This window comes from Cervus elaphus, chromosome 20 (genome assembly GCF_910594005.1).
Source record: "Cervus elaphus chromosome 20, mCerEla1.1, whole genome shotgun sequence".
NCBI classification, from domain to species: domain Eukaryota; kingdom Metazoa; phylum Chordata; class Mammalia; order Artiodactyla; family Cervidae; genus Cervus; species Cervus elaphus.
Window position 1 is genome coordinate 93,597,756 of NC_057834.1, and position 72,089 is coordinate 93,669,844.

Below are 72,089 nucleotides of genomic sequence, written 5' to 3' on the forward strand. Positions count from 1 at the left end.
CCTTTGCTTGTGCATGGTGCTGGAAGGCACTGACAAAGTCCGTAGGCCCCATCGGTTTGCAAGCACAGAATTCCCCTGGAAGCAGTGCATCTCTTCAGTGGTTGGATGTTCTCATATGTGATTTAATATTTACTGTGTATCAGCTTGATAACTCACGTGCAGGGTACATACAGAATATTTCATGTCATATACACACATATATGTGAGCATGCATACACAAACACACCAAAAATATGTAAAGTGAGATTTTCTGTCTCAATGTTAGTTTATCTCTATCTCGCCATGAAATCCATACTTTAACATGAAGTTCAAGACCACATTAACTTGCTAAGGAGATGGGCAAGAACTTATCTGTTTTACTGCTATAATCTGACTATCTGGCTCCAGCTTGTCAGAGAAGTTGGAAAACCCAGGGGTAAGTTGGGAATTAAAGCAAGTCTTTCTTTGACAAGAGCTATGCTGAGTCCCAACTCTCAAAGGGGACTAGGGTAGGATGGTAGTCTTCTGACCTTAATCTTAGTGACAGAATCTTCAAAAAGATAACTCAGCAAGTTTGATTGTCTTCTCAGCAGTGTGGTGACACACAGGATGAGGGTCAGACTCACAAGTGAGAATTTTAAAGGGCAAAAGGCTGTAGCTGAAGCTGCCTGCTGGGCAGCTAAATGAAAAGCAGGGTATAATTGAAAATAACTGCACTCCCACTGATGGTAGATCAAAGGGGCATAGTTGCTGCACTGTTACATAAAAGAAATTTGGCCAGATTTGGTTTACATACTGCAAAGAGAGACAAATGGAGAGGCAAGTGGACTTCAGCAGAAAGCAGTTGGGGGCGGGCCATCACCAAATGCTTAGGGAATGAGGGAGGAATCTTGCATGTCTAGCAAGAGGAGATACATTGCATGTGTCAAGGGAAGTAGAGAAGAGAAAGCCTCATGACGACAAAATTTCTTAAGTAACCCATAGAAGCATCTCTAAGAGAGAGAGGGAGAGAGAGAGAGAGAAAATCAATTTTAAGTTTCAGCCATAGGAAACATGGTAAATGAGTTCAGGTAGGTAAAACAGAGAATCTACACATTTTTTTTCCCTACTATAGGCAGTCACTCCCAAAGGGAGGAAAGAAGCTTGAATTTTAAACAAAAGCTGAGAAGATTTATCATTGTTAATGCTACAATGCACTAGATAGAATGACTACTAACCTTACACACTTTTTTGATGAAATGGTTTATAGAACCTTTTATTTTCTAAAGTGAACAAAATCAGAGATCAAGTTCTAGTGGACAGATTGAAGACATATTCTCTTGCAACTATGACACACATGTACATTTGACATCAGTAGGTTCTTAAGAAAAACAGTCCATTGTGCATTAAGATAAATTTCCTAAATTTATTTGATCTTTACACAATGAAGTCAAACTAGCCTGAAAGATTATACTTCTTGACATTTAATGGCATGTAAAATAAATTGAGAAAACTTTTAAAGTTTCTCCTTTTTAAAAAATGTTTCTTATCAAGGGTGAAACAGATCACCAGCCCATGTTGGATGCATGAGACAAGTGCTTGGGACTGGTGCACTGGAAAGACCCAGAGGGATGGGGTGGGAGGGAGGCAGGAGGAGGGATCGGGATGGGGAACACATGTAAATCCATGGCTGATTCATGTCAATGTATGGCAAAAACCACTACATTATTGTAAAGTAATTAGCCTCCAACTAATAAAAATAAATGGAAAAATAAATAAATATCAATGGAGATTAAAAAATAAATAAAAAATGTTTCTAGAAGAAAAAATTCCATTGTATTAATGACACTAATCTACTTACCAAATAATACATATTATTTTGCCATTAACAGATAAACTACATGGGAAAAAAGTACATCTGAATAAGGAGTATAAATTGATTTCAAAATATTGAAGCAAATTCCTTTCTATTCATTTCATGTTTAACAAAATAATTCATAGCAGATGGATCAGAGATGTGATTACATGTTCCATTTAAACAAAGGCTGAAAATCTCTGACCTAAATGTAAAAACTTTAAAGATCAACACAAGAGCAAAACTGGTCAATAAATGAGTGAAGGCCCTAAGCAGGCTTGAGGAAAAGGGGGCCTAGAGATCACATTGCCTGAAGGAAAATAAAATAACTTATCATTTATACATTTTTAAAAAAGACTTCTCCAAATAGAACTACATAAAATTAAAGCAAAAATGAGAAAAGAGCAATCATCTTGTAAGATAGTAGGTAAAGGCACAGAAAACAAAATATTAAGAAATACTAAAATTGACAATTATGGTTTAAAGTGTCACTTAGATAGAGACTTGACTTTTTTGTGTTGTTGATTTATTTTTTAAATTTATTTATTTTTTATTGAAGGATAATTGCTTTACAGAATTTTTCTGTTTTCTGTCAAACCTCAACATTTTGAGGCATTTTAATATGTTTTTAAGCCAGAATTTTGTACATCATAGAAAAATTTAAATACATTACACTCCACACACATACTCAAGAAGTATTCTCACCACCAGCAGCAATACTTGAATACAACCACCACTCTCATTTTCTTGCCTTCAGAATCATATCAATGGATTACAGTTCCCTGGATAGGTTTTCCAATCAGGCTTAAATATCTTACTCTCCTTGAGTTTATCAGTGCCTGCTTACTATTTTATTTTTTCCCTTTTCTGGCTATGCAATCTGTAGATATTCCTCCCAAATATAATCATTTTAAATACGGTCATGGTGGAAGCAACAGTACAAGAGAGAACCGTGTAAGAGCTCATTATGAAACAAATTGAGGTACATGCAAATATACAGTGAAAGCAGATGAGATCTGAGAATTCATGTGGTCAATGTGATCATAACTTGTTTTGTCACTAACAAGATATTTGTCACATGACTTCAGTATCTGTTATGAACTGAGACATTAAGAGAAATATGCCATACGGTGAGAAGCAGTTGTCCTTATGGTAAACTATTCCTATCACTTTTTAATGGCAAGGGAAATGTTGTTAAGGGTGAATTGTCTGGGTCACTTTCTAAGAGATTTCAGTATAGAGAAGGGTAACTTAAACAAGAATGTTCCACCTACCTCTTGCTACAATTACTGTAATTTTTCTGCTAAGAAGAAAATGGGCACTTTTGAATGAATGGATGCTCCTGGGCCTAGGGCTGGACCTATCTGAAACATCTTGTCAAGCTTGAAAACAAAGAAACTATCAAAGATTACTAAAGATATGTCAGAAGGGTTCAAGAGTATGGAGAGGCATACACTGACAAATATATATAGCAAATTAAGCATAATAAAAGTAATTATCAAGTGAATTGAAAACATCTGAAATTTTCATGTGTGTAAGTTTGTGATGATCATGGGAGAAATTGACACTTTTGGAGATTCTAGGAAAGCAAGTCTATTTTTTTTTAAACTGATGAATCAAGAGAAAAAAGTCAGCATTAACAACATAAACAATGTGTATGTAACTGCAGTGTAGTAAAAATTAGAGACATTAAGAGAAATAGGTTAGTAGGTAGGCAGGAGCTAGATCTTGAAAGATACTGTAAGGCATAATAAGTACTTTGTATTTTATTCTAATTGCAACAGAAAGCCACAGAGTCTTTGAAGCTGATTAATGATATAAATAACAATAAAATAATGTTATTAACATTTTTAAAAAAAGAACATGAAAGAAAAGGAGATCTCATTATCTGAAAAGGGACATGGATGTTGGTATTCTGCCAAGAGTGAGAATACTGTCCCTCTCACTAGAGAATTAAATTTGATAAGGGAATGGAGCATAATCCTGTACAATATAAAATGTCCAGTTGTGACTTCATAAAATACATTTTAGTGACACAAATCAGCATGGTTGTGTTATTCATTGGGAATTTCAGATGGAAGTCTGTGTCAGGTTAAACTCAGAACTAATTCAGACTTGATGTTTCCAAGTGGATATGGTAGAAGAAGAAGATGTAACAAATTTAAGAGCTTTATAGGAGAGTGATTGTGGCACTGAACCACAAACTCTAAACTAGTTAGGGGGAGGTGAGGACATGAGTGAAAAGTCTTAAGTGGACTGTAGGTCTTGAGAAGATTGAAGAAATGTTGAAGTGAGAATACTTGAGTAAATGAGTGATAATAAAATAATTTGGTGAATTAAAGTAGAGCAGAATATAAAAAATTATAGATTTGACAGGTGTTATCATTTTTGATGGTGAAAAGTGGAATATGAACATGTAAGTACTTTCTTAGGGTGGAATAGAGGAAAAGGTAACTGATATTAACTATTTTAAGAAACTGAGGGACCAGAAATGGACCATCTACTATGTTAAGTTGAATGCTGAAATGCTGAGGTTGATAATAGTAATAATAGGTAAGGAAGAACAGTTAGATTTCTGGTAGCTGTGGTTCAGTAAGAGAAATTTATAGAGCCAAAGAGAATAAAATTCCAGGCAGGAGTTGAGGTGAATTGATTGGAAAATGATTTCTAAGGAAAATAGGGAAAAGTTATAATCAGAGAGTAAATGAGTTTAAACCACTTAACTTCATTTAATCTCAAGTTTCTCATAAACAGAGCAAGAGCAATAGGAAAAAGTATTGAGTATGACAATGGTCTTAATTTCTAGTAAATGTCAAGGAGGTATTTATGCTTTCATAGCTGTGTGCCCTAGACAGATATGTGTTTAGCCAACTACTTTGTCTCATTTTTAGTTTGAAATAACTTTCAAACTTTGAAGAATGATAAGGAAAGATATATAGTTACATACAACTTCTTAGTTGATGCAGAGTGTTTAGTCTTAACCAATTTCTTAAATATTGAAGCAGTTCATTATGTGCTTGTGATTGAGTCAGAGGCACACAAATGGAGTTATTATCATAAATGACATGAATTACATGCTATTTTTTTTTTCAAATGTTAAATAAGTCATATTTCTGGGATAAAGTTAACTTGGTCACGTGGGGATCAGGTTGATGGTGTTGTCTTGAGCACTGGCGTTGGTTTGGGGAGGTAACAGCACGGGGTAATGTAGCCAATGTTGTGGCCCACGGCAGCATCGGGATTTTTCAGCTCTAGGGGAGGTTCCCGCGTGGCTGAAGAGGACCTGTGGGGCTGTGTGGCTGGCTCTGCCCCGCATGAACTTTTCCAATGACCACATCATCGTCATCCTTAAACACGGTGCTGAAGACTACTGTGACTTTGCCCTTTTTTGACTCAAACATACATGGTCTCATCATCCCTGTAATGGATAACTGCCCTGTTATCTCCTTCCTTGCCTTCTTCTTGGAACTGGAAGTATTTCTCAAAGACAGAGACAAAACAGTTTCGTTTCAACATGCCAGCCTGATGCACGATGAAATCCTTGGATGCAGGCAGATTTTCAAGGTGATATAGCAAAGAGACATTGTATCCTGATTCTGGATTTACCAAGTAACTTCCATACACTGTCTTTAATAACTCATCAGCACCATGTGCCTGAAGTTCCTTGAAGAATTTCAAAGAAAAACTGGCCGTCACTTTTATTTTGTCTCCGTTAGGATTTGAAATATTGTCGAGACCGGCTTGACAAGCAGGGTTTCTGAAAGCGCAATACGGTGAGAGAATGGGAAACAAGACACAAGAATTCAGTGAAAAGCAAGGATCAGGGGACCAACACCGCTCCAAGGTGAAGGTGCCGAAACTGAATCCAACCAGCTTTTTTATACTTTCAGTCACAAAGGAAAGAATACGCGGGGAGCTAAGCTATAACTCATGTGGCCTTCAGGGCCAAAGAACAAAGTGATCATTAACCACTGAGTAATTAAGAAACAGTATCAATAACAAATCAATAACTCAGACTAATATTCTTATCTATAGATTTTCCACCAGATACATAAAACATGTGACTCTGAGACACCAGTTGAGAAACAGTCTGGGGTCAGTTTTCTGACCCCAGGATCATATTTAATTTTCAAGACTATGAACTGTTCCCTCTGGACTTGTTCCGAGAGTCTCGTGCCTTATGCCATCCAGTTTATCAATAACTATAAATTTCTTTTGTGGCCCTTGCAGGGGCCTGCTTTTCTTTTATTCTTCCTGTCTCCTACAAAATATGATAGAGGACTCCATCAAAATCTGCAAAAGATACTTCTACAGCTTCTGGTTTGTTCCCGGCAGCTGCATTCTCAAACTTGAGCGTGAGCGTCTCCTCAATGATGCAGTTGTTCACCTCCAGCAGGATCACGGTGGCCACTGGCCCCTGAAGCCTGAACCTGCCTGGCAAGAAGCCACCGTCGCTGCTGCCTTACGGACAAGCTTGGTCCCCACTCAGCCCCTTGCTCTAGCCAGCCACTTCCAAGAGTTAGGTTTAAATCTACTACTACTTCTCCCTTCTTTTATTTGCTCTTTGTCTGTTCTTGCATTTTAAAATTGAGTATATTTTTTCTGTTTTTACTTTTTGCTTACTGACTACAGTTATTATTTTTTTTTAATTAGTGGTTCCTTCAGGATTTACAGCATACATCTTTAACTTATCACAATCTATCTTTAAGTGTTATTATACCTCTTTACACATAAAGAATAAGAATACCTGCAATAGTATGCTCCCTTACCCAACCCCCCAGTCTTTGTGTTATCTACCTTAAACTTCTGTGTGTTTTAAATTTTATGTTGCATTCTTATTATCTTTCTAAACTGCCATTGTCTCATAAGAAGGATTTATAAGAAAAAAATCTTGTATATTTACACATGCAATTGCCACTACTCTTAAACTCTTCACTCTTTTGTGAAGATTTAATTTCTATCTGATGTAATTTTCCTTTTTTTTGAAAGATTTCCTTTAACATTTCTGATAGGTTTGTCTCCTGGTGATAAATTATTTTAGCTTCTACATAAAAAAAAAATATTTCACCTTCCATTTTATAAGATATTTTCTGGAGTTTAAATTCTATGTTGATAATTTTTATCTTTCAGTGAAGTTGTTGCTCTACCTCTTACTCCCTTGTCTTGTTTGCAATGAAAAATGTGCTACTATCCTGACCCTGACCTTTTATCTTCTTTTTATAACGCATCTTTCTTTCTTTCTCTAAATGCTTCTAGGAACTTTTCCATTATCCTCAGTTTTAAGTAATTTAATTATAATGTGTCCTGGTGCAGTTTGTTTGGTGCATGTGCTTGGGATTTATTATATCTGTAAGTTTGTAGTTTCCACTGAATTTGAAAAAGAAAATTGTCTTTTTTTTAAGATTAAAATTTTCATTTCTGTAGTTAATTTTTGTGGTTTCTTTCACTATGTGTTCAAGTTTACCAACGTTTTCTTTCTGCAATGTCTAGTTCAGTCACTCAGCAGTGTCCGACACTTTGCAACCCCATGGACTGCAGCCTGCCAGACTTCTCTGCCTGTTACCAACTCACAGAGCTCACTCAAACTCATGTCCATTGAGTCAGTGATGCCATCCAACCATTTCATCCTCTGTCGTCCCCTTCTTCTCCTGCCTGCAATCTTTCCCAGCATCAGTCTTTTCCAATGAGTCAGTTCTTCACATCAGGTGGCCACAGTATTGGAGTTTCAGCTTCAGCATCAGTCCTTCCAATGAATATTCAGGACTGATTTCCCTCAGGATGGACTGGTTGAATCTCCTTGCAGGCCAGGGGACTCTCAAGAGTCTTCTCCAACACCATAGTTCAAAAGCATCAATTCTTCAGCACTAAGCTTTCTTTATAGTCCAACTCTCACAAACATACATGACTACCAGAAAAACCATAGCTTTGGCTAGATGGACCTTTGTTGACAAAGTAATGTGTCTGCTTTTTAATATGCTGTCTAAGTTGGTCATAGCTTTTCTTCCAAGGAGCAGGCGTCTTAATTTCTTGGCTACAGGCACCATCTGCAGTGATTTTGGAGCCCCCAAAAATGAAATCTCTCACTGTTTCCAGGGCTTTCCTGGTGGCTCAGATGGTAAAGAATCTGCCTGCAATGCAGGAGACTTGAGTTTAATCCCTGGATTGGGAAGATTCCCTGAAGAAGGACATGGCAACTCATGCTAGTATTCTTGCCTGGAGAATCGCCATGGACAGAGGAGTCTGGTTGACTACCATTCATAGGGTCACAAACAGTAGGACATGACTGAGTGACTAAGCACACACTGTTTCCATTGTTTCCCCATACTATTTTCCATGAAGTGATGGGACCGGATGCCATTATCTTCATTTTCTGAATGTTGAGTTTTAAGGTAACTTTTCAGTCTCCTCTTTTACATTCATCAAGAGGCTCTTTAGTTCTTCCTCGCTTTCTGCCATAGGATAGTTTCATCTGCATATCTGAGGTTATTGATATTTCTCCCAGCAATCTTGATTCCAGCTTGTGCTTCATCCAGCCCAGCGTTTCTCATGATGTACTCTGCATATAAGTTAAATAAGCAGGGTGGCAGTATACAGCCTTGACATACTCCTTTCCCAATTTGGAACCAGTCTGTTGTTCCATGTACAGTTTTAACTGTTGCTCCTTGACCTGCATACAGATTTCTCAGGAGGCAGGTCAGGTGATCTGTGATTCCCATCTTTTTAAGAATTTTTCTGCAATGTCTAATGTTAATTTCATCCATTGTAATTTTCATCTCATATTTTGCAGTTTTCTTCTCTAGAATTACAGTGTGTCTTTTTACATACATTCTATTTCTGTACTTAAATTCTGAATAGATATAATAGAGCTGTATTAACTGTTTTAACAGCTTTGCTAATTCTAACATCCACATTAGTTCTGGGTCAGTTTAAAATGATTGATTTTTCCCTTCATTCTGCATTCTGTTTTCTACTTTGCAGGCCTGGTGATTTTGATTGGATATAAGACACTGTAAATTTTACCTTTTTCTGTGCTGGATTTTTTTTTTCTGTAATATTCTTGAGATTTGCTCTTGGATATAGTTAAGTTACTTAGAAACAGTGTGTCTTTTCAAATATTACCTTTAAGTTTTGTTTTGCATTTGCAGAGAAGTGTTAATACTGGAGTAATTATTCCCATCTACTTAGAAATGGCTCTTCTGAGTTATTTATTCAATGCTTCATGAATTAAAAGGTGTTCATTCACTGATAGAAACAGTCACTATTCCAGACCCTATGTGAACACTGACCACTATTCCTTCTAATCCTTTGGGTGATTCTTTCCCTGAGTAGCTTTTGGGTATGTACACAGTCACCACTACTCTGCTGAATACAACAGGAGAACCCTCTGCAGACCTCTGTTTTTCTTTTTTTTCTCCATACTCTGTCCTGCAAACTCTACCCACCTTGGTCTCCCTAGACTCTTAGCAATGGCTTCTCATCTCTGGCAGTCCGCTGAGCTCTGTCTGCATTTCCTGCCCTGTCTTGTGGCCTGAAAACTGCAATTTCAGAGCTATCCTCTATTGTTTTTCATTAATCAAGGGATGCAATCATTCATTGCCTGATATCAAATGTCTTAAAAACAGGCTATTATTATGACACAGGTTATTTAATATATGAAGCTATGGCTTTTCACGTGTGCGTGCTAAGTTGTTTTAGTCATGTCCAACTCTTTGTGACCCTATGAACTGTAGCCTGGCAGGCTTCTCTGCCCATGTGATTTTCCAGGCAAGAATACTAAAATGGATTGTCATGCTCTCCTCCACAGGATCTTCATGACCCAGGGAATGAACCCACATCTCTTATATCTCCTACATTGTCAAGCTGGTGGCTTTTCACATAGGATTGTAAATTAATTTTAGCCCAGTTACTTGGTATTGTTTAGAAGTAGAAGTTTCATGGATTTGTGTTTGCTTTGAATGACTATCCTTCAGTTCAGTTCAGTTCAGTCACTCAGTCGTGTCTGACTCTTTGCGACCCCATGAATTGCAGCACGTCAGGCCTTCCTGTTCATCACCAGCTCCCAGAGTTCACTCAAACTCATGTCCATCGAGTCGGTGTTGCCATCCAGCCATCTCATCCTCTGTCATTCCTTTCTCCTCCTACGCCCAATCACTCCCAGCATCAGGGTCTTTTCCAAGAGTCAACTCTTCCCATGAGGTGGCCAAAGCATTGGAGTTTCAACTTCAGCATCAGTCCTTCCAATGAACATCCTGGACTGATCTCCTTTAGGATGGATTGGTTGGATCTCCTTGCAGCCCAAGGGAGTCTCAAGAGTCTTCTCCAACACCACAGTTCAAAAGCATCAATTCTTCGGTGCTCAGCTTTCTTCACAGTCCAACTCTCATATCCACACATCTACTGGAAAAACCATAGCTTTGACTAGACGGACCTTTGTTGGCAAATTAATGTATCTGCTTTTTAATATGCTATCCAGGTTGGTCATAACTTTCCTTCCAAGCAGTAAGCGTCTTTTAATTTCTTGGCTGCAATCACCATCTGCAGTGATTTTGGAGCCCCAGAAAATAAAGTCTAACACCGCTTCCAATGTTTCCCCATCTATTTTCCATGAAGTGATGGGACCAGATGCCATGATCTTAGTTTTCTGAATGTTGAGCTTTAAGCCAACTTTTTCACTCTCCTCTTTCACTTTCATCAAGAGGCTTTTTAGTTCCTCTTCACTTTCTGCCATAAGGGTGGTGTCATCTGCATATCTGAGGTTATTGATATTTCTCCCAGGAATCTTGATTCCAGCTTGTGCTTCTTCCAGCCCAGAGTTTCTCATGATGTACTCTGGATATAAGTTAAATAAGCAGGGTGACAATATACAGCCTTGACGTACTCCTTTTCCTATTTGGAACCAGTCTGTTGGTCCATGTACAGTTCTAACTGTTGCTTCCTGACCTGCATATAGGTTTCTCAAGAGGTGGGTCAGGTGGTCTGGTATTCCCATCTTCAGAATTTTCCACAGTTTATTGTGATCCACACAGTCAAAGGCTTTGGCATAGTCAATAAAGCAGAAATAGATGTTTTTCTGGAACTCTCTTGCTTTTTCGATGATCCAGCGGATGTTGGCAATTGGATCTCTGGTTCCTCTGCCTTTTCTAAAACCAGCTTGAACATCTGGAAGTTCACGGTTCATGTATTGCTGAAACCTGGCTTGGAGAATTTTGAGCATTACTTTACGAGCGTGTGAGATGAGGGCAATTGTGCGGTAGTTTGAGCATTCTTTGGCATTGCCTTTCTTTGGGATTGAAATGAAAACTGACCTTTTCTAGTCATGTGGCCACTGTTGAGTTTTCCAAATTTGCTGGCATATTTTTTTTTTTTTTTAATTTTTTTTTAATTTTTTTATTAGTTGGAGGCTAATTACTTCACAACATTTCAGTGGGTTTTGTCATACATTGATATGAATCAGCCATAGATTTACACTTATTCCCCATCCCGATCCCCCCTCCCACCTCCCTCTTCACCCGACTCCTCTGGGTCTTCCCAGTGCACCAGGCCCGAGCACTTGTCTCATGCATCCCACCTGGGCTGGTGATCTGTTTCACCATAGATAGTATACATGCTGTTCTTTTGAAACATCCCACCCTCACATTCTCCCACAGAGTTCAAAAGTCTCTTCTGTATTTTTGTGTCTCTTTTTCTGTTTTGCATATAGGGTTATCATTACCATCTTTCTAAATTCCATATATATGTGTTAGTATGCTGTAATGTTCTTTATCTTTCTGGCTTACTTCACTCTGTATAATGGGCTCCAGTTTCATCCATCTCATTAGGACTGATTCAAATGAATTCTTTTTGACAGCTGAGTAATATTCCATGGTGTATATGTACCACAGCTTCCTTATCCATTCATCTGCTGATGGGCATCTAGGTTGCTTCCATGTCCTGGCTATTATAAACAGTGCTGCAATGAACATTGGGGTGCACGTGTCTCTTTCAGATCTGGTTTCCTCAGTGTGTATGCCCAAAAGTGGGATTGCTGGGTCATATGGCAGTTCTATTTCCAGTTTTTTAAGGAATCTCCACACTGTTTTCCATAGTGGCTGTATATTGAGTGCAGCACTTTCACCACTTAATCTTTCAGGATTCGAAATAGCTCAACTGGAATTCCATCACCTCCACTAGCTTTGTTCATAGTGATGCTTTCTAAGGCCCACCTGACTTCACATTCCAGGATGTTTGGCTCTAGGTTAGTGATCACACCATCATGATTATCTGGGTAGTGAAGAACTTTTTTGTACAGTCCTTCTATGTATTCTTGCCACCTCCTCTTAATATCTTCTGCTTCTGTTAGATCCATACAATTTAGAGGTGACTATCCTTAAGTTGACCCATTTCCATTTTCTTTTTACATTTGAGAATTATGGGATAGAAATGAAGAAATAGAACTCTATTTATACATTCTGAAAAATCTTTGTGTTATCAAATAAAAAATTATAAAAAAAGATGTATTATTTACTCAAAATGGGTATATAGGAAAAATATTGCTTTGCCAATCACCATAGCTAAAAAGAGACAGGATTTTATTTTTGTTTCTTTGCCTGTTTTAAGGGATGCGTCATCCTTCAGGATTGGTGGGGTGATCTAACATAGGATATGCCAGATCAACAGAATATGTACATTTTAAGCTTTAGAAAATCACTCTCTTCTTTAATTTTTTTAACTTAGAGTTTTATATAAAATAATTTCTTCTCATACACTTCCCTGTTGCCTGCTCTTCATACTCTGAAAGCATAAGCATTTTTCCATCTTGATTCATGTCATTACATGTACATCCATTTGATAATTCATGGAACAATCTATTCAATTAGTTTCTAAACTTCTTTAACTTTAATGGTCTCCAAATCATCCTATATCAGGATCTTGGTTATACTCTTGACATTACTATGTCTTGATAATATTATTATTATGCAATACCCCCAAAATCTTAAATCAATTCCATTTCTCTCCAAATGTTATTTTTCCCTTATTGCATTCCACTTGCCTTCCATTTTATTTTTTTTCCAGTTAATATTCTACAATTTATTAAAGTAATCAATTCTTTATAACATTCTAATTTCTTCTGACTGATTCTATTCCAGGAATAATTTGGAGAAACATCATTCCTACATGAACTCACCATTTAGTTTCTCCACACCTGCCCTTATGAAGCTAACCATTGATGTGAAAATAATATACAATTAATATAGAGGTCAGGAAAAATTTATGACTGCCACACTAAAAAAGAATCTACATATTGCCCAATAATCCTCCACATTCCACTAGTAATCACCATCTTAAGTGATCCATATAGACTATTTCAATTGCCTTGTGCCTCAGAGCACCCACATTTCTTCCTTAGTCTCTCTACATTTCAATATCTTACCATTTATTTCTTGCTATTTATAGATATTTGTAAGCAAATATTTTGTTTTTATTTGATGAATGGAAAATGTTGTCTCCATATAGTGTCTTTAAATTCTCATACTCCATTTAACCCTTTCAGACACATTCCAGTGTGGCTTCAATCCTCTACTTACTGAAAAGCTTCTTTACTATCACAAATGACCCATGTCTCCAAATAATGCATTTCTAATTCTTCAATTTCCTCAAAATCTCCTTGGTAGTCAAATGTGTTGTTAACTTTCTTCTTGTAGCTGCACTCACTCACACACTCCTGGAGTTATATTCCTACCTCACTGGCTTCTCCTGAAATCATTTTCTTTATCCTTTATCATATGTAAAAAACTGTTGACTTTTCTTATGGTTCTTCTTTTTGTCTCTAGGATCTTTCCATAGACAATCTTATTTAAGTCCAGGACTTTAGCTGGCTACCATACTATTCATAAGCTCTTCTTATCTATTTTTTTTAATGATACATAGAGAAACTTAAAACATCAGAAATATCTTTGATTCTTTGATTTCTCACTTTATCTTATCTCCCAAATGTAACTCATTTTTAAGTTTGATATATTCTACATTAAAACACATCTTTAATCAGATCTCTGTTTTACAGTGAAGTCGTGCAGCATCATAATTAAGAGTGTGGACTGTGATATAAAGCTTCCTGATGCCCATTCTCTTCTATCACTAGTAGCATGATCTGTGGGAAGTAATAACTCCTCCAAGCTGTATCTTCTCATCATAAGAACTCATACATAAAATGTTTAGCATGTGCTGACATATACTCTTAACAAATATTAATTCAAAATGAATTTAAATATAAAACACAAAACTGTAAAACTCCTAGAGGATAGATAGGAGACAATCAAGATGACCTTGAATATGGCAATCACTTTTTAGATATAACAGCAAAGACACAATTCATGAAATAAATAACTGATAAGCTGGACTTCATTTAATTTTAAAAATTGTGCTATGTGAAATACCTATCAAGAGAATGAAATGGCAAGCCACAGAATGAGAGAAAACATTTCCCAAAGACACATCTGATCAAAAACAAATATTTAAAATATACAAAGAACACTTAGAAGTCAATAACAAAGAAGGAAAAATACTATATGATTAAACAATGAGCCAAAAATCCCAAGAGACACCTCACCAACAAGATATAAAGATAGAAAATAAGCATATATAAAGCTATTCCACATCATATACCACCAGAGAAATGCAATTTAAAAAAATTAGATGCCATTGAACACCTATTATGATTGCTAAAATCTGGAACACTGATAACTCCAAACACTAGCAAGGATTTGGAGCAAGAGGAACACTCATTATTGCTGGTAAGAATGCAAGATGGGTCAGCCACTTTGGAAGGCAGTTTGGCAGTTTTTTACTAAGCTAAGCATAAGATTCAACATTTATTCTCTGTGATATTTACCAAAAAGTAGTTCAGAACTTAACAACAACAACAAAAAAAAAAAAACTGCACTAAGATGTTTATAGCAACTTTGTTTACAATTGCCAAAACTTAAAAGCAACCAAGATATCCTCCAGTAATTGAGTGGATGAATAAATTGCAGTATATCCAGAAAGAAGAATATTAGTAAGACATGAGCGATCAAGCCATGAAAATACAGGGAGGAAACTTAAATACACTTTACTAAGTGAAAGAAGCCAATCTGAAAAAGCTACATACTATCTAACTATATGACATTCTGGAAAAGAAAAAAAAAATTGAAGACAGTAAAAAGATCAGTGGATTCCTAGGGTAAGAGGCTAGAAAGAGGAATAGGCAGAACAGAGGACTTTTAAGGCAGAAAAATTTTTTTTATACCATACCATAATGATGGACACATATCATCATACATTTGTTCAAATTCATAGGATGTATAACCTAAGGTAAACTAGGGTTTACCAAGAGTAAAACCAAAGGTAAGCTATGGTCTTTGAATGACTGTAATGTATTAATGTACCTCATCCTTGGTTAAAAAATATATATATATTTTGGTGAGTGATGTTGATAATAGGGGAGGCTATGCATATGAGGGGGCAAGAGACATAAGAATGAACTTGGTACTTTTGTCTCAACTTTGTTGTAAACCTGGAGCTGTTTGAAAAAAAAAAAAAATCAAAAAATAAACTTCACAAACCTCAGAGGATAATGAATATCCAGGATGGTATGTGGCACATCATAGAGTTTCTATAAAGGTTAGTTATTATAATTATTGTTGTCACTGTTAATTTTATCAACCATGCTCAATACTGCAATCCTAGTTTATGTCAATAAAAGTTATGTTCTGCAGTATCATTTAACTGACTTCTCTCCTTTCAATTTTGCACCTTTTCTATATATACTTATCTAGTAGGCAGTAGGAATGAGCTTTTAAAATGTAAATTGGAATCACATTATTCTTCTAATTTAAAATCCTCTGTGCTATCCTTTTTCACTTAGATTGATTTTGAAAATACTTATGTTCTGTGATGCCAAATATGATCTGGTCCCTGACAATTTTCCAACTTGAAAACTTGCTACTCTTCATCATGTTTCATTCATACCACTTAGCTGAAAGAGGTTTCTCTTCCTAAATGATATCCCAACCTTTCTCCTATCTGCCCTTCTTTCCCCTGGCCCTCCCCATCCCCCTGACCCATGACATTTTATCTTTCTGGAATACCCCTTCAAATCACTCTTCACTTCATCTATTTCTTTCAAACTTCAGATTGCAACTTAAATAACACTTCCTCAGACAGACCTTCTCTGACCACAGTCAATCTTAAAAATCTCATTAAAATTTTTTAAACTTAATTTTGTTTAATTAATTAATTAGACTGTGCAGGCTCTTCAGTGCTGTGCAGACTCTTCTCTAGTTGTGATGAGCGGGGGCCACTCGCCAGTTGCAGTGCCCAGGAAGCTTCTCCTGTTGCAGAGCACGGGTTATAGAGCGGGTGGGTTTCAGTAGTTGAAGCATGCGGGCTCAGCATTTTCATTTCCCGGGCTCTAGAGCACATGCTCAACAGTTGTGATGCAATGACTTAGTTGCTCCACAGCAGGTAGGATTTTCCCAGAACAGGGATCAAACCTGTGTTTCCTGCATTGGCAGGCAAATTCTTTACCACTGAGCCACCAGGGAAACCGCTCATTCTTTACCCTTACAAAAATTTCTGTTTTTTTCTGGACCATATCATAGTTTCTAATTAAATCTTAACATATGTATTACTTGCATATTGCCTGTTCCCCACATGACTCCATGATGGTTATGTCTATGACCATGTTGTTAATCACAGTGTACTAAGAGACTTGTGTAAAACATAGGAAATGGTCCAAATCTAATAAAATATTGGTTAAATAAATAAACACTCAAAGAATTAACTGAAAGGATATGCATTTTGATTAACTATTAAGGATGAAAATTAGGAACTGCATATTTTCAAAGTGCTTATAAAATATTAATTTAGCTAATACTTACTGACTACCAAGTATCTACCAGGCTATTAAGTTAATGTATATTTCTCAAAAAAAATCTATAAAATCAACACAATTATATCCATTTTTCTGATTTTAAAAAAATTGTTCAATTGGATTATGTAACATGTCAAATTACCCAATTTGTAACGAACAAAGTCTCAGATCTATGATGTTCCAGGATCTTACTACAATACAGCATGGCTATCAATACAGATTAGACATTGTGCATTCAAAATTGCTAATTTATCAGAAAATTACCTCAGAAACCGAGGTACACAGAGACAAAATGCCTTTCCAAATGCTATAGAATTAACGAACAAGAGAGAAGGCCTCTGGACTTCCATCCTAAGTGTCTTTATCTCCCGTGTTGAAATACAAAGAGCAGCTAAAACAATAGTCAATCATTTCAGAAAATCTTAATAACTTATCTTGTTCCAGCAGGAGGTCTACAAATAATTTGCACCATTGTTAAAGAGTTTTCTTCTTTCCTTAGAGGGATTATGCCTCTTCAGTGCTTCAGGTTTTTAAAAGGTGTTATATTAGCCTTTGCAATTTGACACTTTTGAAGCACAAGGAAAAAAAATCCAGCATATTGCAAGAAATATGTGTTCTAATCAATGATTACTTTTTGGGTCTTTTAAATTTTCATCATAACATATTTTCATTATATTCTAGAAAAATATATTATTAAACAGAAGTTTTTAAGATATTCAGACTTTCGCATCATTGGTAAACTTGAAAGCTATTCTAAAAGCAGAATGAAGTTGGAGATGGAGATGGGAGGGCGGTTCAGATGGGAGGGCGGTTCAATAGGGAGGGGTTATATGTATACCTGTGCAGATTCATGTTGAAGTTTGACAGAAAACAACAAAATTCTGCAAAGCATTTATCCTTCAATTAAAAAATAAATAAATTAAGAAAAAATAGAAGCAGGATGACAGCAAGAAGCAAGACAGAATAATCATTGAAAGATAATCAACCAGTTTTTACAAGATATCATGTCTGTCTACCTAGCATATTTATATTGTTCTGAAAAGATGATTATTATCATATTTATTATAATATGATATATATTATACCTAACATATCAGGAATGTTTTATGTTTTAACAAAAGGATTTAGACCCAACAGCAACAAAAGAATGTCAATAATAACACTTCTCATAAATAGATAATTTTATTTTAAAAAAAAAAGGTTGCGAGCACTGTGCTCTGATCATCTTTTTCATGCTCCATCTCATTTAATCTTCGCAATAACTTATTATTAAAAAGAAAATACCTTTGTCATTCCATTTCACTCATAAGAAAATTGCACTTCGGGGACTTTAATTAACACCTATGACTTCCTTGCTGGTAATGAAAGAAGTGTCATTCTGACCTAGATCTCCTTGGATCCCAAGTCCATCAACTTATCCAACACAATAAAGTTGAACACTAAAATGATACTTTTGGAAAGGGTAATATTTCTCAACACTGTTAGAATATGCTTCAGAAGTTCCCCAGTGTGTCGTGAAGGGTTAAGAATCATTAACCTACACCAATAGCTTCTTAAGAACTTGCAAATAGGAACAAAGCAAATTATACACATTTCCTCCAAATTGAGTAAACACAGTTCTGTATATACTGGATCAAAAAATGATTGAGATATACATGCATGGCCGCTGAAGTGGGTTGGAAGGAAGCAGTGTTTCAAGCAGAAAGTGAGTCACGGAGAGAAGAAAAGAAAGGGGGACTTTGTTATAATGAGTGTAACTCAATGTGATTAAAGCTTATAGTGTGAAGGTGTACCTAGTTAACCTCCCTCACCTGATAACCTTAGCAAAATCATTGTCGTTTCTTCTCAGGGATCCATATCATTCAATTTCCCTTTCTGTGAAGTAATTCTTACCTTGAAATAATAAATCTTACACCATGGGATCAATGTGAGAATTGGGTATATCAAATGTAGTGTTATTTAAGCAGGAACTTAATATATAACAGTTCAATTGCTGGATGAAAGGGTAGATGAGAGGATGTGGTAAAATGAACTTCACAGGTAGGCATGAGGAAAAGTGAGGGGGGCAAAGAATATTTTGTTATATTTGAAGTTTCAAATATATTCTGAATATGATTTTTATTTCAAAAAAAAAAAAAAACAAGATTCTAACCACACAAAAGAATTTATAGTGAAAAACCAATGTATGGCCACATTTGAGTTATAAATAAATCACCGTTCTGTTCCTATGTTGCCAGATTCAGAAAATCTACTGAAGTAGATTGCATGCTCTGTTTCCGTGATTCAGGGAGACTACAGAATCAGGGAAACAGAGCATGCAATTTATTTCAGTAACCCACACATGAAGTTATTAGTCAGCACTGTGCCCCACTATCCCATGCCTCAAGAAAAGCCAAAGATTTAGGGATGGAAAGGAGAGGACTGTAGTTGATATTTAGGAGGTTAGAGGGATAAGTTATGGTGAACAACTGGATATGGGTATACAATCAGCATCTGACAAATCTAGGTTTCTACTTTAGACATTATTTAACCAGATAATGGTTGGGAGCTTGGGAGAAGGGAATTGAGTTAAGTTTTGCCCATTTGGGGATTATAAAACAGGAAAAAACTAGTTGGCATGAACAGGAAGCTGCTACATATTTATAGTAAGAATACCACTTTTATTTTGAAAAGAAGCATTTATGATCAAAGAGCAAAAGGTCTCATTTCCTACTAATGCTCCTCAGTATATAATAAATGCAAAGACAAGTTCCACCAGTAATATAATTCCAAATAAATGGGATAAAAAATGAAATCATGCTGATTGTGTTCATATTAAACATGTTTACCTAAATCCTCTATTACTTTCCTAGAAACTAAGAAAGCTTCAAGGAGATCCAACCAGTCCATCCTAAAGGAAATCAGTCCTGGGTGTTAATTGGAAAGACTGATGCTGAAGCTGAAACTCCAATACTTTGGCCACCTCATGCAAAGAGTTGACTCATTGGAAAAGACCCTGATGCTGGGAGGGATTGGGGGGCAGGAGGAAATGGGTATGACAGAGGATGAGATGGCTGGATAGCATCACTGACTTGATGGACGTGAGTTTGAGTAAACTCCGGGAGTTGGTGATGGACAGGGAGGCCTGGCGTGCTGCGATTCATGGGGGTGCAAAGAGTCGGACACGACTGAGTGACTGAACTGAACTGAACTGGACTGGAGAAAGTTGCAAAGTTAAAAACAGGATTTTATTAATGTAGATAAAGGCTATGTTTTGCTTTGCTTTGATGATGTAGCAAACACCTGTAATCCTTGAACTACACCATGACACAGGCAACTAACTCTGCTAAATATACAAAGAGCTGATTCATTCATGTGTTTCATAAAATATTCATGAATTTTAATCTTTGTTCATAATGAAGCTTTTCCAAGAACAATAGGAATACACTTAATTCCAAAATTAAAATGACACAATCTGGGATACAATTTTATACTATGTTTACACTGAATAAAAGTAACCTCAATATCTAGAATCCTAGAGACTCTGACATGTAAGATTTGAGAAGTTACATGTTCTCAAGCTAAACGAATAACTGATATAAAAAGGTAAGGGAAAGGTTTTAAGTTCTTCTCTACAATGAAAACTCTATGTTGTAAATAGCAGAAAATCAAATGAAAACCAGTTTAAGGAATAATGTGAAGTGAAAAGTGAAAGTGTTAGTCACTCAGTTGTGTCTAACTCTTTGTGACCCCATGAACTGTAGCCTCTGTCCATGGAATTCTCCAGGCAAGAATATCGGAGTGGGTTGCCATTCCCTTCTTCAGGGGATCTTCCTGACCCAGGGATTGAACCTGGATCTCTGCATTGCAGGCAGTTTCTTTACCGTCTGAGCAACCAGGAAAGAAACTCATGCAATTCAACTCTAGAAAGTTGGATGTGACTTTGAGAGTGGCTAAGTTCAGAATTGCCTCAGTTAGCTTTTGGTTGAGTATCTGCCATTCCTTAATGTTGCTCATTTGCCCCAGATTTCTTCAACTTTACAATAACGTCAACATACCAAGTGGACAGGAGAGTGGACAGGACAGGAGATTTCCTTTAGAAAATTGGTTCTCATTAGCTTTGATTGGCTTCACTTGGATTCATGACCCTCCCTAAAGAAATGTTTATAGCAAGAAAAATGAAACGTGTTGACTGGTTTTCTCAAATTACATCTTCCGACTCTGGTGACCAGAAATGAGGCTGACTTCATCCAAAACATATGAGCTGAGGTTGAAGTAGTTATGATGTTTCACAAAATAAACTGATGACTGTTGATAGGTGCAGAGAGTGTTGATGCTGCACTTCAAAATTAGTAAATTTCTAATCGGTATAAAAAACTTACAAATTTTCTGGCCCATATCAAGAAAACAAAAATCTTAATCAATATATATTAGATAGTTCTCTGGAATTCTAGACGCACTGAATTTTTCAAGTTACTATAATGTACAAGCAATGACAATAAAAACCTAAAGGATTTATTTATATGACTAGGTAATTATTCATGATATATGTATCAAATAAGAGCCAAAAAAGTTCACCTGTAAGATATTCTATTTTCAGTGATCAGATTGACAATTTTTAGAAGATACTGTTAATTAGTCAGGGTGGAATGACATAAATCTCAAGTACAGCTTGGAAAATGAAAATTTCTATGAAATTTCTGAGCAACTATCAATGTAAATCAAGATCCTCAATATGGCATAATGCTTAAAAATTGGAAGCAATATAAATTTCAAATAATGTTTAGATATTTTATGATACTTTCAAGTGATTTTTAATATTCATACTATGGGATCACATCAAATGTTTTGAAAACTATGTCACTATGTGGGAAAATGCTTATCACACAATGTGAAATTAAATACCAGAGAATTTTTCACATGTAAGATATATATATGTGAAATATAATATAAATGTGTATGTATGTATGTATATATATAAAACATATATTACACACATTTGTATTCACATACACATCAAGAATTGTACAAAACAATAATTGTGGTTTTCTTTGAACTTCCCTAGTGGCTTAGCAGTGAAGAATCTGTCTGCCAATGCAGGAGATGTGGTTTTAACCCCTGGGTCAGGAAGATTCCCTGGAGAAAGAAATGGTAATTCATTCCAGTATTCTTGCCTGAAAAATCCCATTGACAGAAGTACCTAGAAGGCTACAGTACATGGGTTCACAAAGAGTCAGACATGACTGAGCACTTATGCACACACATATCATATATTCTTTATATTTCAAATATCCTTCAAGAAATACAATTTGTTTTTTTAATTCAGAAAGTTACTTTTATTTTATACTAGAGTATAGCTGATTAACAATGCTGTGTCAGTTTCAGATATATAGCAAAGTGATACATGTGTCTATTCTTTTTCAAATTATTTTCCCATTTAGGTTCTTCTATAATATTGAGCAGAATTACCTGTGCTATACAGTGGGAACTTATTGGTTATCCATTTTACATACAGCAGTGTGAACATGTCAATTATAACTTAAATCATAATCGTATCTCCTTCCTATACTATTGATTCAATTCAGGTGATCATCATCTCTTCTCTGTCATTACAATATTCAAATTAGTTTTCTCCCTGCCTCTTTGCCTCATATGCATTATCTTGAGCTTTGACGTTTATTGTTCTAAAACATATATTTGACTGTAATCGTTCCATATTTTAAGATATTCAAGGTTTTCTGGTACTGACTATATCAATAATCTTTAACATTTTATGAATAGTCTTTCACAAGCTGCCCTCAGGACTTATCCAGTTTCATATTCTGCTCCTGTCTATTCATGACTTATAATACTTCTTTGGCTCCAGTGCTCCAACATGCTTGGAAAGTTACATACTCTTTCATGATTCTGGGTAATGGCTTATGCCATTCTAGACCCTAAAATGTCTTTTATTTTCTTTCCCCTTCCCAGTTGCCAAAGCCTCACTAAAATGTTTTCTACTCTATTAAAATCTCCCCTGATTCTCCAGAGAGGTAGACTTAGTCTATCTTCCTGTATCTCCCTTGCACAGAAAACCATTTGGTAAATGAATAAGTAAATAAACACATGAGTACTTTAATTAGTCTGAAAGAAGTCACAAAAGGTTTTGAAATCCTAAAGGAATTGTATTCATAATTCTTCTGAGAACTTAAATAAGCTGCCATTAGAATACAATTCCTCTTAGTATGTCACACTTCTTTCTTCTACTTTAGCTTCAATGACATCTGCTCTCTCAGATCTTTCATTTCCTCTTTGTTGATTGATATTCAGTAGTTTCTGTTATATCCCACACCTCCACCCACAGATGCACCTCAAAATATATACTCCTCTACCTATGCTTTCCTCTAAGGGAGTTATATAATTCCAGCTTATTTATAAAGCCATATTGTGTGGATTTACAACTTCAATTTTAGCTTTAAACTCATATTTAAGTTTTTATTTAATAAATATATATTAGTTCAACATGTGAAACTATTCCTACAACTGAACTCACCATTATTCATTTTGTTTTAGACATCATCTTTAGCAATAAAGGCTAGAGGTCTCAAAAATCTTTCTTTCTTAGTTCTTTATCTCATACCAGTAATCCTCATTTTAATTGATGTCATCCATATATTATCATTTTCTACATATCATTTCAAATCTCTCTTCCTAGTACCTAATTCAAGTTTCTATTTCTCTAGTTTATACAGTTAAAATGTATCTTGCTTGTTCTTGTTTCCCAAACTTTTCTAAACTATATTTATCTATATGTATTATTTTACATATAGAGAGGAATTTTATGCTAATAGTTAAAGAACATAGATTTTGAGTTAGATAATCCTAACTTTGATCTTTTTTTCAATCACTCAAGGTAATCTTTGGAACAACACTTAGCTACTTTAAACTTCAATATTGTCTCTCAAATGTAGATAATAAAACTTGCCTCTCAATTTGTAAAAGGAAAATTTTAATTGCATGATGTTTTAGATGTAAGGGCTCAATCCTTTTCATCAAATATATGAAGATGGCTATGTATTTTTTACTGTAAAACTAATGAATAGTGGAGCATTGAAAAGGAAAATTAGCCCTATTTCCATATCATGTTCAAGATCAATTTTGAAATTACAAAATCTTTAATAGATTTGGGATTGAAATGTGGCTTTTATTATTATTATGATCATATTGTAAAGTGTGACTTGTATTTGTGGCCATGGAGGTATCCTAAATTTGGATCCCAGAACTGAACAGACTTAAACACCTGGTCCCAAGTAATACTAAGTGGGAGAGGTCTCCACATAGAAGCAAAACACACTTCCTGTAAAATTTATGGCACAGAGGAAAGAAGAATGCATACTCCCATGAATATCTCACTTCTAGGATCACAGAGACAGATGTAATTGGGCTACATATGCTGTTTTTTCTTTGTAAATTCACCAGGCAGATCTGATATCTCCTCTGCCCCTTGAAAGAAGTGAGTGAGCAGGTGAAGAAAGAGGATAGGAAAAAGTACATAAAGGGAAACCTTTGGAGTGGGGAAAAACAGTCCCTTCATAAGGATGACAAAGCCCTTACTATATGCTGAGTCTAACAGATGCCCAACAAATGGTAACTTCTTTTATAGATTTATCTTCAAAAATAAATTTTACTTTTAAAATTTATTTGTTTATTTTTGACTGTGCTGGGTCTTTGTTGCTGCCAGGTTTTTCTCTAATTGTGGCGAGCAGCGGCTACTCTCTAGTTGCGGGGCATGAACTTATTGCAGTGGCATTTTTGTTGCAAAGCATGGGCTCCAGGTGCTCAGGCTTCAGCAGGTGGGCTCAGTATTTGTGGCTCTCTGGCTCTAGAGCACAGGCTCAATAACTGTGGGACACGGGCTTAGTTGCTCTGAGGCATGTGGGATCTCCCCAGACTAGTGATGGAACCCGTGTATCCTGCACAGGCAGGCGGATTTTTTTCCCACTGAACCACCAGGGAAGCCCCTATTTTACCATTTTAATAAAAAGTTTCAGTTATCCCAGAGAACTTTAAAGGGAAAAAACCAAACAGATAAACTTCCTATTTATGTTACTCAATGCCTTCTGTATTTGGAGAACCTCAAACTTTTTCTGGCTTCATCTCTTCTCACATTCTTTCACACACATTATCATTCCAAGGCAGCTTGCTCAAGTCCATATTCGAGGCTTTTTTTTTTTTTTTTTTTTGCATTATTTCTTTAGCCTAACATGCTTTTTAAGGGCTTCCCAGGTGGCTCAGTGGTAAAGAATCCACCTGCCAATGCAGGGGATGCAGGTTCAATTCCCAGGTTAGAAGGATCCTGGGAGAAGGAAATGGCAACCCACTGCAGTATTCTTGCCTGGAGAATCCCATGGACAGAGGATCCTGGTGGGCTACAGTCCATGGGGTCACAAAGAGTCAGACACAACTGAGCACAAAAATGAAAGCATGTTATTTATTCTTCAGACCTTCAATTAAATGTTAATTCTCCTTTTCTTTTGTCCAGAGTATGATCCTATACCTTTATTTAGTATCTACTCTGTCCTTAAGGATATTACTTATTCAGCAAATCTCCCTTCCTTCTAAATTTTAAATCACTTGAGAATTGAGTCTAAATTTCACATGTACTTTCATTTACCACTTCTACTACCCCCATCAACCAGGTATCACCATCATCACAACAAACAGCATAGAGGGAGTGCTTAATATATGTTCAGCTAAATGAATTCACATTCACAAGTGAGTTCACCTGTATTTCTACTCCCAGATCATCCATGTGTTGAAAATTATTAAATACAACTGGTGCAAGTGTTTGCTATGGGCTTCCGTGATCGCTCAGTCATAAAGAATCCACCTGCAATGCTGGAGACCCAGGAGACACAGGCTTGATCCCTGGGTTGGGAAGACCCCTTGGAGGAGGAAATCGCAACCTACTCCAGTATTCTTGCCTGAAAAATATCATGGACAGAGGAACCTGGCAGGCTACAGTCCAAAAGATAGCAAAGAGTCAGACACGACTGAGCAAGTGAGCAAATGAGCAAGTGCTTGCTATACCAAATAGTGGGTAGTAAAATTAGTTTTTATAAAAACTCTTGCTTGTCAACAAGTGGTACCAGATTTTTAAAATTACTTCTTTTTGCACTGATATGGCAGTTCCCATAACTTTGGCCTTTGAAAGGAGGAGTCATATGCTATTTGGAAAGTCAAAGGGTAGATTTTTATGAATTTGTATTTTCTTCCCAGAGAGATGCTGTAGAAATTTTATTAGCTCTATTCCCTCAAGTCTCAAAGTTAGTAAAATCTAAATTCCTATTCCCCCTATGGAGTAATATCACCATATAGCTGTAGTCACTATAAATGAAAGTCTGTGTAATTTACTTTATTTAGAAAGTATTCTTAAAAGTAATAGAAACTATCTGGCTATCCATTACCTTATTCACTTACAACAGCCAGATTTATGAAATTGTAGGCTCAAGATTGCCTATATGTTATGAGTAATCAGGATTGAGGTGGGAGGCGACATGGGAAAACACACTCTGCTAGCATACTGTTTTGAACAACACTGTTTCTTTAGTTTTCACAGCAATATTTAAGATGGGTAGTATGGAATTGGAAACTCCCATAGGAAAAAAAAAAAATCCCTGTGATAATTCAAATATACTCAATTAGCTCCCACCCTTGGCTTAACCCATGTTTTCTCCCACACCCCCCACCCCCGGTTGTTTATTATTATTATTATTATTATTATTATTAGTTGGAGGCTAATTACTTTATAATATTGTAGTGGTTTTTGCCATATATTGACATGAATCACCCATTGGTTTACGTGTGTTCCCCATCCTAAACCCCCCTCCCACCTCCCTCCCCATCCCGTCCCTCTGGGTCATCCCAGTGCACCAGCCCCAAACACTTGTCTCATGCATCCAACCTGGACTGGTGATCTGTTTCACACTTGATAATATACATGTTTCAATGCTGTTCTCTCAGATCATCCCACCCTCGCCTTCTCCCATAGAATCCAGAAGTCTGTTCTATATATCTGTGTCTCTTTTTCTGTCTTGCATATAGGGTTATCGTTACCATCTTTCTAAATTCCATATATATGCATTAGTATATTGTATTGGTGTTTATCTTTCTGGCTTACTTCACTCTGTATAATGGGCTTCAGTTTCATCCATCTCATTAGAATGGTTCAAATGTATTTTTTTAATGGCTGAGTAATATTCCATTGTGTATATTTACTGCAGCTCCCTTATCCATTCATCTGCTGATGGGCATCTAGGTTGCTTCCATGTTCTGGCTATTATAAACAGTGCTGCGATGAACATTGGGATACACGTGTCTCTTTCAGTTCTGGTTTCCTCGGTGTGTATACCCAGGAGTGGGATTGCTGGGTCATATGGCAGTTCTATTTCCAGTTTTTTTAAGGAATCTCCACACTGTTTTCCATAGCGGCTGTACTAGTTTGCATTCCCACCAACAGTGTAAGAGGGTTCCCTTTTCTCCACACCCTCTCCAGCATTTATTGCTTGTAGACTTTTTGATAGCAGCCATCCTGACTGGCGTGTAATGGTACCTCATTGTGGTTTTGATTTGCATTTCTCTAATAATGAGTGATGTTGAGCATCTTTTCATGTGTTTGTTAGCCATCTGTATGTCTTCTTTGGAGAAATGTCTGTTTAGTTCTTTGGCCCATTTTCTGATTGGGTCATTTATTTTTCTGAAATTGAGCTGCAGGAGTTGCTTGTATATTTTAGAGATTAATCCTCTGTCTGTTTCTTCATTTGCTATTATTTTCTCCCATTCTGAAGACTGTATTTCCACCTTGCTTATAGTTTCCTTTGTTGTGCAAAAGCTTTTTAAGTTTAATTAGGTCCCATTTGTTTAGTTTTGCTTTTATTTCCAATTTTCTGGGAGGTGGGTCATAGAGGATCTTGCTGTGATTTATGTCAGAGAGTGTTTTGCCTATGTTCTCCTCTAGGAGTTTTATAGTTTCTGGTCTTACATTTAGATCTTTAATCCATTTTGAGTTTATTTTTGTGTATGGTATTAGAAAGTGTTCTAGTTTCATTCTTTTACAAGTGGTTGACCAGTTTTCCCAGCACCACTTGTTAAAGAGGTTGTCCTTTTTCCATTATACATCCTTGCCTCCTTTGTCGAAGATAAGGTGTCCATAGGTACGTGGATTTATCTCTGGACTTTCTATTTTGTTCCATTGATCTATATTTCTGTCTTTGTGCCAATGCCATACTGTCTTGATGACTGTGGCTTTATAGTAGAGCCTGAAGTCAGGCAGGTTGATTCTTCCAGTTCCATTCTTCTTTCTCAAGATTGCTTTGGCTATTTGAGGTCTTTGTGTATTTCCATACAAATTGTGAAATTATTTGTTCTAGTTCTGTGAAAAATACTGTTGGCAGCTTGATAGGGGTTGCATTAAATCTATAGGTTGCTTTGGATAGTATACTCATTTTCACAATATTGATTCTTTCAATCCATGAACACGGTATATTTCTCCATCTATTTGTGTCCTCTTTGATTTCTTTCACCAGTGTTTTATAGTTTTCTATGTATAGGTTTTTTGTTTCTTTAGATAGATATACTCCTAAGTATTTTATTCTTTTTGTTGCAATGGTGAATGATATTGTTTCCTTAATATCTCTTTCTGTTTTCTCATTTTTAGTGTATAGGAATGCAAGGGATTTCTGTGTGTTAATATTATATCCTGCAACTTTACTGTATTCATTGATCAGCTCTAGTAATTTTCTGGTAGAGTCTTTAGGGTTTTCTATGTAGAGGATCATGTCATCTGCAAACAGTGAGAGTTTCACTTCTTTTCCTATCTGGATTCCTTTTACTTCTTTTTCTGCTCTGATTGCTGTGGCCCAAACTTCCGACACTATGTTGAATAGTAGTGGTGAGAGTGGGCACCCTTGTCTTGTTCCTGATTTCAGGGGAAATGCTTTCAATTTTTCACCATTGAGGATAATGTTTGCTGTGGGTTGGTCATATATAGCTTTTATTATGTTGAGGTATGTTCCTTCTATTCCTGCTTTCTGGAGAGTTTTTATCATAAATTTAACCCATGTTTTCAAAAAGGAGAGGGCTTATGGTCTCCTCTTCTGTTGGAAAGGGAACAATGGGTTTAGAATTGATGGTTGCATAATTGTTTGGCATTTTCTCAGTGCATCATCAATTACATGCAAGTTGATTTTTATTGTTTTTTGTGCCTTATACAATAGTACATATTGAATGAGAAAACATTGTTTATCTTTAATCAGGTTACTAAAACCATATATATTTACTTGGTAGAATTTTTGAGCATCATTTATTGCATGTGGCAGGGTTTATTGAGTTACCATGTCAGGGTCACACCTACAGAAGTGGAATTATCCCCTTTTCCAAACTTCAGTTCAGATATAAAACTGAATATGGTACACTCTCATGCATGCACACCAAGGGGATGTAAAAAAGTCTATTACTCATACAATGAGCCTTTTGGGGAAGCAGGTGGATCACAAGCAGCTCTGAAAATGTCTTGACAAACAGGAAAAGCAGACCAGCTTGGGGTTTTTATGGTGGTTTGAGTTTGGGACTAGAGTTATGCATCCTACATGGCATATAGTTGAAATTTCTGCCCAAACCAAATGCAGAAGAAAGCAAGCAAGCTTTCTTTTCAGTTTTCTCAGATGTGAGGCAAAAGGTGAAGAGGGAGAGGTGGAACTTTAAAGCTGTCAGCAGTTAAATTCCAAAAACTCAGACAGATTGTTACATGGTATCATTTTACACACTAGGAGATTTTATATAAAGCTCTGAGAGGTAACTGGGCTTTCCTGGTGACTCAGATGGTAAAGAATCCACCTGCAATGTGGGAGACCTGTGTTTGATTCCTGTGTCAGGAAGATCCCCTGGAGAAAGGACTGGCAACCCATTCCAGTATTCTTGTCTGGAGAATTCCATGGACAGAGGAGCCTGGTGGGTGGGCTTCAGTTCTTGGGTCACAAACTGTCAGACACGACTGAGCAACTAATACTTTCACTTTTCTAAGTGATAGCTAGTTCAGGTGTACAAAACTCATTAATTGTCAGAATCAGAACTCATATCATAGGGCAATTTCAAACGACTTGTTTGTTTTTTTTTTTCCTATCATGTCTACACTGCTCTTCTCAGAAAAAAAAGTAAAATGATTAAAAATAAATCTGTGTTGCTTGTATATTTCAATTTGAAAATGTTTCCTAAAGCTTTCTGTAATTTAACTAGATCTAAGGAATAAATACAGCTGAAATATCTTCACTCCTTCTTATAGACACTTTTTGTCAGATCAGGACCTGCTTTTGGAAATCACTGTCATCTAAATAGTAGAATATTTTGATTTGTGATTGTAAAACCCTAGGAATATAGTTCCTTCTTCACCTGCCCAAATAAAACAGTTTCTACCAGTTGTGCTCACTACTATTAGAGGGAGATTAAACCTATTTGTGAGATTAGTTTCACTTGTTCAGAAATAAGAGGGGTTCAGGTCAGAGTCCACTGGGGTTACATTGCCTGCTTTTAGTTTATTTGTTTAGCTTTTGACTCCTAATGCTTAGATGTTTATTCTGGTTCTTGCCTGTATAAAACCCTTATCTCCTACCTCCTAAGCCTAATATGACTGCCTTTCCTTTATCTATCATGTGCTTTAAAGTTAATGATTGGAGCACTAATGCTTCCAGGTCTCTGTTCTATATCACACCCTACACATCCTATCACAGTATATATCATGGTATAATCTAGCCTTCATTTCATACCCTACCAGAAGCACCATAGGCATAATTACAAAGATTCCTTTGCCTGAAATGTGTCCACTGGAACCACAAGATAGAAAACTCATTTTGGGATGCTAGATACTCTCTTCCCCAACACTGGCCTGGTGACTTCTCATAAGATTCTATCTGAACAAAAAATCCATAACTCATTTAGCTTTTATTAAAAAAAAAATAACTACATTAATTTTTTACCATTTTTCATGTCCGTGGAACTTTTCCTCTTTGTCATGAAGACTTTGAGATATAGTTTATTGGAGGTCTGAAAAGTTGAGCCATTTAGAACAGTTTTTAACAATCTGATAAATAACCAAGAAGACATTTTCTTATGATTTACTAATATCTCATCAACTGGGTTGGTTCTCTCTGACTCATCGTTGACTTACCCAGTAGTATCTAATAAAAGATAAACTCTATTCTTATTGTCTCCATTGAATTATGAACAGTAAATTTGGTATCAATTCCAGAAAATGGCTCACTTAACAGAAGCATTAAGTCCATCTTCAATCTGTATAGTGATGGGCAGATGGAATTCTCCAATTCATTTTCCTCCCCAGACCTTCCCCAGTGGTAAGATGGAGTTCTTTGCTTTTGTGGGGATCTAGAAATCCAATGGCATCTGTACCCTAATATATATATATATTTAACAGGAGGCTAATTATTTTACAATACTGTAATAGTTTTTGCCATACATTGACATGAATCAGCCATGGGTGTACATGTGCCCCCCATCCTGAACCCCCCTCCCACCTCCCTCCCATCCCACCCCTCTGGGTCATCCCAGTGCATGGGCCCTGAGCACCCTGTCTCATGCATCGAACCTGGACTGGCGATCTGTTTCACATATGGTAATATACATGTTTCAATGCTATTCTCTCAAATCATCCCACCCTTGCCTTCTCCCACAGAGTCCAAAAGTCTGTTCTTTACATCTGTCTCTTTTGCTTTCTTGCATATAAGGTCATCATTACCATCTTTCTAAATTCCATATATATGTGTTAATATACTATATTGGTGTTTTTCTTTCTGACTCACTTCATTCTGTATAATAGGCTCCAATTTCATCCACCTCGTTAGAACTGACTCAAATGCATTCTTTTTAATAGCTGAGTAATATTCCATGTGTATATGTACAGAACTTGTACCTTTTAATTGAGACTAGCATAACACAAGAGAGACAATCAAATTAATGTTGTTTCTGCACTAAGTAATTGGAGTTCTTGCAATGTCAGTCTATTTGTCTTTCAGGAGTTAAGAGTCCACCCATGTCAGAGAGCAGGTTGTTATTTTATTGATCTTTCCAAAAGGCCACAGCTGGATTAATAATGCCTAAAGGAAGTCCATTTTAATCCCTCAAAATTTACCTAAATTAAAGTCTTTAGAAACCTCAGATCCACTAAGAAGTCAACGTTACTTCTTGAAGAGACAGTATGCTCTTCCTAAATTCCATGATTCAAAATGCAACATCAGTGTTTGTGTTTATATGAGCACATTAATCTGAAATAGACCTACAGCAGTCATAATGGTGAGCAGAGTTTGCTTGCTGAACTGATTAATTTCTATTGTAACCTACTGCCCGCATCCTTGAGTCAGCAATACTGGTTTTGGAAGCCACATCTCAGTAGATGAGGCAGGGTTCTATGGCTATAACATTTATAGTCAGATTCTCTAGATTCAAATTCTGGTTTTGATAGGTGATGGCTGTGTGGTGTTTGGCATGTCAAGTTGAATCTTTAAACATTAATTTTATCATCTATTAAAAATGGAGAATAATTTTACCTCATAGAGATCATATAAATATTTGAGTAAATGAAATCACTTCCTTTATAGTAGCACAAGTAACTATAATTAAAGACCAGTTGTTTTGCCTCATAGTCCATTATTAGGAAAACATATTTAATTTTTATTATCATTTTCTGGAGAAAGAAGTTGGTAGAAGACATCTATGTATATTAAAAGATGATATTGAGTTAGATATCAATTCTCAATTGACATCACTCAGTATTCTACCTATAAATATAATCAGTTTCTTCTCACTGTATATAGTCTCAATTTTCTTTATTACAGCTGGATATGACTGTGTCTTTCCTCTCCTTTCCTTCTCTTTACTGATATTTCTGAGGAGGACATCTTCACTCAAAAAAAATTTTCTTTGAGCTCATCTTTTTTTTAGGATCAGGCTCTAACAACTCCTCTTCCTACTGCATCATCTCTCTTGTCCTTCTCAGTGGATTATTCTTGCTCATACTTCAGTAATGAATTTGCACAACTCTAATTGAAAGCATCTTGTTGCTCCTCTGATCCCCTTTTGCCCTACTGTTCCATCACCTTTCTCTCTTATCTTCATTTTACTGTGTGCTTCCAGAAATTTTTTATGGAAAAAAGCTGGGATATAAAAATCTTCTATATGATAATAATTAAATATTATAATCTATTTGAGTCTCAGTTTCCTCTTTAAACAACAAAAGTAAGATTTTACTCGGTTGAAAGATCTGTAAACATAATAAGAAATATATAGTTCAAATATTAATTCAAAACAAAAACAAGAAAAATAAGAATGGTCAAAAATATAAGGGTACTTAAGTTTTGCTTCCTATGCATTACTTCTTTTTCTTCTTTAGTGGAATCAAAAAGGGGCAAAATTGCTGCCAAAAGTTGTTTGGAATGTGAACGTGGTTAACAGTTTGAGGAATTCAAATTGAATGAACTTCACTCTTTGGCACACAGTAGTTATTAAACCAATATTTGTAAAGAACTTTTCTAGGTGAAATATTTCATAGTATGCCTGATATTTTAAGATTAATAAAAAAGTGAGTGAGGATTGGCTTGAATAGCAGGCATTCCTTATTAAATAATTTTGCTCTTTCAGCTGACCTTTACCTACAATATGTTGATATTTAAGAGGTTGATTTTCCCCTAATTTGTGGATCCTGTCTTCCTTCTTTAATTTTAATCTGGACATCAAAGTAACTAAGCTTATTATTGCTCATGGGCAGCTTACAATGTGATCTTCAGCATTATCATTATTGTCATGATCATATTTATAACATAAAATGCAAGCTATTTTAATATTGTTTCACCTTTCTAGGAAGCAAAGTTATGTCTTCGAGTCATGAAATAAAATCAATAGATTATCCTGTATGATATGAGTATCATGTTGTGACTACTGCATAAATCCCCAAAGTTTTACTCTAATAATGTATGATTCTCTTCTATTTGATTTAGATATTATACAAATCCAGTTGAATGATAATTATAACCCAGGATCTATATAGGCAAACTGATATGTCATTTTTTATTAAAATAAGAAAAGTTACAATTAGTTAATGATATTTAAAACACATATATCATCTTAGTCATTAGGGTGATTCTGAAAACATCCATTAAATATCTCAAGGACGAGGAAATTATACCTTGGTACCAATTCAGAACACAATATACTAAACATCTGCTATCTTGGGCACAACAATAAGTGATTATTAAGTGCTGTGTTAATATGTAGAATATGGTAAAACAGCCTAAAGTAAATGCTAATCAAAGAATGTCAATTAGAGTAAAAGTTGGTAAAAAAAAAAATGCTAACAATATTTTTCTTTGAACTGACATTAATGACAAAATTAGAGTTTATATACACAAGTCAAAGCTGTTTTGAATAATTTTGTATGTACTTTTAGAAGATTATCAAGCTGGAAAATGATCATATTATCTTGAACTTCACATTAATAACACTCAGTCACACACGAATCCTATAGAGTTGACATACATACATGATTATCAGTAATATCTTTAATTGTGAATATTTGTATGGAAAATCTCTAAAACACTCTTGGTCAAATAAATCAGATGTAATTTTTATTAGGAGAACTTTTGCTACTAAAGAATTATTTGGTAAGGAATTCTAAAAGCATTTTTGTTTGTATAAAAGGAGTGGATTGCCTTTTTTAATCCTTTAATTTTTTGACACTCTGTACAAATATTAATGAAAGGTTATTCACATATATTTAAGTATCACAAGTAATCCATAATTAAGCTTTTAAATAACAAATAAAAATCACTATCACTTATTATGTTTTAATGTTTATAATGAAATTGTTTTGTCATTAAAAGATCAAAATGTGCCTATTGCTTCCTTGGATTTTTAAGGAGGCAATGAGCAGTAAACTCAGCAATTACTCATACATATTACTAAATGTCACTCATTGAAGAGCAGCAAACTATGAAAAAGGAAAGATATCATCTATTAAGGGTGAGATTTTGGTCTGATTTCATACTCCATGTGTTTTCATTCTTCAATGTAATGCTTGAATAATTTTATGCACAGCGTTACAAATAAAGGTAGAAAATTCTTGAAGTTTGTTTGACTTCAGCTTAATTAAAATGCCTTTTCCACAATTGTATGTGCTAATTCAACCAGCAAACTTGATATGGTTTTAAATGATACAAACCTAGATAGTATATCACAATTTATAAATGATACATCATGATGTTAAGAAGAATCTGTGTTACTCTAGCCAGTCTACTGCCTTGGATTTCTGTAAATCTCTTTTATCTGCACCAATAATTACCTTACTTCAGCAAGGCAGTTTTAATTAAATTTCATCCTTTAAAATCAAGAAACACTTACAAGGTCAAGTAGGTCTAGGATAAAACTAAAATTTGCTCTCAAATCATGGATTACTTGATATTCTGCTATAAAAAAATTGTAAATGGGGCATACATAATTCTCCTCATGCAATTTTAATGAGATTTTGACCAGTTTCAGAATTGTTTCCTCTGTATAATTTTACATCTGTTAGTTGAAGAACAATACTTTCTTACCTTTGACTATGAAAATAATTTCCACAGGAAAACATTTCAGGCAGGAAATCTAATATTTCTTATTTTTAAGAAAATCCTTTTTTTTTTTCTTCTTTTTCTTTGTTGAGACACAATCAGATTTTACCGAAAGAAGTGAAAGAACTACATGGATTACAATTCTTTAGCTGCTTTTAGAAGTTCAACAGATAATTTTGTTTACTGTTTTATTGTACAGTAAGTCCCCTACATATGAACAAGCCCTGTTCCAAGAGTGTGTTTGTAAGTACAATCTGTTCATAACTCCAATAAAGTTAGCCTATGTACCCAGCTAACACAATCAACTACACAGCCATGTGCTGTAATAGGTTTATACTACTTTTCCCACAAACAATACATTAAAAAGTCAGCAAACACAAAAAATAAAGAAATGTTTTAATCTTACAGTACAATACCTTAAAAGGACAGTAGTACAGTACAATAGCTGGCATCCAGGAGCTGGCACTGAGAGAGCGGGCAAGAAGAGGTACTGACGGGAGGCGGTGGAGGAGGGGGGAGTTGGGAGAGCTGCGGGATCGGCAGCACCAGGGCTCGGAGGCCAGCTGCAATTTCGCTCACAAGTGACACTGATGGCACAGATTCTAGTTCTGTGCTGGATTCAGTTCTATCCACGCTCTTGAAAAATTATCCAGTCATGTCCGGGTAGCAGCTCTTTCTTTCTCAACATAGATAACACAGTAGCCTGGGATTGTGCTCTGATCGGCTGCTGCAGCCTCTGTGTACTGCTCTACACTCAAGTCCTGTGCTTCAGAAACTATTAATGCCTCCTCAAATAAAGAAAATCCCCAGCCATTTCCTGTGTTGTGAGTCTCTTCAATCTCTTTGGCTACTTCTTTTTCTTGTCTCTTTGTCCTTTCTCTGGGCCTCCAAGTCCATCGGGTCTGCATTAGTAAGCTCCTCCTGTCACACAAGAAGTTCAGTGAAGTCATTCTCTTGCAGATCTAGCTCCAACATCTTGCTGAGGGTCGCTATGCTGCTGATGACCTCTTTGGACAACCCATCCCCCTTCTCAAATCCATTATAATTGTGAACAAACTGTACAGTAAAGTACACAAAATACAGCCACTTTTAGTGGACACGTGCATGTGACAAAGTATGTCAGAAATGTGAATTAATTTATATGGTTGGGGAATGTGAATACACATTTACATCTTTGAAAGTCCACAACTTGAAATTTCATAGGTAGGGAACTTATTGAATTTGCGGGTGTGTATACATGCCTAACTGGAGAAGGAAATGGCAACCCACTCCAGTAATCTTGCCTGGAAAATCCCATGAACAGAGGAGCCTGGCAGGCTACAGTCCATGGGTCGCGAAGGGTTGGACACGACTGAGTGACTAACACACACACACACACACATACATATGTATAAGGGCTTCCCAGGTGGCATAGTTGTAAAGAACTTGCCCACCAATAGAGGAGACACAAGAGGCACCTCAAGGTTCGATCCTATGGTCAGGAAGATTCTCTGGAGAAGAAAATGGCAACTCGCTCCTGTATTCTTGCAAGGAAAATCCCATGGACAGAGGAGCCTAGAGGGCTACAGTCCATGGGGTCACAAAATAGTCAGATATGACTGCATATGCAAAGTGCACACACATAAATGTATAAATGGTATGAGATATGCTGTACTATGTCTAAGCTATTAGAGGGATAGCCCAGATTACATACTTAACTTCAGCTGTTTGGGAAAAATAGGAAATCACAAGATATGCAATGCTTATATTATTGAAAAACCATACCTCCATTCTTTTATTCAAGTACTTTTATTCAGTACCTAACACACAGGTGTGTTTAAGTGGAGGCAGAAAGAAATGAGCATTTAATTTTACAGAGACAGAAAACTTCATGCAAGAGATGGAGTTTTAAGAAACATAATAATAACATTTATTAATTACTTTAATGCAAAATGACACCATACAATAGATGAACAAAATAAAAGAAAAAAACAAAACAAAACAAAAAACTGGCCCCAGGTTACACAAATAGTGGAAATATTAGGCTTTGAACCCAGTTAGTAGGGTTCTAGAATGTATAATCTTAAACCTTAGGTTCTCCAGCCTCTGATAGGTACAAATTTGCAGTTTGGATAAGATAGAATTTGACAGATTGTCAAATGAAAGAAAATCAGACCAAAGACAGAGGTACACCACAGCATTGTGTGTTGTGCAAATTCAGGGAAAGCTTTCTCCTCTATGCAGTCTTGTTTATCTGTCCAACTTCATCTCAAATTATGTCTTAAATATGAAGTGCTTATATGCACATATTCTCTTCTCTGTACCTCTGTATGTGCTGTTACTCTACTTGGAGATACCTCCCAACATCTGCTTCTCCTGTATCCTTTAAACTCAACTCAATATCCACATCTTTTGATAATTCTTTCTATAACCCATTTCTCCTCTGTTCTCTTATATACTTTAGTATATTATTCTATTGCATTTAGTGCATGCTTTCTAAGTATCTAAGTAATCACTACTACTGTTTCACACATTAGCCTATAGTAAATGCTGATAAGATCTTATTGATCTAAATTAAACTTATATATGCACCTTGTGCTTTTACTGTTTTCTTTTCATCTGATATATATAAGAAACTGGGACTTATAATGACTAAGTGAATGAATTATGATATGTGTGCTATACATTTGCACATGACTTAAAATATACTAGGTCTGAGTTTGAATAGCATTTCAGCCATTTAATTGGCATTTAGTTAGTCCAGATGCCCAGCTTCCTTGAGCCTCAGTTCTTTCTCCTACAGAAAAGGGAAAATCAAAACTTCCTTTCCATGTTATTACCAATGTGGAATGAGATAATGTATGTAAATTGGTCACTACAGAACTAGATGGATAGTCAATGTTTAATATGTAATATTTATTCAGTTCAATTCAGTTCAGTCACTCAGTTGTGTCCAACTCTTTGCAACCCCATGGTCTGCAGCATGCCAGGCTTCCCTGTCCATCACCAACTCTCGGAGCTTATTCAGACTCATGTGCATTGAGTTGGTGATGCCATCCAACCATCTCATCCTCTGTCATCCCCTTCTCTTCCCATCTTCAATCTTTTCTAGCCCCAGGGTCTTTTCAAATGAGTCAGTTCTTCGCATCAGGTGGCCAAAGTATTGACGTTTCAGCTTCAGCATCAGTCCTTCCAATGAATATTCAGGACTGATTTACTTTAGGATGGACTGGTTGGATTTCCTTGCTGTACCAGGGACTCTCAAGAATCTTTTCCAACACTACAGTTCAGAAGCATTAATTCTTCGGCACTCAGCTTTCTTTATAGTCCATCTTTCACATCCATACAGGACCACTGGAAAAACCAAAGCCTTGACTAGACGGACCATTGTTGGCAAAGTAATGTCTCTTATTAGGTATTAATTAATTAGGCATTAGCCTTATTAGGTATTAGTATTGTTATTATGATAAATATTCCTATTTGTATGTATTAAACATTACCCAAACTTGGTCTGTCATCAATGATTTAGATATGATAATGAACTAGAAGCATTTATAAACTAGTCAATAGAAAGATTAATACAGGCAATATAAACTTGAGGACTTTTACTATTTCAAAGGAAAAAAGGACATTCTAAGAAATATAAGAGCCTTTTATGGGGGGAACAGCAGGGAGTTATAATTTGACCACATTTTAACAGGTTTCATATGACTACCAAGCGTCTATTGATATTCATTTTCTAGAGACTACTAAATTGTTCCACACTTCTGGAAAAAAGTCATTGAAATTTCCATTTCATTATGTATACTGCCTTTGAGAGACCAGGGGCTGTCCTAAAGAGAGAGTCGGTATGGAACTAAAAGCATTTGAACCGCTTACAAAGTGAAAATGGGTTATATTAGTGCAAAGTGAGACATTCCTGTAAATGTTAAAGACTTTTAAAAGACTTTAAATAATATCTTAAAGTCATTCATGTCTATTCTAGGCATGCAAAAACTCCAAATTTTGTACTTGCATAAGTCAAGGTAGTCAGCAATATGCTTTAGTTAATCATAATTCAGTTAGTGGTCTGGAACAGAAAATCAAAGCAAATTAAACTTCTTGTGAAATTTCAACACAATTCATATAGATGTTTTGGGCTACTTATTTCTAGTTCCACTTAGTATCATTTGTCCAAAATAGAGTGAAGGGAAGATGTTCTTATATAAAGTTAAAGATTTATGCTTCATAAAGTATACAAAAAAATCATTGCTTTACTAATTTCAGTCATATCTCAATGTAGACAAAAGGAATATTTAGGAAATTCAAACAAAGCACTTTGTACATTAGCTTTAATGAAAACTATGTATTGTTCATTATAATGTAGATTATAAAAACATCATGAATGCTCAAGATATTCACATTTACAAAGCAAAACTTTATATTCATTTTCTTAACTCTTAAGATGAAACATTTGAACTAACTGATAACAATGTACAAGGACATTTGTGCATACACATTAAGAATCCACAAAATACTTGAATTTATGAAGTATGATCCAACATTCATTTTTACATATATATTTGGAATTTTACTATAGAAAGAGGAGTATTCTATTACTCAGTGTATGATAAAATGCTCTTTCCTTCTTTGGAGAACATAGGCACTGATTTTACTTAATCAAATATCTGAATTCTCTGCTGGACATTCTCCTAAGTTTTTCTCCAAAAATTGCTTTACCAATATATGTATTTTCAACTAAAAAACAATTATTTTTTAAAAAGTACTATTGAATCTTTGACTCTCTCATCCAATCTCTACTGAGTTTTTACACCATGCAAATCACACAATTTCTGCTCTAGAGAATTTTATTTTGCAAAGACAAATTTCTTTGTAATTATCAAGATAAAAAGGATTTATAACATGAGCACTACAGTATGAAATACAATGAAAGCTGTTTAGGAATCTTTAGAAAGAAGTGATAATTTTAAATCATGACAGTCAGAATTTCATAAAATTAGTGACATTTGAGCAGAGGCTAAAACATAACTGTGATTCCACAGACAGAGCCAAAGGAGACAAAGGGAATGGAATCAGACAAAGCAGAGATCTGGAAGAATGCAAAGTATACTTGAAGAATATCACATAGATACTGGGTGGAATCTTTTATTCATGGGAAGAGTGTTAAACTAACTTGCAAAGTTCTTGTATGCTAGGTTAAATTTTTAAATTTGGCTTATATTTAACTAGTTCATTATTTGTTTCCACTCCATCTCATGTTAAAATGTATCTGATTTATAAAAACATTTAAAAATTTACACTAGAAATAAATTTTAAAAATATAAATGGAAATGCGAGTACTTCATTTGACATGTTTATGAGCAGGCACATGAAAGAATAATATAGATATTTATATATAAATAAAGAAAATCTGAAAATGACATGGACAAGGGGCAGTGGACTAGTGGAGGAGGATTCTAAAAGCCTCGAACTTGTCTCCCTTACTTCTATCTGGAAAAGTACTGATTTAATTAATGGACCACTATGGACCTGACCAGGTTTTGGGGGCTGACAGCATTCAGTGTGAAACTGTTAAGGGCAATGACACAAGCACTGCAAAGAAAAAAATCAGAAGAGCTTTGGACACTGAAGGAAAGTAAGCAATTAGAATAACCAAGGCCAGAGACATTGATGCCAGCATTGCTTGAGTCACAGGGTAAATGAATATTTTGCCTTTCTAAAAATTATATTTCTATTCAAGCATCCATAGATGGGGATCTAATGCAGGCACAGAAAGTGTGAATAAGTATAAAGCAAGTATCTGTTTCTTCCCCTCATGTATAGTAGATTGGAAATATTTATAATTTCTTTATACTCTTCCCCCTGTGATGCAGTCTATATTTGCTTCTCTTGAATTTGGGCTGATTTGTGATTAATTTGACCAATCATGTACCACTGCAGTGAAACTATTCAAATATGAACCTAGATCTCAAGGAGACAGGCAGTCTTTACCTTGGTTTCTATGAACCCTGAGCCATCATGTAAAATGTCTCATTGGCCTATTGGAGGGGCCTTGAGACTTCATTGAGAAGGAGGGAGCCAGCTCAGCTTGTTCCAGTAACCAGGTAAATATTGCCAAATGGAGCACAGAATCAGGCATATGAGCCCTGTGTAAATTCCTGAGCCACAAAATTGTGGTAATTTTTAAGTCCTTAAGTGTTGTATCATTTATTGCATAAATAAATACATGACTGAAACAGCTTACTTCCTAAAATTTTATATGGAAAAATACACCCTATGTTCCAGAACTTTATTTAAAATAAATTATAGAATTTATTTATCAAGCAATAATTATGTACTGAATAATATGTGAAAAACCATAATAGATGCTGGGATCATGTACATGATAAAAAGATACAACCTCTGCTCTCTGGAGGTCATGATCCATTGGAGAAGGAAGAGGATTAATAAGATAAGTGGATCAGAAGTGGATCAACCAGATCAGAAGTGTGTAGATATTAATAGAGCAGAAAAGGGAAAGATCATAAATGTAGTGAGAAAAATAAAAACAAAGGAAGAAAAACATATTGACCCAAACATTTAAAAAGCTTGTTGCTCAAGTAAGCATGCAAATTATAGCTAAACTTCTGAAAATCAAACCTCTACATACATTTAAGGATATAAACAAATTAAGAAAAATTTGAATTCTTTGGCATAAAGAAAAAGTAACTTGGAATATAATATACCAGAATCTTTCCTTGAGTGTCAGGAGGCACCCAATACTTTTTTGAACAGTTCATTTATTGGTCTTATATCATTTTTTCCAGAAGAGTTGAAAGGATTCTTATTCTTTATTCATTGTTTCATGACCAAAGGAAAGAGTTCACTGTTGAGGTGGTAGGTATGTAACTTATTACTAAGAGTTTTCCTCCTCCACGTTATATTTTGGACAAACTTACTGGTGTTGAAATAAGCCACTAGTTTTTCTAAAATCATCTGTTCAATCTAAATCTTCTCATAAATATGCCTAGTTTGCTCATTCATTAGTCCTCTACAGTTCCTTGCTATGTGTTGACAGAAAGTGTTACTATCAGCTCCCATATCAATTTCTGTTTCCATCTTCCTCATTTTTTCAAAAGCTTGTCCCATTTATAGGTTCAGTCCTATCCTAAAAGAGAAATCAATTTTTACTAATTCTGAAGAACACAAGCACTGCCTGATAAGGTCTCATTTTTGAATAACCTTTCTAAGATAACTTGTCTTTGGGTTCAGTGGCCCAGAGCTGACTTTTAGCCCTGTTTTGTGTCCCCAATCTTTCTCACTGCTAGTATGACCAACACATAGCCAATACTGAGCAGCAGATATTGCAAGTTACTAAAGGCCTATTCCCTCTTCTCTAATACTTTTATTTAGACAATACTTCTCGACCCATTTCATAAGTCAAATCTCCCTTCTTATCTAACAAATTGTATAAGATTCTACTTTTGCCCCTCTTTTCTAGTTTCTTTTAGTTTTGTTTTTTCCTTAGCCATCTACCAACAAAGAGGGTAGGGTGGGAGGGAGGTGCAGAAGGGAGGGACATAAGTATACTTATAGCTGATTCACATTGTTGTACTGCTGAGACTAACACAACATTGTAAAGCAAGTGTCCTCTAATTAAAAAAAAAAAAAAAATCCTATGATTAAAAAAAGGATAGGGAAAGCAACAAAGGAGTGCCAATTCTGATTGGATGAAACATGTACTCAATCTTTTTACTAAGGAGTAGGTCTCTTATATAATGCTAATGTTTCCCTGGTCTTTTTTATAATCTAGTTTATGTGAAAAAAAAAAAATCAGAACTGAGAAAAACATGGTCATAAACAATACACTGTTACAAAACAAAGTTGGTTCAGTTCAGTTCAGTTGCTCAGTTGTGTCTGACTTTTTGCAACCCCATTGACTGTAGCACACCATGCTTCAGTGTCCATCACCAACCCCTGAAGCCTACTCAAACTCATGTCCATTGGGTCAGTGATGCCATCCAAACATCTCATTCTCTGTCATCCCCTTCTCCTTCTGCCTTTGATCTTTCCCAGCATCATGGTTTTTCCAGTGAGTCGGTTCTTCACATCAGGTGCCAAAGTATTGGAGTTTTAGCTTCAGCATCAGCCCTTCCAATGATTATTCAGAACTGATTTCCTTTAGATTTGACTAATTGGATCTCCTTGCAATCCAAGAGACTTTCAAGAGTCTTCTCCAAAACTACAGTTCAAAAGCATCAATTTTTCTGCACTCAGTTTTCCTTATAGTTCAACTCTCACATCGGTACATGACTACTGGAAAAACCATAGCTATGACTAGACAGAACTTTGCTGCAAAAGTAATGTCTCTGCTTTTTAATATGCTGTCTAGGTTGGTCATAGTTTTTCTTCCATGGAGCAAGCATCTTTTAATTTCATTTTAGAAATTTCATTTTTGAAATTAAAATTTGGAAATCTTAATTTCCAAAGCAAAATCAACACCCAGTTGTGGATGTGACTGGTGATGGAAGTAAAGTCTGATGCTGTAAAGAACAATATTGCATAGTAACCTGGAATGTTAGGTCCATGAATCAAGGCAAATTGGAAGTGGTCAAAAAGAGATGGCAAGAGTGAACATCAACATTTTAGGAATCAGCCAACTAAAATGGACTGGATGGGTGAATTTAACTCGGATGACCATTTTACCTACTACTGTGGGCAAGAATCCCTTAGAAGAAATGGAGTAGCCATCATAGTCAACAAAAGAGTCTGGAATGCAGTACTTGAAAGCAATCTCAAAAACGACAGAATGATCTCTGTTCATTTCCAAGGCAAACCATTCAATATCACAGTAATCTAAGTCTATGCCCCAGACAGTAATGCTGAAGAAGCTGAAGTTGAACAGTTCTATGAAGACCTACAAAACCTTATAGAACTAACATCCAAAAAAGATGTCCTTTTCATTATAGGGGACTGAAATGCAAAAGTAGGAAGTCAAGAGATACCTGGAATAATAGGAAAATTTGCCCTTGGAGTACAAAATGAAGCAGGGCAGAGGCTAATAGAGTTTTCCCAAGGAGACCACACTGGTCACAGCAAACATCCTCTTCCAACAACACAAGAGAAGACTCCACACATGGACATCACCAGATGGTCAATACCAAAATCAGATTGATTATATTATTTGCAGCCAAAGATGGAGTAGCTCTATACAGTTAGCAGAAACAAGACCAGGAGCTGACTGTGGCTCAGATCATAAACTCCTTATTGCCAAATTGAGACTTCAACTGAAGAAAGTAGGGGAAATCACTAGGCCATTCAGGTATGACCTAAATCAAATCCCTTAAGATTACACAGTGGAAGGGAAAAATAGATTCAAGGGATTGGATCTGATAGACAGAGTGCATGACGAACTATGGACTGAGGTTCATAACATTGTACAGGAGGCAGTGATCAAGACCATTACTAAGAAAATGAAATGCAAAAAGGCAAAATGGTTGTCCGAGGAGGCCTTACAAATAACGGAGAAAAAAAGGAAAAAAGATGCAAAAGGCAAAGGAGAAAAAGAAAGATATACCCATTTGAATGCAGAGTTCCAAAGAATAACAAGGAGAGATAAGAATGCCTTCCTCATTGATTGATGCAAAGTAATTGAGGAAAGCAATAGAATGGGAAAGACTAGAGATCTCTTCAAGAAAATTAGATATATCAAGGGAACATTTCATGCGAAGATGGGCACAATAAAGGACAGAAATGATATGGCCCTAAGAGAAGCAGAAGATATCAAGAAGAGGTGGTAAGAATACACAGAACTATACAAAAAGATCTTCATGATGACCCAGATAACCGTGATGGTGTGATCACTCACCTAGAGTCAGACATCCTGGAATGTGAAGTTAAGTGGGCCTTAGGAAGCGTCACTAGGAGCAAAGCTAGTGGAGGTGATGGAATTCCTTTTGAACTATTTCAAGTCCTAAAAGATGATGCTGTGAAAGTGTCGCACTCAATATACCAAACAAAGTAATTGTTACCAAACAAGGTTCATGTGCCAGATACCTGGTGAGGCCAAATAAACTGAAATATCAGTCTGGAGCAGAGAAATGTTTACTGAATGGCCAAGCAAGGAAAATCAGTGGCTCAATTTCAAAAACCCTGAACTCTCTGATGGCTTTGGGGGAAAAGTTTTGTGGACCCAATTTGAGGTGAGGGTTGTAGGTTACATGACTTTCTTCCAATTGGTTGGTTGTGACGTAACAAGGCAATGCTCCAAGAATCTTGTGGTCAGTCTGAAGTTGCCATCCTCCACCTGGCAGGGGCCTTAGTTCTACAGTTGAGCTCAAAGATATTGTTATGTATCAATATATTCTTTAAGGAGGAAATAGAACCCTGTACCAAGGCTGAACTGTTGTTTCTTGACTATATTCCCTCTCTTCCTTGATTAGCAACTGTTTGAACCTACACTTTGGAACTCAAGGCAGATCATGGAAGCTGAATGAAGCCTATTTCATACAAATAAGAAACACGCAGGACACAGAAATGATTTGTATCTCAGAGCCCTGCAGAGTCCTTCCCAGTTTCAGTCCTTAATCAGACAGGTATTTCTTCCTTAAGTATATCCCCTCCTTTCTATATCTTGTAGTGACTTGGTGAAACTCTCTTGTCAAGAATCTTGACAACCATCTTGTCAAGGTAATTTCCTTTGACTTGAGACAAAAAACCATAATCTTATTAGAACATTAGTAGAGTATTATAAAATCCATTTTCACTAATCATGTCAAAGAGAATGTCTTTGTATTGGGAATTTTTAATTTCTGAACCTCAAGTATACTTTTGAGAAGAAAATAATTCATAAGTTTTTGATAAGGTGCATTCTGTTGTCTTTCTGAGTCATTTCTTGCATTGCTTAAGGTGGAGTAGATTCAAACTTTCTCCATGCTTCATTGCTGATATATTCTCAATAACTTCATTCAGAGTGGACCTATCCACCTTTTGGATTCTAAGGGCTCTCCTAGAGCTGGCTGTTCAAAGTACTATAGTGGTAACTCAGGAAGAGTAGTAATTGCCTTTGTAAGTACAACATTTCAGAGAGGAAAAGACTTCACAGAAAAGGCAATATTAAAGTTGAGTGTAAACAATAAGTAGGAGTTGCTGAGTAAGAAACTGTGAAAAAAGAACGCCAGCCAGAGGAACAAAGTTTTAGAACAGTGTACATATTAGGGAAGATATGTAGGGTACTCTGGGGAAGGGGAAGGAAATGAGACTTGAAAGTAAGATTTGGAACAAAACAGGAAGGATCCTGAATAACTTGCTAAGGCTACTTGCCTTTATGTGGGCAACAGAAGGGAGGCAGATAACAGGATCTCTCCTGCTCTTCTAGATCCCTTAAAGTTCTCTAGTTTTGAAAATTTCCAGAATCTGTTAGCAATGGGAACTTAGAGAGGAAATCAGGAGAGAAGTCACCATGAAAATGATGACAATAATGGGTTTAAAGAGATGTTGCCGTGTCAGTAGAGATACCCAGAGCTATCTCTAAGACTACCAAATCCTGCATTTGACTTGCACTGGAAGAAATTTAGAGAGGAATTGGAAGTTCAGGAAAAAGATCTGTGGAAGGAGCCAAAGCTGTTAATATTCCCTAAACCAATGTGATTGACTTAAGAGGAAGGCCAGTGAAAGTGGGCAGAGTGAGCAGCTTTGGGTAAATAGGTGTAATGAGATGGGAACGTGGAAAAGAAAGAGGAGTGTGGTGTGGAAAGCTGGCTGCTGAGAGCAAATTTTTGGTAATATTATGTAGGCAAGTAGATGGACAGGGAATAACAGTATGAATGAGGAAGCATTCAAAAGCCCCAACTGTACTGCCAAGCATATTTGTCTTTGTTTAACCAAATTCATGTCACAATTGACTACCCTAAAAACAACTTGAAAATGTAACAGAAAGGACATTAAAAAAAACCCAAAACAAACAAACAAACAAAAAAACCTTCTTTTAGCAATTAGGCTCTAAGCTCATTTTTTCAAGTGTGCATTTTTGCTATCAAATCGTAAGATGTATTTCTCACATTTTTTGGTCACCAGTTTCCTTTTTCTTCATTTTCAGATGTGTCACCTTTAAATTCTTATTAACTACCTTGGGGCAAAAATAAGTGACATTTTTGCCTCTTGGATTTTGTTTTTTTCAAATGCACTATTGGAGAAGGAAATGGCAATCCATTCCAGTGTTCTTGCCTGGAGAATCCCATGGACAGAGGGGCCTGGTGGGCTACAGTCCATGAGGTCACAAAGAGTCAGACATGACTGAGCAACCAACAGTACTACCCTAAAAGCACTATGTTTTCTGTTTCTTAAAAGTGGATATTAGAGTTAGGTATGACTTGTACAGAATTCTGATCTACTCTAATAAAGGTTTTATAACAAGTTTCTTTTCCATCCTATGTTAAATTTGAGGTTTGTGTACTGGAAAAGTCAAATAAAATCACACTGCAGGCAAAATTAAAAAAAAAAAATAAAATAAATAATGATAAGCAAATTAACAGGCCTTTGACTTTCATTTAACACCATCAACCCCTAAACCATTCAGTCATACTCTTTAATAGTCTTCCAGCAATGAAATTAACATTTCAAAACAGAAACCATTCCTACAGTTTACTGGTATTGTTATACATTTCTCAAGGTCCAAAGCCTACAAAACAGATGGGAATTAATTTTGAAAAATAGTTTTTTTTTTCCTCTCCCTGCTAATGGAGATGTTTTTAAGCAAGAATATAACATGATTTTCTAGGTGGTAAAAATTGAATGTGTTTGTCTGCTTTTAAATTAAGGTAGCAATTTGGCACTCACAAAGTAATCTTGGCCATGAATCTAAAAACATAAAACCAAAACACTTGTAGCTGCCAGGTGTCTGATTTTCTGCTGTCACATTCATGTGTATGAACTGGGAAGCCAGTCTGTTTTGAACAAGCTCTGCAAGCCCAGTTCATACTTCAGTTAAGCTGGAATTTAACATGGCCCTCTCAGCCTTCTTGCCTAGTTGCTTTCAAAATCAGAATATACACTATGAAAAAGCAAAACACCTTAACCCAGCAGGATATAGAGATTTTTAGCTCTTAACTGGAGAATGCAAATCATTTTAATACAGTTTTCCTTATAGATGTGATGTATAGAAGATGAATGAATCAAATAAATAATGTAATAATGACTTTTAATATAATTATGTATGCCAATTGTGTTGATTTTCCATAATTTTAGTTAATAATTTTACCAAAATCCCAGCTAAATAGATAAAAATAGTCAACACACTGCATATAAATGGGAAGTCACATCTTTAGTCATCTTTGAATGAAAATGACTTGATTTAAAGAGCATATTATCTATCTTCTATTCCAACCCTAATAGGCACACTAACAAACCAATTTTCAGAAACCATGGAGTTCTATATACTTCATCTTATTAAATGTTTATTGTAAGACTGTGAAGCAAGTATTTTTAATACAGTACACAAATAAGGAACATGATGCTTCTTATAAATACTTGTCTATATTTTTAACTGTTAATTGGGTGGATTCGACCTTCAATGCCCTGTACTCACTGCTACCATGATTTGGTGAACAAAGAATAGGTTGAAAGCCTTCATGTTATTTAAAAAATACTGAAAGTCTCACCTACTGAAAGAAGGGTTAAAAAATAAGAAAATCACTAAGCAGACAATTTATTTTGTGTAAAGGATTATAAAAATCCCAAAGCCATAAAAATACCTGAATAGTTTACTTAATCAAGCAAGAGTAAAGTAAGCAAACCAAAAAGTGACTGTGTATTATCAGGCCAATTCTGCTAAAAGATTGAGCAGACCCTGATTTACTAACATTTGAAGAAATTTGAACAGAGAAGGACAAATCAGATTAATAATTAATTTACAATTGACAAAAATCTCTAGATGGTAAAGCTGTTTCTATGAATTGCAGATCCCACCTGACATTCACCACATTACTTCTCATACCAATGTAGATATGGGCAAATTAACCATGAGCTGCCACAAGGGGTAAGCTGAAATACAGATCAATGCTGTTATTATGAAGACAAAACCGGCACAGCAAAATGCTTTCCTCCCACTGTCTAACATCATCCATATTGATGTTTTCTGTCAATATATAATAATACACCATCACACTTGATGGAACAAGAGGAACAGATTACAGAGAAATTGCACTGGAATATGTTTTTATACATTGTTTCTCTGGAACGGTATAATCAAAACAATTATTGATTTAAAACTTTGATTGATTGTCCCAACAAGATGCATAAAGCTTGGCACAAGAAGTTACATATTTTTATTCATTTGACCATTGTGTTTAAAAGAGTTGGTTAAAAGAAAAATATCTGAAATTTATTCTTCTCACATTCTTCCCTGGCTTCCAGATATGAATGGTAAATGTTTGGAGTGGTTTCTGATTTTCAGTTTTTTTCTCTGCAAATACAAAAGTCTGCTTCTTCAGAGTATAGCTCCAATTAGCTGTCTTCTTCACCCACTTCTACATCCCTAGTCTGAGCCACCATTGCTTTTTATCTGGGTCATAGATTACTGTAGTATTTTCCTAATGGGTTTCCCTGTGGCCCAAGTGAATTTATTAAAATTACAGGCAGTTAATATCACCTTTGTTGAGAACTTGCCAGAGGTGTCCCATATCACTCAGATAAAAAGCAATATCTCTAACAAGACTCCACAATTTGTTTGCAAATCTCAATGCTTCAATATCCTTTTGATCTTATCTCTTGCTATTACAGCTACTGCTCAACAGCCACATTGACCAACTTTCGCCTTCTAAGAAATTGCAGTGGACACTTCTGACTTTGGGCCTTTTTGTTTGTACCCTCCACCACTTAGAAAGTTTCACTTTCTCAAGTGTTGCTTTGATCCAACTATATTTGTAATTGCAATCTCACTCCTTTTTTTCTTTTCTGTTTTCTTTTCTATTATTAAAAACTTCTATACATTTTACATACATATTTAGTTTTATTATTATTTTAAATGTAGGTTTTATCATGACATTGATTTTTTTTTATGGTGAGAGAGAATATTTTTCCTGTTATTGGTATCCTTAGCATCAGAAAGGGCTTCCCAAGTAGCTCAGTGGTAAAGACTCCACCTGCCAATGCAGGGGATGCAGGAGACATGGGTTTGATCCTTTGATCAGGAAGATCCTGTGAAGGAGGAAATAGCAACTCACACCAGTATTCTTGCCTGGAAAATCCCATGGTCCCTGGCGTCACAAAGATTCGGACACGACTAATCATCTGAGCATGCACACAGCATCCGAAACAGTCCTTTATACATGGTAGCCTCTCAGTAGTTTTATCAATGAGTAAATGAATCACTCAGTCAGGGAAAACATACAACAGAGTACTTATAATTAAAAGTACTATATATCTTATAAAAGCCTGTGTTAAAAACAAGAATTCTAACTTTTATCTCATCTAAGGCAGTAAACTCCATTTTATATCAGCCAGTAAATAATTAATGGTTTGAATATTTTATGGAATTTTTTAATTTATTGTAGTAAATCACTATTATGAAATGCTGAAGGACCTCAGCATTTTTTTAGTTGTTTAGTCATAGGTTATTCATGATTTAATATCTTAATCAATGGAAATATAAACCATCAAAAACTTAAGGCTGAAAGTCTAAGAGCCATACTCCATTGCAAATCAATGAAAAATATAGAGAAAATGTATCTGACACTACAAAGATAATCATGTGGAACAATTCAATGTACACAAAAGTCTTTATGAGCAAGTCTACTGGTAAATGGAAGTATTTGTTGTTGTTGCTCAGTTACTAGGTCATGTCTGTCTCTTTACAACCTAATGGACTGTAGGTGGCTAGGCTCCTCTGTGCATTGGATTTTCCTGTCAAGTATACTAGAGTGGGTTGCCGTTTCCTCCTCCAGGGGATATTCTCAACCTAAGGACTGAACCCGAGTCTCCTGCATTGGCAGACAGGCTCTTTACCACTAAGCCAGCCACCACTGATACTTAAACTGAAGTATCATTTCAGTTCAGTTGCTTAGGAGTGTCCAACTCTTTGAGACCCCATGGACTGCAGCAGACTAGGCTTCCCTGTCCATCACCAACTCTCAGAGTTACTCAAACTCATGTTCATCGAGTTGGTTATGCCATCCAACTACCTCATCCTCTATTGTCCCCTTCTCCTCCTGCCTTCAGTCTTTCCCAGAATCAAGATCTTTTCCAATGAATCATTTCTACACATCAGGTGGTCAAAGTATTGGATTTTCAGCTTCAGCATCAGTCCTTCCAATGAATATTCAGGGTTGATTTCCTTAAGGATTGAATGGTTTGATCTCCTTGCTGTCCCAGGGACTCTCAAGAGTCTTCTCCAATACCACAGTTCAAAAGCATCAATTCTTCAGCAATCAGCTTTCCTCATAGTCCAACTCTCATATCCATACATCACTACTGGAAAAACCATAGCTTTGACTAGATGGACCTTTGTTGGCAAAGTAATGTCTCTGCTTTTTAATATGTTGTCTAGTCTGGTAATAGCTTTTATTCCAAGGAGCAAGCATCTTTTAATTTCATGGCTGCAGTCACCATCTGCAGTGATTTTGGAGCCTAAAAGTCTGTCACTGTTTTCACTGTTTCCCTAGCCATTTGCCATAAAGTGAAGGGACCAGATGCCATGAACTTAGTTTCCTTAATGTTGTGTTTTAAGCCAGTTTTTTCACTCTCCTCTTTCTCTTTCATCAAGAGGCTCTTTAGTTCTTTGCTTTCTGCCATAAGGGTGGTGTTATCTGCATATCTGAGGTTATTGATATTTCTCCCAACAATCTTGATTCCAGCTTGTGCTTCATCCAGACAGGTATTTTGCATGATGTACACTGCATATAAGTTAAATAAGTAGGGTGACAATATACAAACTTGATGTACTCCTTTCCCAATTTGGAACCAGTCTATTGTTCCTTGTCTGATTCTAACTGTTGATTCTTGACCCGCATACAGATTTCTCAGGAGGCAGGTCAGGTGGTATGGTATTCCCATCTCTTTAAGAATTTTCCACAGTTTGCTGTGATCCATACAGTAAAGTTTTAGCATAGTCAATAAAGGAGAAGTAAATGTTTTTCTGGAACTGTCTTGCTTTTCCTATGGTCTAATGGATGTTGGCAATTTGATCTCTGAACTGTACTAGGGACTAAATTTATTTGGCTCATTTACATAAGTAAGAGAGCATGTGAAGTTATTGTAATAAATCCTAGAGTTTGGAAAAGAAGTGAAATGTAATACCTTCTTCTGGGAACCAAAGTACCTTACTATTATATCTTAATATTGGGAACTAAGTTGATCTTAAATGATAACTAGTGCTTAGTCGTTGTGATGATTCAGTTTATGTGTCAACTTAGCTGGATCACTGTGCCCAGTTATGTGGTCAAACATTATTCTGGATGATTCTGTGATGGTATTCTTTTGTGAACACAAGGTTTAAGTCACTGGACTTTGAATAAAGCATATCACCTTCCATAAATCAGATAGGTCACATCTAATCAGCTGAAGGGGCATCCCAGGTGCCACTAGTTCCTGGCTGCCAATGCAGGAGACATAAGAGACATAGATTCAATCCCTGTGTCAGGAAGATCCCCTGGGAAAGGGCATGGCAACCCATTCCAGTATTCTTGCCTGGAAAATCCCAGAGACAGAGGAGCCTGGTGGGCTATAGTCCATGGTGTCCCAAAGAGTCAGATACAACTGAACACAGCACAACACAATCAGCTAGAGACCTGAGTGGAGCAAAAGGCTGACATTCCCTGAGTAAGAGGAAATACTACCAGCAGATAATCTTTGGATTTGAACACTACCTCTTTCTTGGAGAAAGAAATTTCGAGGGTCAATCATAAAGCAAATGAGATATCTATCTATATATTGATCGAAATATAGTATAAGACCTCATGGAAACAGATCTCTAAGTTTTTGAAGACACAATATTGCAGTGATAACCAAATCTACTATTTTCTTTACCATATCCTCAGATAGTTAAAATATATTCATTCAGCTAATATACTACACCACAACCACAAACCTTTCAACCTGCTGCTGAACACCACCACCAATCTCAAGGTCAGCCAAGGTACTGTACTCTTAGGTGATACATATCAAAAAAACTCATTTTAATGGGACATATTTATATTTATTGTTATTCATATTAAATATTATACCAGAAATACCTGAAAACATTTTTAAAATTTTGTAAGTAAACAGTATTTAGTCCTCTTCTTTTCCTCAACCCCATTTCTCATTTCTCTTCAGAAGTTACTATTATAACAAATTGGTGCATTTTCTTCCACAGTTTTTCTATGGTCTTATGCACACATATACTTTGTGTGCATTTTGTATAAGTTAAAGAATCATCTATTTCAAATGGTTATCTTTTTCTTTGATAAGCCTTATACAAAGAATATTCAGCCACAGCAGAAAAATTAATCACAATGATTTCAATACCTAAACAAAGCATTCCCAATAAATAGGGAAAATCTAAATAATTTATAGTCTTCAGAGTTCTCTTGAAAATGGGCATCATTTATATGTTGTTGTTTTTATTGCTAAATTATGTCCAACTCTTTTGCGACCCCATGGACTGTAGCCCACCAGACTCCTCTGTCCATGGCATTTCCGAGGTAAGAATACTGAAACCATTTCCTTAACCAGGAGATATTCCCAACCTAGAGATGTAACCTACATCTCCTGCATTGGGAGGTGGGCTTCTCAATATTGAGCCACCAGGGAAGCCCATATTTATATGTATTTTTAATAGGTATTAGAGCATTGAGTCAGACACAACTGAATTAGCACACATGCGTATACACACACACACAGCTAAATAAGGAGGAAAATCTACAGATATCTTAGATTTGATGAAAGGTTATAAGTTCAGTCTAATAAAAATGCATGTGAATTAAGGAAAACTAGATAAATGAAATGACATCATGTTCATGGATTGGAAGATGTAATATTGTTAAAATGGCAGTGCTTCCCAATTTACTTTACAGATTTAATGCAATCCCTATCAGAGCCCAAAGTGTTTGGTGTTTTGTTTTGTTTTTTTCCTTCCAGAAATGCACAGGTTGATACTGAATTGAATACAGAAATTCAATAGACCCAGAATAGCCAAAATAATCACATAAAAGAACAAACTAGAATACTGACACTTCCTGATTTCCAAACTTATTGCAAAGCTATATTAATCAAGACAGTATGATACAAGCAATAACTAAGTATGTAAACCACTGTAATATATTTGAGTCAATAAATAAAACCATATGCTATGATTGACTGAATTTTGATAAAAATGCCAAGATCATTCACTCAGAAAGAATATCTTTTCACCACATGGTGCTGGAACCATTAGATTTTAGCCAAAAAAATAAAAATAAATAAGATTGGGCCCCTCTTTGCCTTACACTACATACAAGAATTGATTCAAAATGGATCCAAGACCTAAATTTAAGGGCTAAATCTAGAATATGCTTTAATAACATATGAATAAATTATTGCAATCTATTGTTAAGGGAAGTTTTTCATTTTTTTAAATAGATTTCATCAAGATTAGAAACTTGTACTACAAAGTAAATCATCAACAAAGTGAAAAGATGGAACTTACCTGGCAGTCCAGTAGTTGGAAACTATGTGTTTCCAATGCAGGGGGCATGGATTTGATCCCTGTCCTGGTCAGGGAACTCAGATCCCATATGTCCCCCCAAAATATAAGATCACATATGTGGCCACAAAAAGAGTGAAAAGATGGTCCACAAAATGAGAGAAAAGATTTATAAATCATACATTTGATATTTATATGTAGAATATAAGAGAAACACAACTAAAAGCATGTGTCCACACACCAACTATTAATAGTACACAATATTCATAATAGCATAATAGACAAAAGTTGAAATGCTTCACTCCATAATAATTCAACAGGAGATACATATAACCTTCTGGTTTTCTGCAAAACCCTGATACAATTATTATTGGAGATATAAGTAGATGTGTCAATAGTGAAGGGTAAATATTAAAAAGTTGAAGTATTATGAGATAGGTGTTATTGTTATTATCAAAATTAGGCAATGTGTCTAGGTCTGTATATATGTATATGTGTGTGTCTATGTGTATGCTTTAAAAAGAGCCTGGCATTATATGACTCTCAGCTACTTTAAGAATAGAACTTATTTTCTTAAAGATGAGAAAAATGTATAGAGCTCACCCAGTCAAAATCCATGACCATGCAAATAAAAGAAATTAGGCCCCAGATCTTATGTTCAGAATCTAAGAACCGATTAATGGTTGACCCAGAACAAAACCCAGGTCTTCTGATTTGATTTGATTCTTTCTGTTTTAACTATACTTATATATTTGTAATAATCATACATTTTACTCAACAAGATAAGGACCTATGGAAAAGGGATTGGCATGTAGGAGTTTTCCCATTTAAAAATAAATTGATGTATAGGAGTTTGCCTATTGCTGAAATTTTGGAAATCCAAAAAGTCCCAAGATTACCCACAACCTCACAATCCACACTTAATACTCTTCCCAGTTTGTGTATTTAATATTTCTATTTTTCAAATTGAGATATATATATATATATATATATATATATATATATATATATGTTTTGTTAATTCTAATTCAATAATATACATGAAATTTGAATTTTTTCTCATTTTTTCAATGATAATTTATTTTTTATCATAAAAATAAACTTTATGTTATACTTCGTTGTTATTTTCAACACACACTTTCAGATTTTTATTTCCTGTGACTTATTTACTTTGTAACTGGAAGTTTATACTTCTTAATCCCCTTTGCCCATTTTGCACTCAGTTTTGAAGAGATTTCTAATCCTAGACACAAGGTGTTTCAAATGGATCATCAGAATTGGAATAACTGCCATATTTACTCTATACCTATTGCCATATTTACTCTGTACCTATGATGCCAACCTCATGGCCAGGTATATAGTGGTTACCTGACAAGATGCTTGTTAAATGAATAAATGGCCTTTCTCTTCAATGAATAAGAATTATTTACAATTGCATGATTTCAGTTTTTAATTAGCTAATATAATTGATGGCCTTAGTATCTAAATAAAGAAGCATAATTGAAGTCAATTATCAACTAGATTTTCATTTTATACTAATTTAGATATAGTGATTAAGATCATAATGTTTGGGCACATTTTTCTCTACTAATCCTCCAATTTTGTCTCTGTCATATGCCAGAATTGGCTCTTTGAAAGTTACTTTTCAAATGACTTCCAACTAATTCCTTAACAATAGCTATATTTAAATAATTGAAAAATTAAATGAGCATGTTTAAACATAGCCACTTGTTTCACTGCAGATGTTTTAAAAGTTCCAATCATAGATCATTACTATAATTAAGGACTTTTTTGATGCGACAATGATTTTTTTTTTATACCTATTATTTTATCTCTGGTTTTATGTCTGTGGAAGCTTGGAATTTAACTGCATTGTAAGATTTTGTCAAATGGGTTCCTCGTTTTTAATCAAAATACAGAAAATGTCCAGATGGCTGGGCTAAAGAAAAGAGTCTATGAAAGTCTCATTTATGTTCCTAACTGGTAGATTTAACAAAAATTTAGCAGCCAAGTTCTCTGGCTTGTGATATTAATATATTTTGTGTCTTGAAAATAAATTCACTAGAACCACTGTCAAGATGTTCCCACTTTAGGATACAAAATTGTATATATTCCATTTTCTGAAATCTGCTTTTTATAATTTTATATATATATATATATATATATATATATATATATATATATATATATATATATATAATACATTAAATCACTAAAAATTAACTGTTCTACATGATGGAATTATAGTTGATTTTTTCTTTTTTTTTTGTATTTTCAGGTTTTTATTAAACAAATATATGGCATTTGTATGGAGGGTATAATATATTTTTTATTTGTACTCCTTCTCTTTATGTGCCTCTCAATTTAGTATCCAAATCTATACAAACTCTTAGAGAAAATAAATATTACTGATTGATTTTTTAGCTGGCCAGGTATTGGATAAGAACCTTATTATTAATACTACCACATTTATTCATCACAATACCCCTACGTTATGGATGTTCTTGTGCTTTTACAAGCAGCAACCCTGGGTTTTCTCTCCAGATGTTTGTGATTTTAAAGCCCAAGCTCATTCATATTTCACAAAATAACTTCCTAGGAGCTGTTAAAACAGTTTTTTATGACAGTCAAGGAGGGTATACTTGGAGGATCCCAAGTAGAATTACTGTTACTCAGGGTATTGTTACTCTGAAGGTTCTGATCTTTTATCTTACAAGTTAACACATCAGTCTGTCACTTGTTCATAGATGTTAGTAAGAGCCACAGAACTTCTGGGTCAGAGACAAGGGCCTTTCTTACACATGGCACAAAAGACAGCATAAACATCAGCATGTTTGTTCCATTTCTCCTTGCTCCACAAGATGACATGCATGGATACAGATGCTTATGTCTGCTCTCAAAGAAGCACCCTAACCTTTGGGAACTAGGATCTTTAAACATTGTCAACAATTAGGCCTTTTTTTGGGCTTCCCTGGTGGCTCCGCTGGTAAAGAGTCTGTCTGCAGTGCAGGAGACCCAGGTTCAATCCCTGGGTTGGGAAGTTCTCCTGGAGAAGGAAATGGCAACCAACTCTAGTATTCTTGCCTGCAAAATGCCACAGATGGAGGAGCCTGGCAGGCTACAGTCTATGGGATTGCAAAGAGTCAGTCACAACTGAGTAACTGCAGTTAGGACTTCTTTTTGCTCCAGGGGAAAACCCTGTCTCAATGCTATTACCTTTACAAACATTATTGAAAAGATATTCAGAACAAAGAACAGTTAGTGACTGATAAGCAAAATGTACCCAAAATAGAGAAACATGCAGAATTGTATCTTGATAATATCCATCCTTTGTTTGCACACTGCCTTGGCTTCTGATGAAGTTTTCCATGATTATGCATTCTGTTAGCCCCTGATTCATCTGGCCAGTAGAGGCTAGGGCCATATTTGTTCAGTTTCTCTCATACAATCAATAGGATCACAATCAGCAGAATGAGGTTGATGTACAATCTAAATGTCATCCATGGCCTAGGGACCCAGAATTAGTCAGCTAAATAGAACCCTTAAACCATCTTGGTCTACTTTCAAAAGCTAGATGGCATTTTCCTTAAATTTCTATATTGATATTGCCATTTGATCCAACAATTAATCCAGATACAACAGGGTGTATCAGTGAATATGCAGACTCTGATTTAGCCAAAGGGAGGGAATCTAGGGTGATTCTGCTGTTCACAATAGTTCTGTTTAGTGATCTGAGTCAGAACCGAATGCTTTCCTTAGCTAAGTTAAGTTAAGTTGCTCAGGCGTGTCCGACTCTTTGTGATCTGGTGGACTGTAGCCCACCAGGCTCCTCTGTCCATGGGATTCTCCAGGCAAGAATACTAGAGTGGGTAGCCATTTCCTTCTCCTTAGCTAGGGTGGTATAATTGTTCACTTCAGTCAAAGTTGGGAAAGCATTTTGGATCACCTTTTCTAATTGAACAGATCTATTTGTAGAAATACGTAACCACAGGGTCTACATAAATAGTCAGCATGCTATACCTCTTGAGTATCTTATCTAAGGATTGTTCAACCTATTACTGTTTGCTTAAAAACTTTCAGGTCTCTTATGACCACCTCTAGGGTAAAATTTACTGTGTTTGGGGGAGGATTTTGTCTTCCACACAAGAAGTATAGTTCAAGGGTCATTTGTAGTAGCTCTGGCAAGAAAATGTTGTTTAAATTTGTTGAGGCCCTTCCAGTATAACCTATATTAATGTGAGGGCACAGGTTTACATTACTTCCAAAGTGTACTCTTGACTGGTTGATAGTAGTTAAGGTTCATAGTTCAAATAACTGAGTTAAGTTCTTTTTTTGAAGGGACTGCCTGCATGCAGTCTATCCAATCTGTCTTGTTTGTTGATATTACAACCAAAGTGGCAGTCCTCTGTCCCATAAAATAGTTGAGTGATGGCTATAGGGGTGAGAGTATAAGACATCTGGGGATATTGACAAGCATTTTTCACAGAGGTACAAGACCTAGGGCCATCCCCTAACATTTCTCATTGATTTCTCAGGAAAGTTATGGGGAATTACAACCAAATAATAGTCAGAGCCTTCTGGCAGAGGATGACAGACTATGTCAAGAAGCCCTAGGAAAGACAGACAAGATGGTGGAGGAATAGAATGGGGAGAACACTTTCTCCCCCACAAAATCATCAAAAGATCATTTGAATGCTGAGAAACTTCCAAAAAACAACTTCTGAACACTGGCGGAGGTCACCAGGCACCCAGAAAGGCAGCACATTCTCTTTGAAAGGAGGTAGGACAAAATATAAAAGACAAAACGAGAGTCAAAAGAGTTAAGAACAGAGACCTGTCCCTCCTCCTGGGGAGGGAGTTGTGAAGAAGAAGTTTCCAAACAGCAGGAAGCCCTCTCACGAGTGGGTCTGTGGGGAGTTTCAGAATCTCAGAGGGCAACATAACTGGGAAGAGAAAAAAAAAAAAAAAACAGAATATGTGCCTAACCCTAACTTCCAGTGGAGAAGTAGCCCAGACGCTCACATCCGCCCTCTCACAAGTGGGTCTGTGGGGAGTTTCAGAATCTCAGAGGGCAACATAACTGGGAAGAGAAAAAAAAAAAAACAACACAGAATATGTGCCTAACCCTAACTTCCAGTGGAGAAGTAGCCCAGACGCTCACATCTGCCACCAGCAGGTGGAGGCAAGACAGGGAGATGCAGTCTGCATGTTTAGGGTAAGGACTGGGCCTGAAAGCCCTGAGGACAATCTGAGGGAGCTAACCTGAGACAGCAACCCAAACTGTGGGATAGCCAGAGAGAGAGAGACAGAGAGAAGAGAACTTTCCAGTCAAAGGTTCTAATCTGACCCTCTCACAGAACAAAGGGTTGAGCCAATACCAAAGGAGAGCTAGCCTGCTGTATACAGTCTTCTCCCCACCGCTGGAGGCAGAGAGGCAGGCATGTGACAGCCAGAACTGGAAGGCAAGAGGCAATCTCAATCCCAGGGACGGGCATCCTCCACCAAACTGTGAGTAGGCTCCCAGTTGCTAACCATGCTTCCTAGGATCCTGGATGGTTGACATCTGCCTGAAGGGTTGCAGCCAGAGATCAGCTCCCCAGAGGAGATACACAGCACACGTGAGATGGTGCTCTAGCAGCACACCCAGAAAACTGAGTGGCCAGATCCAGGGAGGTGATTAAGAGACATGGCCCACCTGGAACAGTGGACTCACCAAGCACCTGATCGCCTGAGCTGCTCGGACCTGGGAAGGGCACAAAATGCACACCCAACCGAGTCTGTGACCTTGCAGAGTACCCAAGAACCTGAAACTGAGCAACTTAGACCTGGGAAGTGCACAAAAACGCAGAGCTCACTTTGGACAGTATTCTTGCAGAGCAACCTGGAGCCTGAGAAGTGTAGACCCAGAAAGCACATGCTGCTGTGAGTTGGGGCAAACCTAGTATGGTCCACACAGCATGAGCACTCCCCACACACACCAGTGGTACTTGTTTGCAGTGTTCTTCCCTCCCCACAACACTACTGAACTAGTGAGCCTAAATAAGTGGCCAGCTTGGCCCCCTTGTGTCAGGACAGAGATTAGACACTGAAGACTTAAAAACAGGAAGCCAAAATAGAGAAGAGGGAACTGCTCTGGAACTGACAGGTGCAACAGATTAAAACCATGTTGTTAACATTGAGTAAGCATTGGAAGGGGCCTATAGACCTTGAGAAGTACAAGCTGGAACAAGGAATTATCTGAAACTGAACTGACCCCACACTGCGCACAACAGCTCCAGAGTAATTTCTAGATATAATTTTATTATTATCATTTTTAATTTTTTAAAAAAATTAAGTTCTTTATAATTCATTTAATTTTCATTTTTATAACCTACTGTTACCTTGCAAAAAAAAAACCTATTTTTAAAGCAAATTTCATACATATATTTTTTATAATTTTTGTGATGGATTTTGTTTTTTTGTTTTTTGTTTTTTTTTTTTTTAATTTTTTTATTAGTTGGAGGCTAATTACTTCACAACATTTCAGTGGGTTTTGTCATACATTGATATGAATCAGCCATAGATTTACACTTATTCCCCATCCCGATCCCCCCTCCCACCTCCCTCTCCACCCGATTCCTCTGGGTCTTCCCAGTGCACCAGGCCGGAGCACTTGTCTCATGCATCCCACCTGGGCTGGTGATCTGTTTCACCATAGATAGTATACATGCTGTTCTTTTGAAACATCCCACCCTCACCTTCTCCCACAGAGTTCAAAAGTCTGTTCTGTATTTCTGTGTCTCTTTTTCTGTTTTGCATATAGGGTTATCGTTACCATCTTTCTAAATTCCATATATATGTGTTAGTATGCTGTAATGTTCTTTATCTTTCTGGCTTACTTCACTCTGTATAAGGGGCTCCAGTTTCATCCATCTCATTAGGACTGGTTCAAATGAATTCCTTTTGACGGCTGAGTAAAATTCCATGGTGTATATGTACCACAGCTTCCTTATCCATTCATCTGCTGATGGGCATCTAGGTTGTTTTTTGTTTTTAATATTGCATTTTTGAGAGTCTAACCTCCACTCTAGATTTTTAATCTTTGCTTTTTGGTATTTGTTATCAACTTTGTACCTTTAAGAATCTAATTTTCAGTATCCATTTTCACTTAGGGGTGTGATTACTAGAATGATTGCTGTCTCCACTTTTGACTCTCCCTTTCCTCCCCCAGGTCACCTCTATCACCTCCCTCCTCCTTCTCTTCTCTACTTAACTCTATGAATCTCTCTGGGTGTTCTAGGCTGTGGAGAACACTTAGGGAACTTATTACTGGCTAGATTGGTCTCTCCCTTTTTGACTCCCCCTCTTCTCCTGTTCACCTCTATCTCCCGCCTCCCTCTTCTCTTCTCTATGTAACTCTGTGAACCTCTCTGGGTGTTCCAGACTATAGAGAGCGCATAGGGAATTGATTACTGTCTAGATTGCTCTCTCCCCTTTGACGCCCCCTCCTCTCCTCTTGGTCACCTCTATCTACCTCCTCCCTCTTCTCTTCTCCATATAACCCTGTGAACCTCTCTCGGTGTCCCACACTGTGGAGAATTTTTTCAACATTAACCTAGATGTTTAATCATCTGTTCTGTATGGATGGAGAAGTCTTGAGGCTACTGTAAGAATAAGACTGAAGGCCAGAGACAGGAGGATTAAATCCAAAACCTGAGAACACCAGAGAACTTCTGATTCCAGGGAACATTAATAGACAAGAGCTCATCCAAAAGCCCTCATACCTACACTTAAAGCAAGCTCTACCCAAGAGGCAACAAATTCCAGAGCAAGACATACCACAGTAATTCTCCAGCAATGAAGGAGCATTAAAATACAGGCTATCCAAAGCATTGCCAAACTCATAGACACCTCAAAACTCACCGCTGGACACTTCATTTCACTCTAGAGAGAAGAGATCCAGCTCTACTCACGAGAGCAGAGATGTAAGCTCCCATAAACAGGAAAGCTTGACAAGCCACTAGTCCATCCCCACTCAAAGGGGGCCAGCTCCACAATAAAGAGGAATCACAAACTTCCAGCATACAGAAAGGCCACCACAAACATGACAATCTAAACAAAATGAAAAGGCAGAGAAATATTCAATAGGTAAAGGAACATGATAAATGCCCACCAAACCAAACAAAAGAGGAGGAGATAGGGAGTCTATCTGAAAAAGAATTCAGAATAATGATAGGAAAGATGATCCAAAATCTTTGAAAATAAAATGGAATTACAGATAAATAGACTAGAGACAAGGATTGAGATGAAGCAAGAAATGTTTAACAGGGATCTAGAAGAAATAAAAAAAGAGTCAGTCAATAATGTATAATGCAATAACTGAGGTAAAAAGCACTCTGGAGGGAAACCAACAGTAGAATAACTGAGGCAGAAGATAGGATAAGTGAGGTGGAAGACAGAATGGTGGAAATAAAAGAAGCACAGAAGAAAAAAGAATTAATAGCAATAAGGACAACCTCAGAGATCTCTGGGACAACGTTAAACAGGCCAACATTCGAATCATAGGAGTCCTAGAAGAAGACAAAACGAATGGGCATGAGAAAATACTTGAGGAGATAATAGTTGAAAACTTCCCTAAAATGGGGAAGGAGAATAGCCACCCAAGTCCAAGAAACCCACAGAGTCCCAAACAGGATAAACCCAAGGCAAACACCCCAAGATACATATTAATCAAATTAATGAAGATCAAACATAAAGAGCAAATATTAAAAGCAGCAAGGGAAAAGGAACAACTAACACACAAGAGGATCTCCATAAGGATAACAGCTGATCTTTCAATAAAAATTCTTCAGGCCAGAAGGGAATAGCAGGGCACACTTAAAGTGATGAAAGAGCAAAACCTACAACCCAGATTACTGTACCCAGCAAGGATCTCATTCAAATATGTAGGAATAATCAAAAGCTTTATAGACAAGCAAAACCTGAGAGAATTCAGCACCACCAAACCAGCTCTCCAACAAATGCTAAAGGATCTTCCCTAGACAGGAAACACAGAAAAGGTTTACCAACTCGAACCCAAAAGAATAAAGTAAATGGCAATGGGATCATACTTACCAATTATGATCTTAAATGTAAATGGGATGAATGCCCCAACTAAAAGACAAAGACTGGCTGAATGGATAAAAAAACAAGACCCCTATATATACTGTCTACAAGAGACCCACCTCAAAACAAGGGCCACATACAGACTGAAAGTGTCGGGCTGGAAAAAGATATTTCATGCAAATGGAGAGCAAAAGAAAGCAGGAGTAACAATACTCCTATCAGATAAAATAGACTTTGAAATAAAGGCCGTGAAAAGAGACAAGGAAGGACACTACATAATGATCAAAGGATCAATCCAAGAAGAAGATATAACAATTATAAATATATATGCACCCAACATAGGAGCACTGCAATATGTAAGGCAAATGCTAACAAGTATGAAAGGGGAAATTAACAGCAACACAATAATAGTGGGAGACTTTAATACCCTACTCACACCTATGGATAGATCAACCAAACAGAAAATTAGCAAGGAAACACAAACTTTAAATGATGTAATGGACCAGTTAGACCTAATTGATATCTATAGGACATTTCACCCCAAAACAAAGAATTTCATCTCCTCAAATGTACACAGAACCTTCTCCAGGATAGGTCACATCCTGGACCATAAATCTAGTCTTGGTAAATTCAAAAAAGTTGAAATAATTTCAAGCATCTTTTCTGATTACAATCCAGTAAGATAAGATGTCAAATATAGGGGGAAAAAAAACTATTAAGAATACAAACATATGGAGGCTAAACAAGTTTCTGAATAACCAACAAATCACAGAAAAATCAAAAAAGAAATCAAAATATGCAAGAAACAAATGAAAATGAAAGCACAACAACCCCATACCTATTGGATTCAGTAAAAGCAGTGCTAAAGGGGAATGTTCATAGCAATACAAGCTTACCTCAAGAAATAAGAGAAAAATCAAATAAATAACCTAACTTTACACCTAAAGCAACTAGAAAAGGAAGAAATGAAGAACCTCAGGGTTAGTAGGAGGAAAGAAATCATAAAAATTAGGGCAGAAATAAATGCAAAAGAAACAAAGCAGACCATAGCAAAAATCAACAAAGCAAAAGCTGGTTCTTTGAAAAGATAAAGAAAATAGACATCCCATTAGCCAGGCTCATCAAGAAACAAAGGGAGAAGAATCAAATCAACAAAATTAGAAATGAAAATGGAGAAATCACAACAGGCAACACAGAAATACAAAGGATCATAAGAGACTACTGTCAGCAATGATATGACCATAAAATGAACAACTTGGAAGAAATGGACCAATTCTTAGAAAAGTATAACCTTCCAAAACTGAACCAGGAAGAAATCGAAAATCTTAACAGACACATTACAAGCATGGAAATACAAACTGTGATAAAAAATATTCCAACAAAAAAAAGCCCAGGACCAGATGGCTTCACAGGTGAATTCTACCAAAAACTTAGAGAAGAGCTAATACCTATCTTACTCAAACTCTTCCAGAAAATTTCAGAGGAAGGTAAACTGCCAAACTCATTCTATGAGGTAACCATCACCCGAATACCAAAATCAGACAAAGATGCCACAAAAAATGAAAACTTCAGGCCAATATCACTGATGAACATAGATGCAAAAATCCTCAACAAAATTCTAGCAAACAGAATCCAACAACATATTAAAAAGATCATACATTATGACCAAGTGGGCTTTATCCCAGGGATGTAAGGATTCTTCATATCTGCAAATCAATCAGTGTGATGCCCCACATTAACAAACTGAAAGATTAAGAACTTATGATTATCTCAGTAGATGCAGAGAAAGCCTTTGAGAAAATTCAATATCCATTTATGATAAAAGCCCTCCAGTTAGCAGGCATAGAAGGAACATACCTCAAAATAATAAAAGCCATATATGATAAACCCACAACAAATACTTTCCTCAATGGTGAAAAATTGAAAGCATTTCCCCTAAAGTCAGGAACAAGACAAGGGTGCCCACTCTCACGACCACTATTCAACATAGTTTTGGAAGTTTTGGCCACAGCAATCAAAGAAGAAAAAGAAATAAGAGGAATCCAGATAGGAAAAAAAAAAAAGTAAAGCTCTCACTGTTTGCAGATGGCATGATCCTCTACATAGAAAACCCTAAAGACACCACTGGAAAATTGCTAGAGCTAATAAATGAATACAGTAAAGTTGCAGAATATAAAATTAACACACAGAAATCCCTTGCATTCCTATACACTAACAATGAGAAAATAGAAAGAGAAATTAAGGAAATGATTCCATTCACCATTGCAACAAAAAGAATAAAATACTTAGGAGTATATCTACCTAAAGAAACAAAATACTATAAACAGAAAACTATAAAACACTGATGAAAGAAATCAGAAATGACACAAATAGATGGAGAGATATACCATGTTCATGGATCAGAAGAATCAATATTGTGAAAATGAGTATACTACTCAAAGCAATCTATAGATTCAATGCAACCCCTATAAACCTATCAACAGTACTTTTCATAGAACTAGAAAAAATAATTTCACAATTTGTATGGAAATACAAAAAACCTCGAATAGCCAAAGCAATCTTGAAAAATAAGAATGAAACTGAAGGAATCAACCTGCCTGACTTCAGGCTCTACTACAAAACCACAGTCATCAAGAAAGTATGGTACTGGCACAAAGACAGAAACACAGATCAGTGGAACAAAACAGAAAGCCCAAGGACAAATCCAGGCTCATATGGACACCTTATCTTTGACAGAGAAGGCAAGAATATACAATGGAGAAAAGACAAACTTTTTAACAAGTTGTGCCAGGAAAACTGATCAACCACCTGTAAAAGAATGAAACTAGAACACTTTCTAACACCATATACAAAAATAAACTCAAAATGGATTAAAGATCTAAATGTAAAACCAGAAACTATAAAACTCCTAGGAAAACATAGGCAAAACACTCTCTGACATAAATCACAGCAGGATCCTCTATGACTCACTTCCTAGTGTAACAGAAATAAAAACAAAAGTAAATATATTGGACACATTAAACTTAAAGCTTTTGTACAACAAAGGTAACTATAAGCAAGGTGAAAAGACAGCCTTCAGAATGGGAGAAAATAATAGCAAACGAAGCAACTGACAAAGAATTAATCTCAAAAATATACAAGTACCTCATGCAGCTCAATACCAGAAAATTAAATGACCCAATCAAAAAATGGGCCAAAGAACTAAACAGACATTTCTCCAAAGAAGACCTACATATGGCTAACAAATACGTGAAAAGATGCCCAACATCACTCATTATCAGAGAAATGCAAATCAAAACCACAATAAGGTACCATCTCATGCAGGTCAGAATGGCTGCTATCAAAAAGTCTACAAACAATAAATGCTGGAGAGGGTGTGAAGAAAAGGGAATCCTCTTATACCATTGGTGGGAATGCAAACTAGTACAGTCACTATGGAGAACAGTGTGGAGAGTCCCTAAAAAACTGGAAATAGAACTGCCATATGACCCAGTGATCCTACTTTGGGGCATACACACCAAGGAATCCAGAATTGGAAGAGACACAAGTAACCCAATGTTCATCTCAGCACTGTTTACAATAGCCAGGAAGCAACCTATATGTCCATTGGCAAATGAAAGGATAAGAAAGCTGTTGTACATAGACACAATGGAATGGTACTCAGCTATTAAAAAGAATACATTTGAATCAGTTCCAGTGAGGTGGATGAAACTGAAGCCTATTATACAGAGTGAAGTAAGTCAGAAGGAAAAACACCAATACAGTATATCAAGACATATATATGGAATTTAGAAAGATGGTAATGAGGACCCTATATGAAAGACAGGAAAAGAGACACAGGTATAAAGAACAGATTTTTGGAATCTGTGGGAGAAGCCGGGGTGAGATGATTTGAGAGAATAGCATTGAAACATGTATATTACCATATGTGAAGTAGATCACCAGTCAAAGTTCAATGCATGAAACAGGGAACTCAAAGCCAGTGCACTGGGACAACCCTGATGGATGGCATAGGGAGGGATGTGGGAGTGTGGTTCAGGATGGGGTTACATGTACACCCATGGCTGATTCATGTCAATGTATGGCAAAAACCACTACAATATTGTAATGTAATTAGCCTCCAATTAAAGTAAACAATTTTTTTTAAAGCCCTAAGACCACTCTCAGCCACAATTATTTGCTACAATGACATATAGGACTCAAAAAAACTGTTATATTCAAATTTGTGGTTTATTACAATGAGAGGATACCAATCAAAATCCATAAAGGGGAAGACACATGGGTCAAGGTCCAGAGAAAAGTAGGCAAAAGCTTTCACAGTTCCACCCAGGGGTGTTTCATGAAGATGTACTTAATTATCCCAGAAAAGTTACCTGACAATATGTGTGAAAGGTCACCAACCAAGAAAGTTAACCCAAGTCTGAATGTCCAGAGTTTTTAATGGGGCTCCTGGAAAGGTAAGTGAGGGAGGTTCAGCCAACTTTTGGAAAGATTCAAAAGTTGGGCATATAATGATAGCCACTGCAATATAAACAGATTTTTTTTTTAACTTTTGTGCCCAGTCTATAATGGTGGATATATTTCCAGGTTTTGTAGGATGGTGGATTAAGCAACAGTGGTGGCCACTCTGGGTGGCACAGTCTCTATCAGTAACATTATTTTAAAACTTTCATCAAGGAATGAATGTTTACTGTGGATAACCATACGAGTGACACAGACAAGTTGATCTGTCTTTAATCTATCAGTCTGGAGTATTCTAATTTTAAAACAAAGCAAGATATAAGCAAGAGCCCATGAATCAATAAAATATAATCTGTTTCATTAAGGAAAATATTGACCAGGGTAAGGAAAATTAACTTGTGTTCTGCCTACTGCATGGAATGGCTACATACATTTTTGGTCCTAAATAGCTGGTAATGAATCAGAACAGTGGCAGTAGCTTAGTGGACAAAATTTGTGTTCAGTTTAGCCAAACCAGACCCAGACATTTACAAAACCCTTTGTGAATCAAAGGTCTTACTGGGGCGGCAGGTCTGTTTCAGAGAGCAAAATGGCTGGAAATTTTCACACAAAGACCTAAGGACTACATTGTTATGTAAAATTGTAGTACCCTGGAGGTCAGTTGTTTTTTTTTTTTTTTTTTTTTAGTTGTATTCTTGAATTCACATTCCTCAGAGAAGCTTTTTGATCCATCTCACCTCTTAGTGTGAATTGGCCTACCCCAAATTGAGAATATCAGCCTGGATAAACACAAAACCTTCATAGGTTAGGTAGTTTGTTTTGATTAACTAAGTGATAAATTAAATGGTGTCTCTGGATCTGCTTCCCTTTGTCACAGACTCTAATAAAGAAAATCATCAGTCAGAGAGACCTATAGCTCTCTGACTAGAGGGTCAGAGACAAACTATAAAAACAAAAGGTCTTTAGAGTTGTGATGTTCCAATGATACTGATATTACTCTCTACATAATCCTTCCAGATCAGGATAATCCCCTCTTAATATTATGAAATTCACACTAAAGTCATATAAAACTAAATACTAATATAAAACTAAAAACTAAATATACTCTGAACAGTGAAAAGTACAACAATACATTAAGTTGGCCAAAGAGCTCTAAAGTGAAGTGAAAGTCGTTTATTCATGTCCAACTGTTTGCCACCCTATGGACTGTACAGTCCAGTTCAGTCATTCAATTATGTCCACTCTTTGTGACCACATGGACTACAGCATATCAGGCTTCTCTGTCCATCACCAATTCCTGGAGCTTGTTCAAACTCATATCCATTGAGTTGGTGATGTCAATTCAAAAGTAACTGTTTCTATATTATCACCATAAAACTAAAACAATTTTTAATATCCTAATAATTAGAAATGCCAAGACAATTTGTCATTGTTTTTAAATGGGAAAAAGAATTTTATAAGTTAGTTTAAGTTTAAAATCAGTTCAGTCGCTCAGTCGTATCTGACTCTTTGTTACCCACTGCATTGTAGCACTCTTGGCTTCCCTGTCCATCACCAACTCCTGAAGCTTGCTCAAACTCAGGTCCATTGAGCTGGTGATGCCATCCAAACATCACATCTTCTGTCGTCCACTCTCCTTTTGCCTTCAATCTTTCCCAGCATCAAGGTCATTTCCAACGAGTCATTTCTTCGCATCAGGTGGACAAAGTATTGGGGGTTAAGCTTCAGCATCAGTCCTTCCATTGAATATTTAGGACTGATTTCCTTTAGAATGGACTGGTTGGACATCCTTGCAGTCCAAAGGACCCTGAAGAGTCTTCTCCAACACCACAGTACAAATAGCATCAATTCTTCAGTGCTCAGCTTTGTATATAGTCCAACTCTCACATCCATACATGACTACTGGAAAAACCATAGTTTTAACTAGATGGACCTTTGTTGGCAAAGTAATGTAACTGCTTTTTAATATGCTGTCTATGTTGGCCATAACTTTTCTTCTAAGGAGCAAACGTCTTTTAATTTCATGGCTGCAATCACCATGTGCAGTGATTTTGGAGACCCAAAAAATAAAGTTGCCACTCTTTCCACTGTTTCCTCATCTGTTTGCCATGAAGTGATGGGACCAGATGCCATGAACTTAGTTTTCTGAATGTGGAGTTTTAAGGCACCTTTTGTCTCCTCTTTCTCTTTCATCAGTTCAGTTCAGTCGCTCAGTCGTGGCCAACTCTTTGCATCCCCATGAATCACAGGACGCCAGGCCTCCCTGTCCATCACCAACTCCCGGAGTCTACCCAAACCCATGTCCATCGAGACGGTGATGCCATCCAGCCATCTCATCCTCTGTCGTCCCCTTCTCCTCCTGCCCCCAATCCTTCCCAGCATTAGGGTCTTTTCCAATGAGTCAACTCTTTTCATGAGGTGGCGAAACTATTGGAATTCTGGGGTTTCAGCTTCAGCATCAGTCCTTCCAATGAATATTTAGGACTGATCTCCTTTAGGATGGACTGGTTGGATCTCCTTGCAGTCAAAGGGACTCTTAGGAGTCTTCTCCAACACCACAGTTCAAATGCATTAATTCTTCAGCGCTCAGCTTTCTTCACCATCCAACTCTCACATCCATACATGACATCAAGAAGCTCTTAATTCTTTGCTTTCTGACATAAGAGTGGTGTCATCTGCATATCTGAGGTTATTGATATCTCTCCCAGCAATCTTGATTCCAACTTGTGCTTCATCCTGCTCAGCATTTCTCATGATGTACTCTGCATATAATTTAAATAAGCAGGGTGACAATATACAGCCTTGATGTATTCCTTTCCCAATTTGGAACCAGTCTGTCATTCCATGTCCAGTTCTAACTGTTGCTTCTTGACTTGCACACAGTTTTCTCAAAAGGCAGGTCAGGTGGTTTGGTATTCCCATCTCTTTAAGAATTTTCCACAGTTTGTTTTGATCTACACAGCCAAAGGCTTTTGTGTAGCCAATGAAGAAGAAGTAGATGTTTTTATGGAACTATCTTGCTTTTTTGATGATCCAGCAGATGTTGGCAATTTTATCTCTGGTTCCTCTTCCTTTTTTAAATCCATGTTGAGCATCTGGAAAATCATCGTTCACTTACTGTTAGAGCCTGGCCTAGAGAATTTTGAGCATTACTTTGCTAGAGTGTGAGATGAGTGCAATTGTGCGGTAGTTGGAACATTCCTTGGCATTGCCTTTCTTTGGGATTTAAATGCAAACTGACCTTTTCCAGTCCTGTGGCCACTGCTGAGTTTTCCAAATTTACTGACATATTGAGTGAAGCACTTTCATGGTATCATCTTTGAAGATTTGATATAGCTCAACAGGAAATCCATACCTCCACTAGCTTTGTTCATAGTGATATTTCCTAAAGCCCACTTGGCTTCGCATTCTAGGATGCCTGGCTCTAGATGAGTAATTGCACCATCATGGTTATCTGAGTCATGTAGATCTTTTTTGTACAGTTCTGTGTATTCTTACCATCTCTTCTTAATATCTTCTGCTTGTTTTAGGGCCATATCATTTCTCTCCTTTACCATGCCCATATTTGCATGATATGTTCCTTTAATATCTCTAATTTTC

The 72,089-nt window shown here is 36.3% G+C and overlaps 1 pseudogene; it reads right to left on the reverse strand.

Annotated features, from left to right (window-relative positions):
- Positions 1-4,946: 4,946 nt before the first annotated feature.
- LOC122676780 lies at positions 4,947-36,279 on the reverse strand (annotated as a pseudogene).
- Between the last annotated feature and the right edge of the window lie 35,810 nt (positions 36,280-72,089).